The sequence below is a fragment of the Trachypithecus francoisi genome, unplaced genomic scaffold (assembly GCF_009764315.1).
Source record: "Trachypithecus francoisi isolate TF-2019V2 unplaced genomic scaffold, Tfra_2.0 Lachesis_group3, whole genome shotgun sequence".
Taxonomy (NCBI): Eukaryota; Metazoa; Chordata; class Mammalia; order Primates; family Cercopithecidae; genus Trachypithecus; species Trachypithecus francoisi.
This window is the reverse complement of record NW_022681468.1, coordinates 1480434-1549982: the sequence shown is the minus strand read 5'-3', so window position 1 is coordinate 1549982 and position 69549 is coordinate 1480434. Positions and strand designations below refer to the sequence as shown.

Sequence of the window (69549 nt, the reverse complement as noted above, 5' to 3'; positions counted from 1 at the left end):
TGGCATTTCAACTGGGGTCAGCATGCTCTGTCTCATGAGGCATCAGCTGAGCTCACTCAAGCGTTTGGGTCTTGGCAGGGATGACTGACTCATCTCTGCTCTGTCATCCTCCGGAAGGCCAGCCCAGGCAGGAGGCCTTCTGGCGGTACCAGTACAGGGGCTCTGTTTACACTTTCCTCTGCTGGGCTCACATGTGTCAATGTCCAGGTAGCCAAAACACATCTGGCCAAGCCTAGGGCCAGTGTGGACATGAGATGACAATTCCCTGGAGGACATTATTATTGTTACTATTATTTTGAGACAGAATCTTGCTGTGTTGCCCAGGCTGGGGTGCAATGATGGGATGCTCTCAACTCACTGCAACCTCTGCCTCCTGAGTTCAAGGGATTCTTCTGCCTCAGCCTCCCTAGTAACTGGGATTACAGGCACGTGCCACCACACCTGGCTGATTTTTGTATTTTTAGTAGAGACAGGGTTTCCCCATGTTGGCCAGGCTGGTCTCTAACTCCTGACCTCAAGTGATCCGCCTGCCTTAGCCTCCCAAAGTGCTGGGATTACAGATGTGAGCCACTGCACACAGCCTATTATCATTATTATTTTGAGACAAGGTCTTGCTCTGTGCCCCAGGCTGGAGTGCAGTGGTGCAATCACCGCTCACTGCAGCCTTGACCTCCCCCAGCTGAAGTGATTCTTCCACCTCAGCCTCCCAAGTAGCTTGGGCTACAGGCACACACCACCACACCACACCTAACCAAACGTTACTGAAGTCTACATCTTACCAGATACTTGAACATACTGTAAGTAAACTTAAATATATACTTAGTAATGACAGATATTGCTGTATACTGTAGTAAAATGAAACAAATATATACAGATGCTCCTCTACTTAGGATGAAATTATGTCTCAAAAACCCATTGTAATTTGAAAATATCAAAAATAAGTTGAGAATGCATTTAATACATCTAACCTACCAAACATGCCTTAGCCTAGCCCATCTTACACATCTCAAAACACTTAGCTTCACCTACTGTTGGGTAAAATCATCTAACACGAAGCCTGTTTTATAATAAAATCTTGACTATCTCATGTAATCTATTGAATACTCGACTTTCACTTTTTTCACCGTCACTGAAAGTGAAAAACAGAATGGTCGGGGGGGTACTTGGAAGTATGGTTCCTACTGACTGCGTGTTGCTTTTGCACCATTGTAAAGTCAAAAAATCATAAGTCAAACAATCATAAGTCAGAGACCATCTGTATCTACAAGAATCCACAGGAAATACTAAAATGAATAGTGAAATGGTGAAAATGGTAAAGCTTTCTCCCATTACCAGTAAAGAGACGAAGGTTCCTCATCTCCTGACTCATCTCCGCTCTGACTCATTTCTATCCAACGTCGTACTCTAGGACCTCGCTATTGTAAGAAGGCAAGAAAAAGAAAGAAAAGATATGAAGGTGTGAAAATGAACTAACATTATCATTAATTTCAGAAAGTTAGAGTTTGAATATAGAAAATCCAAAGGATGCTGGGTGCGGTGGCTCACACCTATAATCCCAGCACTTTGAGAGACCAAGGCAGGAGGCTCACTTGAGGCCAGAAGTCTGACACCAGACCAGACAACACAGTGAGACCTTGTCTCTACAAAAACATTTTTTAAATTAGTCACATGGGCCAGGCGCAGTGGCTCACGACTGTTATCCCAGCCCTTTGGGAGGCCAAGGCAAGCGGATCACGAGGTCAGGAATTCAAGACCAGCCTGGCCAGTATGGTGAAAGCCCATCTCTACTAAAAATGCAAAAATTAGCCGGGTGTGGTGGCGCACAACTGTAGTCCCAGCTACTTGGGAGGCTGAGGCAGAAGAATTGCTTGAACCACGGAGGTGGAGGTTGCAGTGAGTGGAGATTGTGCCACTGCACTCCATCCTGGGCGACAGAGCAAGACTCTGTCTCAAAACAAAAGAAAAAGAAAATAAAATAATAAAATTAGTCAGGTGTAGTGATGCAGCCCTGTAGTCCCAGCTACTCAGGAGGCTGAAGCAAGAAGATTACTTAAGCCTGGGAGGTTGCGACTAGTGAGTCTTGATTACGGCACTGTCACTCCGGGTGACAGAGCAAGACTCTGTCAAGAAAGAGTCTTGGAAGAGAGAGAGAGAAAGGAAGGAGAGGGAGGGAGGAAGAAACGAAGGGAGGGAGAGAATCCCCAGATAAATTGTTCAAATTAATAAAAAGTTAATGTGTAAACAAATTGTATACCAACCTAAGAGGATGGATGGGCTTGTAATAAGCAGTTGTGTCTCAGCCAATCATAGCAGCTGAATGTCCAGCCAGTCAGAGGCTGAAAGCTGCCAAAACATGACCAAATAAGGCAAACACCAAATGCAACCAATCAGGTTATTTCTGTATGTCATTTCCTCTTCTCTGGCTATAAATATAGCCTGCAGAAATTGCTGGGTGATGCATTCTAAACCAGTCTGGGCTGTTTCCCGGGTACATGAATGTTTTCTCTGCTTAATTAAACTCAGTTATGTTTAACTTGTCTTGGATTTTTATTTTTTAATACAGTCAATACAGGAAAATCAATTCTATTTGTATATATAAGAAACCATTGGCCACACGTGGTGGCTCATGCCTGTAATCCCAGCACTTTGGAAGTCTGAGGCAGGCGGATCATGAGGTCAGGAGTTCGAGACTAGCCTGACCAACATGGTGAAACCCCATATCTACTAAAAATACAAAAAATCAGCTGGGCGTGGTGTTGGGCGCTTGTAATCCCAGCTACTTGGGAGGTTGAGGCAGGAGAATCGCTTGAAGCCAGGAGGCAGAGGTTGCAGTGAGCCAAGATCACGCCAGTGCACTCCAGCCTGGGCAACAGTGCAAGACTCCATCTCAAAAAAAGCTAGAGACCATTATAAAATACTTCTTTAATGATGTCGTTTGCAAACCACTAAAAACATCAGCACCTAGGGATAAATCTAACATGGAATATGCAAGACCTCTACACAGAAAACTACACAACATTGTGGAGAGAAATCTAAATAAATGGAGGAATAAACCAGGCATATGGATTGGAAGACTTACTCCTGTAACGATATCAGAGATCTAAAAATTTATCTTCAGATTCAAAGCAATCTCAGTCAAAATACCAACTTGTTTTTATGGGAATTGACAAACTGATTCTCACATTTTTATGGCAATATAAAGTGCCAAAAAGAGCCAAAACAACCTTGAAGAACAAGAAAGTGGTGAGCTGGACAGTCACTTCGGAGATCCATGTGGCAGGATCTACCAGACCTGAGCACACACCGAGCCTATGACTTAGGATTGCTTGTCGGGATGTGCCCAGTGGAAAGGCATGCCTATGTTCACAAAAAGATTTATACAATAGCATTTGTAGCAGGGTTATTCATAGTAGCCTTGTGATAGTTGTCAGATTCAAAATGGAATCACTTGTGACAATCCCCTGGCTAAATGGAGCTGGGGAAGGGCATGAAGGGAGGTCTCCCATGTACGATTTGCCTGATTACAAGAACTATCACGAGATGTTTCCAAACCACAGGTCACTACACATGTCACACAAGGACAGCTAGCTGCTTATACAAGAACACTTGCCTGACACGTGGTCTCACAAGCCCAATCCAAAACTGCAAGAGCCTAGCTAACTCACAGATGACGAGTCCTACCTAGCAACTACCAACACTTGCCAGTCAGAACTCACTATTTCAGGGCCAGGCACAGTGGCTCATGCCAGTAATCCCAGCATTCTGAGAGGCTGAAGTGGGAGGATCACTTGAAGCCAGGAGTTCAAGACTAGCCTGGGCAACATAGTGAGACCCTGTCTCTATAAAAAAGGATTTAACTTAAAACTATGAAAAATTAAAACTCACCAGCTCTTATAAGACACTGCCAGCTCCAATATACTTTCTTTCAAAATAACTTGTGTAGCCTACACTTTCCCTAATAAAACCCTAGCCTTTTCCCTTCCTTCTCTGGACATACCAGAGACCACTGTGTTCTGTATGTATGTCCCAGATCGCAATCCTACTTCTTATACCCAAATACAACCTTTTATTTAAACTTAGAGATTCAACTCTCTGTTTTTTTTTTTTTAATTTTTATTTTTTGGGAGGCAGAGTCTCCCTATGTCACCCATGGTGGAGTGCAATTACGCGATCTCGGCTAGCTGCAACCTCCACCTCCCGGGTTCAAGCTATTCCCCTGCCTCAGCCGCCTGAGTAGCTGGGATTACAGGCATGTGCCACCATGCCCAGCTAATTTTTTGTATTTTTAGTAGAGATGGGGTTTCACCATGTTGTCCAGGCTGGTCTCGAACTCCTGACCTTGTGATCCACCCACCTCAGCCTCCCAAAGTACTGGGATTACAGGGGCGAGCCACTGCACCCAGTGAAAGCTCCAACCTGAAAACAGCCCAAATGTCTGTCCCCAAGATAATGGACACTGGAGGTGGGTGTATTTAACAGTGGCACACTGTTGTGAGATGAGATGAGCAAACATTGCTGCACATGAACAAATGGATGGGTCCCACAAACATAACGTTTCGGGAGAGAAGCCAAACTCGAGTAGTGACTGCTTCCACAGATGGAAAGCTCAGATCAGGCAGAGGGGCATTGTTCCAGAGAATGGCCCTTGGGCAGCACGGGAGTCTCCCAGCACCTGGAGACCATCGCTGTCTTGATCTGAATGGTGATGTTGAATCTGTTTTGTGTGTTCCCTTTCAGGGCATTCTATGTTTTGACTTCAATAAATAAGTACATTAGGCCAGGCGGGGTAACTCACGCCTATAATCCCAGCCCTTTGGGAGGCCACGGCGGGTGGATCACGAGGTCAAGAGATCGAGACCATCCTGGCTAACATGATGAAACTCCGTGTGTACCAAAAATACAAAAATTACTCAGGCGTGGTGGTGGCACATGTCTGTAATCCCAGCTACTTGGGAGGCTGAGGCAGGAGAATCCCTTGAACCTGGGAGGCGGAGGTTGCAGTGAACTGAGATAGCGCCACTGCACTCCAACCTGGCGACAGACCGACCCTCCATCTCAAAAAAAAAAAAAGTAAGTAAGTACTGTGTCTCATACAATGTATCTATGGCTGGATCCCCAGGGGCTATCTCTGGGTAGTGCCCTGGTGGCTGGGGCTCAGGCCAGGCTAGAAGTCTCCATGTCCATCTTTTTGTTCCTTTGGAATTACCTTCCATGTGTATGTATTACCTAGTCAAGGAAGAAAACCTTCTCTTTAATTAAGAAAAAAAATGCAGGCCGGGCGCGGTGGCTCAAGCCTGTAATCCCAGCACTTTGGGAGGCCGAGGCGGGTGGATCACGAGGTCAGGAGATCGAGACCCTCCTGGCTAACACGGTGAAACCCCGTCTCTACTAAAAATACAAAAAACTAGCCGGGCGCGGTGGCGGGCGCCTGTAGTCCCAGCTACTTGGAGGCTGAGGCGGGAGAATGGCGGAAACCCGGGAGGCGGAGCTTGCAGTGAGCCGAGATCGCGCCACTGCACTCCAGCCTGGGCAACAGAGCGAGACTCCGTCTCCAAAAAAAAAAAAAAAAGAAAAAAAATGCATTCAGCTTTTCAGCCTCGCAACTGAGCCCCTTCACTTGGGAGCAGCCTGGGTGTGTTTGTGCACAGTTCAGATTCCGGGCAGGACACTGCTATGGCCCCCCCCACCCCCTCATCACTCATCCTGACTCCTGGGGCCAACCCTGGGACTAGGCACTGTTGGGGCTGTGGTAAGGTGGAGACCTCAGGCCCACATGTACCAAGAAGTCCCCAGAGAGTCAGTGGGGAGATGCTCAGGACACGCCTGTCAAGGCAGGCCCTCAGCCTGTGACTAAGCCTCCCAGCCACCTTTTTCTTTTCCTTTATGTTGTTTAATATTTTTGTCACAAAGAGCAATGGTCACTGGCAGAGCTGTCGCTAAATGGTAGAAAGTGCCCCTTTTGGGACTGGGCATGGTGGCTCATGTCTGTAATCCTTGCGTTTTGAGAGGCCAAGGTGGGAGGATCACCTGAGTTCAGGAGTTTGAGACCAGCCTGGGTAACATAGTGAGACCCCGTCTACAAAAAATCAAGAAATTAGCCGGGCGTGATGTATTGGTTTGTTTTCACACTGCTATGAAGGACAGTGTGACTGGGTCATTTCTAACGGAAAGAGATTTAATTGACTCACAGTTCAAAATGGCTGGGGAGGCCTCAGGAAACTTACAATCATGGTGGTCGTCAAAGGGGAAGCAGGACATCTCCCATCCTATTCCTAAATATAATAGCTGCAAACATAAAAAAGCTATGTCCTTCCCTCAAAATGTGTCCACAAGAAAATGCCTTGTGGACAAAAGACAGGCAGAACTCAAGAGTCCTCCCTCTGCTCTGGTGAGACAAACGCACAGCTGGTGGCTCCTTTGCCCGATCCTTTCACTAAGCCAGACTAAGGCATAAGTGACTATTCCTACAAATTGTGTATTTGATTAAAGGCTAATCAGAAACGCAAAAGAATGCAAATGTTTGTCTCTTATTTACCTATCACCTACAAGCCCCCTTCCCGCTTTGAATTGTCCCACCTTTCCAGACCATTGAAACGATTCTCCTGCTTCAGTCTTCTGAGTAGCTGGGACTACAGGCACCCACCACTTTTCAGTAGAGACGGGGTTTCACCATGTTGGCCAGGCTGGTCTCGAACTCCTGACCTCAGGTGATCCACCTGCCTCGGCCTCCCAAAGTGTTGGGATTACAGGCGTGAGCCATGCACCCAGCCTCAGATGCTTTTTGGTTCACAAATTGGTAACCAACAGAAAGGACTCTGAGTGGCGGTGACCCTGACCTTCAACAAATCTATCAGTGCTTGGTACCGACTTGAGCTATCTTTACGGCTCAAACCAATAGGACAAATTGCTGAGGACTGGGAACTTCCCTCCCTCCAGAGAATCTCAGATCTCCCAAAATTTGATTGAGGTCTACAGTTTATTTTTCTGTACAACTGTCAGAGGCGTGTGAACCAGAGCAACTCCATCTTGAATAGGGGCTGGGTAAAATGAGGCTGAAACCTACGGGGCTACGTTCCCAGATGCTTAAGGCATTCTAAGTCACAGAATGAGACTAGGAAGTTGGCACAAGACACAGGTCATAAAGACCTTGCTGATAAAAACAGGTTGCAGTAAAGAAGCCGGCTAAAACCCACCAAAACCAAGATGACCACAAGAGTGACCTCTGGTCATCCTCAGTACTACACTCCCACCAGCACCATGAGAGTATACAAATGCCATGGTAATGTCAGGAAGTTACCCTGTATGGTCTAAAAAGGGGAGGCATGAATCATATACCCTTGTTTAGCATATCATCAAAAAGTAACCATAAAATTGGGCAACCAGCAGCCCTCAGGCCTGCTCTGTCTACGGAATAGCCATTCTTTTATTCCTTTGCTTTCCTAACAACCTTTATTTCTCTTTACTCTGTGTACTTGCCCTGAATTCTCTCTTGTGCGAAATCTAAGAACCTTCTCTTGGGGTCTTGATCAGGACCGCTTTCTTGTAACACAACTCCTTTTTTTGGAGTTTTACTTGCTTCCGACAAGCAAGGCAAGTTTTCCTGCTTCCATGACAATGGAAGGCAGGTAACTCCTTTCCGGAGTTTGAGCTTGCTTTCAACAGGGAATGCAAATTTGAGTTTTCTCCTGCTTCTAGAATGGAAGAGAGCAGTCTTCAGCCTGAGACCCCTTCACTGGGTTTTGGTAGCTTCACTGGGTTTTGGTCTTGGCTAAGGTTACGATTAACAACCAGCTGGTCTTAATTTATCTTTACCATTAGAGCACTCAGTAATCATATTGTTGGGATCTTTTGTTTGTTTGTTGTTGTTGTTTGTGAGACAGATTCTCACTCTGTCGACTCTGTCGCCCAGGCTGGAGTCCAGTGGCGTGATCTCGGCTCTCTGCAAGCTCCGCCTCCCAGGTTCACGCCATTCTCCTGACTTAGCCTCCCGAGTAGCTGGGACTACAGGTGCCGGCCACTACGCCCGGGTCATTCTTTTGTATTTTCAGTAGAGACGGGGTTTCACCATATTACCCAGGATGGGCTCAATCTCCTGACCTCGTGATCCACCCGCCTCGGCCTCCCAAAGTGCTGGGATTACAGGCCTGAGCCACCGCGCCCAGCTGGGATCTTTTTTAAAAAAAATGTTTTCCGGTCTTTCTCCCATTAGATTTGACCCACTCTACTTGGTCAAATTCGAATGAGAATTCCAAATTATGGGAAACAAGGACTTTCTGAATTATCTAACATTCCTCACAGATGCAAAAGCGAAAAACAAAACAAAACCAGGCTCTTGGTTTCCGTGTTCGCTTCCCGACATTCCTGGTTTCCGTGCTTGCTTCCTGTCTTACTTTTCTTCCACCCTGTTCCTCCTTCCCCTTCACCAACTTCAGTACCAAGAAAAAAATCTAGAGAAGGTGTTTAATGACTCAAATCCCGCAAAGAACTCAGAAAATGGCGCCACTCACCCCTTTTGGGGTGTTCTGTTTTCTTTGTGGCGTTTCAAGAGTCATGGATGGGTTCTTCTGGGTCTAAGACTCTGGCTCCTGTTGCATTACCTGTATTCTTTGTCTTTATGGGGGTACCAGAGATGACCTTGTGCTATGAGAGGATTTGAGCCTGGCGTTTGTAATCATGGTGGATGACAGCTACAAAGTTAGGGGTGGCTGAGGACAGTTTATAGGAAGTGGTCTTGGCTGGGATTTTTTCCTCCTGGGAAGTTGTTGTTTAGGATCCTAATTCTAGTTCGGAGGTGCATTTTAAAGGGTCTTCTCCATTGCCTTGTATGCACATTTGCACGAGGAAGTGAACTGTTGTTTTCATAGGTAAATGAGAGACTGAGTTTCCTCAGCTCCAAAGAGAAAGGACATTTTGCTTTTCCCAGTGGAAAGGTGCCCCTGGGTGAATGGGGGCCAAGCAGGAGTGTCTGGGGGGTTGACCCGCTGCGAAGCGCAATGGTCCTACAGGAAACCCCCAATAAAATTAGTTTAAAAGGCTTGTCCAGGAAGCGCATATAACAGTGGCTCACTCCGCACTTCGAGCCCTTCTGGAGGTACTTAGACGTCCTGAGAGAGAAATTGAGACACTTAGACCTCCAGAGAGAGACACTGAGACACGTGAGAGGGCAGCAATGACTCAGTGGTGACACTGTGAAGTCCTGCCTGCAACCAGCATGTGACACTAACTAGGCCACAGGTCACTTCCTCCTTTTGAGAAACAAATGTGCAAAACAAATCATCTAAGAATGAGGAAAGCCAAGGAAAGCGACGCCTCTTGCCTTGCGCCCCCTGTTTGGTTTAATGATGCCTCTATTTGCAAGTGTTGTTTGTATAAAACGGACGTATCATGGTCTTTATGCGCACAGTTACATCAAGGAAAATGCAGAGCCTGAAGGTCAGCCTGCAACTATCAAGTTCCTAAGTGGGTTTTTTTGGTTTTTGTTTTGTTTTGAGACAGAGTCTCACTCTGTCACCCAGGCTGGAGTGCTATGGCACCATCTCGCTCCCTGCAACCTCCGCCTCTTGGGTTCAGGCGGTTCTCCTGCCTCAGCCTCCTGAGTAGCTGAGATTAAAGGCACCCGCTACCATGCCCGGATTAATTTTTGTATTTTTTAGTAGAGACGGAGTTTCACCATGTTGGCAAAGCTGGTCTTGAACTCCTGACTTCAGGTCATCCGCCTGCCTCAGCCTCCCAAAGTGCTGGGATTACAGGCATGAGCCACCACACCCGGCCAAAGTTCCTAAGTTCTCTATCTCTCTGCTATCTTTTCCCTGCTTCAAGTCTGCTGTTACTTTTCTACTGTGATAAAATCCACTGTGTGCATCCAACCATTTCTTTTTGTTATTGTTTGTGCAAACCAATGAGTTTATATTAATATCTCATGGCCAGAGTTCTAAAGTAAAAGCTATAGGATCTTTGTATGAGTGTGTATGTGTGTGTTTATATGTAGATACATGTATTTTGTTATGTGTTTTTGGCCACAGGTACCAAATTGGCTTAAAGTTATAGAGTAGTCATAAATTAAATAGTAACAAATGCTTTCCAAGTTCATGTGACTTTTAAGTGAAATCATTAATAAGCTAGCTTTAAAATTTGGGTAAAGTGATATTAGAAAAGTCTTATGAATTGTTGGCATGCTTTTTTTTTTTTTCCCTTAAGATGGAGTTTCGCTCTTATTGCCCAGGCTGGAGTGCAATGGCGCAATCTTGGCTCACTGCAACCTCTGTCTCCTGGGTTCACCTGATTTTCCTGCCTTAGCCTCTCGAGTAGCTGGGATTACCGGCATGCGCCACCACGCCTGGCTAATTTTGTATTTTTAGTAGAGATTTCTCCCTGTTTCTCTGTGTTGGGGTTTCTCCATGTTGGTCAAGCTGGTCTCAAACTCCCGACCTCAGGTGATCCGCCTGCCTCGGCCTCCCAAAGTGCTGGGATTACAGGTGTGAGTCACTGCGCCCAACCAGCATACATTTGCATTATTGATCAAGATATTTCATTCTTATCCCTGCCAAATAATAAAAGGTGCCAACATTTGGCATAAAGCTCATTAAACTATAAACCCAGCCCAACACAGAATGATCTCGGCTTGTGTAAGTTTTCCTGCTGTGTAATTTTTGATAAATAAGACATTAATATTGGTTTAATGAAAACAGTTAAATCTTGAATTATTTAGTAAAATAACTATATATTTAATCTTAAGGTTTCTACTTACCTAAATACCTGAAATTCACAGGCTATAAAATGGTTGACGGGGAAATAACTTTAAATGATGACTATGACAGTTTTCATAAATAATGCAGGTAAACTCAATATAAAATAATTAGGTATATGTAATGAGATACATGCTTGCAGACAAATGCCATAATTTGAAACCTAAAGTTATATCAAGTTAAATAGTAGATATTTCATTAACTAGGTATTTTTCAATTAAAAAATATACTAAGAAAACATTATTTCTAAAAAATGTGTGTTCTTGTTAAAAGGTGAATAATTTTTGTCTAATTTATTTATTGTTATTTTTATGATTATATATATTTTTTGAGACTGAGTCTCACTCTATTGCCCAGGTGGAGTGCAGTGGCATGATCTCAGCTCACTGCAACCTCCACCTCCCGGGTTCAAGTGATTCTCCTGCCCGTTTTTTTTTTTTTTTTTGAGATGTAGTCTCGCTCTATTGCCCAGGCTAGAGTGCAGTAGCGTGACCTTGGTTCACTGCAACATCCACCTCTTGGGTTCAAGTGATTCTCCTGCCTCAGCCTCCTCAGTAGCTGGGATTACAGGCACCCACCATCATGCCCAACTAATTTTTGTATTTTCAGTAGAGACAGGGTTTCACCATGTTGGCCAGGCTGGTCTCAAACTCCTGACCTTAGGTGATCTGCCCACCTCAGCCTCCCAAAGTGCTGGGATTACAGACGTGAATCACCGCCTGGCCAATTTTTGTGTAATTTAAAGCTCATTTAAAGGTTATGTATAAAACAAGGTAAAGGGAATCAGGAAATAAGAGATGTAAAAAAAGTTACAGAAGGCCATGGCCAGGATTATACCTGTAATCCCAGCACTTTGGGGGGCTGAGGTGGGCAGATCACCTGAGGTCAGGAGTTCCAGACCAGCCAGGCCAACATGGTGAAACCCTGTCTCTACAAAAATACAAAAATTAGCTAGGCATGATGGCGGGTGCCTGTAATCCCAGCTACTCGAGAGGCTGAGGCAGGAGAATTGCTTGAACCTGGGAGACAGTTGCAGTGAGCTGAGATTGCACCATTCCACTTCAGCCTGGGCAACAAGGAGCAAAATTGTCTCAAAAAAAAAAAAAAGAAAGTTATAAAAATAAAGAGGCATTTTTAGTATAAAAAAAAAAGTTGGCTGGGTGCAGTGGCTTATGCCTGTAATCCTTTTTAGCACTTTGGGATGCTGAGGCAGGTGGATCACCTGAGGTCAAGAGTTCGAGACCAGTCTAGCCAACATGGTGAAATGCCATCTCTACAGAAATGTAAAAATTAGCCAGGCATGGTGGCACATGCCTGTAATCCCAGCTACTTGGGAGGCTGAGGCAGGAGAATTGCTTAAACCCAGGAGGTGGAGGTTGCAGTGAGTCGAGATCGTGCCACTGCACTCCAGCCTATGTGACAGAGCAAGACTCTGTCTCAAAAAAAAAAAAAAAAAGCTTAGAGAAAAATAATTTTATATGAGAAAGAATCTTGTTTGGTGAATTTTTGTACTAGAATAAAATGACTGGTTCTTCACGAAAGAGGGATGTTCAGGACAAACCAGAAAGTCCAAACATGTCATGAATGTTCTGTGTAAATCATAAGCCGAGGATTTATGGAAAAACTTTTATAGTTGTCATAATTAAAGGGAAATTGTTTATAATGGTCTTTCTAGAGATTGGGTTTTGATATTTAAAAACTTCCTAAAAAAAGTTTGAACACAGAAATTTTCCTAAGGTATTGCTTTACTCTTAATAAAGTTACTTGACATTATTATTTTTGTATGCAAAGTTCAACTTCATTGCACCTTTCTGTTTTCAGCTTTCTCTCCCCTTTTAATAGGCCTGAAAAAGTAACTCTGTCCTTCAACTAGTGTTTAACTCCTGTAAGTTTTTTATTCTTCAGGTTCTGTTTATTGTGGCCTGATGCTAGAAAATGTTTTGCCTTAGAACTCTAAAGGACATGTTTCCTTCCAATATAATATTCTGTGCTCTTGGTTTTAAATTGTTCTATGGATCCGAAAATTTTCACTTATGACCCAGGAAACACTCTTCCCATGTGTAACTAATTCAAGTGCCTTGTCATGAGTTCTGACTTGCTGGTGATCTAAACGGACTCCCCATAGGGAACAGCACTTATACTGCACAAGGTGTTTTCTTTTGTCTTTGGCTTTTTACACTTTATTGAAATAATTCCTAAGTTGTGATTTTCTTAGAAAAATTGAGATTAAAATGTTTTTAAATTAAATTTATTATATCTGTGTAATTTTCTGTATGTGCTTTTAAAGTCCTTATGCCATCAAGTTACAGGGCTTTGACTCCTGGGTCTAAAAATGACACCAAGTCCTGTTAAATTTTTTTTTTTTTTTTTTTTTGAGACAGAGTCTCGCTCTGTCACCCAGGCTGGAGTGCAGTGGCACGATCTCTGCTTACTGCAACCTTCACCTCCTGGGTTCAAGCAATTCTCCTGCCTCAGCTTCCGGAGTAGCTGGGACTACAGGTTCACACCACCACGCCCCCGCCTATTTTGTATTTTTAGTAGAGACAGGGTTTCACCATGTTGGCCAGGCTGGTCTGGAACTCCTGACCTCAAGAGTTCCCAACCACCCACCTCGGTCTCCTAAGGTGTTGGGATTACAGGCATGAGCCACCACCCCTGGCCAAAGTTCTGCTCAATCTTAAACACTGACAGCAGTTAAAGCCTCATCCTCAGACCCAACAGAAGATGCCAATCAAAATAAACCACGTTCCTGAGACACAGGCCAGAAATCAAACCAAAACCAGTTAAAAGGGTTCAGTTCCTCAAGGCCCAGGGACCATCGCAGATGGGCATGGTGAGATTGTAAGGGGTGATTTTGAGAGGTAAGTTAACCATTAATGTTGAAGAAATGCTGATGCAAGACCAGCATATGGCCTCTGTGTCGGATTAACAAGGTTTTCTTGGAGTATTAACCCAGTCCTTAATAAAAGTTTATAAAAGGCTTATGGAAATTATATTTGATGGTCAAGATGATTGAAATTGTATAGATTGGGCTAGGTGCAGTGGCTCAGGCCTGTAATCCCAGCACTTTGGGAGGGCCGAGATGGGCGGATCACTTGAGGTCAGGAGTTCAAGACCATTCTGGCCAACATGGTGAAACCCCATCTTTACTAAAAATACAAAGAAATTAGCTGGGCATGGTGGCGTGCACCTGTAATCCCAGCTATTCAGGAGGCTGAGGCAGGACAATCGCTTGAGCCTGGGAGGGAGAGGTTGCAGTGAGCCGAGATCCCACCACTGCACTTCAGCCTGGGTGACAGAGCGAGACTCCATCTCAAAAAAAGAAAAGAAAAATGGTATAGATTGTCATGCACTTGGTTTCTCGCTCCGCCCACCCCGCCCTCTTCCACATGTGCTTTCCTTCCCTTCGTTCCTGCTCTGAAGCTCTTTAATAAACACTGACCCCTGCTCTGAAACTTACCTCAGTTTCTCCTTCTGCTCATGCCCCTTGGTCAAATTCTTCTGAGGAGGCAAGAATTGAGGTTGCTGCAGACCTGTACTGATTTGCTGCCAGTAACTGAGATACCTTTTACCAGTAACATGTCAACGGAAAGAATCAAACTCTGTCAAATATTTGAAGAGATTTATTTTGAGCCAAATATGAGTGACCATGGCCATGACACAGCCCTCAGGAGGTCCTGAGAACATGTGCCCAACGTGGCTGGGGTGCTGCTTGGTTTTACATTTTAGGGAGACACAGACATCAATCAAACACATTTAAAAAATACATAAGGCCAGGCGTGGTGGCTCACGCCTGTAATCCCAGCACTTTGCGAGGCCAAGGTGGGTGGATCACCTGAGGTCAGGAGTTCAAGACCAGCCTGGCCAACATGGTGAGACCCTGTCTCTACAAAAATACAAAAATTAGCTGGGCATGATGGTGGGTGCCTGTAATCCCAGCTACTCAGGAGGCTGAGGCAGGATAATCGCTTGAACCCAGGAGGCAGAGGTTGCGGTGAGCCAAGATTGGGCCACTGCACTCCAGCCTGGGCGACAGAGTGAGACTCCGTCTCAAAAAAAAAAGAAAAAAGAAAAAGAAACATATTGGTTTGGTCCAAAAAGGGGGACAAGTCGAAGCAGGGAGTGGGGAGCACCTTCCACGGGCAACAGACCACAAGGAATTTCCTTGTGGGCAATTTGTGCGGGAGGTACGTAGCTTTTTAATCTTTGTAGCTATCTTGTTTAGGAATAGGACTGGAGGGAGGGCCGCCTGCCAGCAGTTCCCAGTTTGACTTTTCACTTTGGCTTAGTGATTTTGGGGTCCCCCTATTTTCCTTTCACACTAGCAAATATCCCAAAACCTTCCCACACCCCCGTGGCCACAGTTTCTTTGCTGTTCTTGGTCTCAAATTCCTGGGGCGCACTCTTTCTCCACCAGTGGCATAATCATGGCTCACTGCAGCCTCAACTTCCTGGGCTCAATCCATCCTCCCACCTCAGCCTCCCGAGCAGCTGGGACAGGCGCCCACCACCATGCCCAGGGCTTAATCCATCCTCCCACCTCAGCCTCCCGAGCAGCTGGGACAGGCGCGCACCACCACGCCCAGTTAATTTTTGTGGTTTTGGTAGAGGCAGGATTTTCCTATGTTGCACAGGCTAGTCTTGAACTCCTGGGCTCAAGCGATCTTTCACTGCCGCCTCCCAAAGTGCTGGGATTACAGGGGTGAGTCACCATGCTGGCCTCCTGAGGCCTTTATGATCCTATGGGCTTACCAGCCTCCTCCACCCTCCTCTCCTCTCGAAGCCACCGGGGGCCTTGGGCCAAACTTTGTGGGCCCTGCCCTGCCCAACCCTTGCGCTTGCCCCTCCCACCAGCCCCTCCCTGTGAGCCTCTGCGCATCCCTCCTCTTCGCCCCCTCCCAGTGTAGCAGGGCTCCAGAGCCCAGCCCTCACACCGCCCCTCTGTCACCACCTACTCCCCAGGCGCCTCTCTGGTCCTGGATTAAACGCCATCCACCCTGCACCAAAGGAACCAGGAGGCCACTGGGTGTCAGCCTTGCCCTTATTTTAAGTACCCCAGTTTAGGCCGAATTCTAAGAACATGTGCCCTCCCAAACTCCCCTGCGCCAGCCCCTGGAACTGGTGACTATGCAGAGGTTCCACTCCCAAGGTCGGGCCGATATACATGGCAGAGTGGAACTTAACACTAATTCCCGAGTGGGCCTGATCTAGTCCCGGGAGCCTTGAAAAGAGGACAGTTTTCTGTGGCTGGTGGCAGGAGGGGGAGTCAGGGAGGTCCAAGCGTGGGAGGGCTTCAAGGTGCCCATGCTGGTTTGAAGACGGGGCAGGGGGCATGAGAAGGAATATGAGCACCCCCCAGAAGCAGGAAGCAGCCATCAGTAACACCACAAGGAGGCAGGGACCTCAGTCCCACACCCGGCTTCCCAGTGACGGCAGCGAGCTTGGAAAGGGGACCCTGAGCTCCAGACCAGACCGTGGCCAGCTGCCTCCTGACTCCAGCCTAAGCAGAGACCCGCAGACTGCAAGCTAAAAAAGCGGGGACTGGGCCGGGCACGGTGGCTCACGCCTGTAATCCCAGCACTTTGGGAGGCCGAGGCGGGCGGATCACAAGGTCAGGAGATCGAGACCACGGTGAAACCCCGTCTCCACTAAAAATACAAAAAATTAGCCGGGCACAGTGGCGGGTTCCTGTAGTCCCAGCTACTCAGGAGGCTGGCGCAGGAGAATGGCGTGAACCTGGGAGGTGGAGGGTTGCAGTGAGCCGAGATGCGCCACTGCACTCCAGCCTGGGCAACAGAGCGAGACTCCATCTCAAAAAAAAAAAAAAAAAAGCAGGGGCTGTTTGAAACCACGACATTTGTGTTAACAGGAAAGGAAGACCACCAGCTACCCGAGGCTCCTCCGAAGCACTGGGTTCCTCCTGCAGCCTCGTTCACCTCCACCTCCCATCTGCCCGCCAGCATCCTCAGCTCCACCTTCACACAGATCGGGGTCTGCCCACCTGCAACCACCCCGCCGCTGCTGCCCAGTTCGGATGCTCACCTGGACCCTTGGGCCTCCTCCAGACGCTTGTAGCTGTTCCTGAGTATCCAGGCACTTTCATGCCAGCCAGGGGGCCCTTAAATGCAAGTTGGCTGCACTGGCCTCTGCTCAGGAGTCCCCGGCACCCGCCTCAGGTGCTCAGAGGGTGCTCCATTGTCCATGCCTGGCTTCCCGGTCTCTTGCTCCCCGTGGATTCTCCCCACTTCACACCTGAAGCGCTCCCCGCCCTGCGCCTGACCCAGTCCGGCTGCAAGGTTGCTCCCCACTTCCACTGGTCTGGGCTCAAAAGCGCCTGCTCAGAGAGGCCATCGATGGCCCTGTCTGCAGCCCACTCAGCCCTTCCCAGCATAGATGACCCTGGCACATTGTATACTGGTCTTGCTAATCTTCCTAAGAAAGCAGTGACCTGGATACGGTTATTGTCTCCACTTTCCAGATGAGGACAGCGAGGCACAGAGAGGTTGGGTCACTTGTCCAAGATCCCAGAGAGTAAAGGGCAGTGCTGGGGTCTCAGCTCAGGCCCTGGAGTCCCAGTGTCCACACATCAGTCCTCAGCATCACGCATATATCTCTCTCCAGGCCGAGGGCAAATTTGCTTGCTGTCCAAGATAATAAAGATAGCTTCTCCCTCTGGGCAGAAACTGGGCAGGTTTGCCAGCAGTCCTTTAAATGACTGGTGTTTCCTAACCCAGGGTTCCTTAGCTGTGTGTATAGCATTGACCGGGACCACTCCTCCTTGTCCGTGGGGCTGGGGGGCGGGGGCATATGAAGCTCGTGCTGCCTGCTGTGCTGTGAGGAACAAAGTCTTTGTCTCAGACCCAGGTGTCTCATGTCTTGCCCATGTTCACTGGCAGGCTCGCTGTTCAGTTGCAAACAGAGTGGACTCTCAGACCCTTCATGTTTTCCTTTTTCCTACTTCCTCTTTCCCTCCTCCTTGAGGTCGGGCTTTTAACCTGCCAAGGAAGCCAAGAAAGAAATGTTGGCGAGGGCTGGGGATTGCACAAATAAGTAAAAGCATCGGGGATGAAGAATTTGAGGACTCTTGTTTCGGAGAAGGGAGGTGCAAATTAGGAAAGTGGTGGGGTTGGACCAACTTCTGGCTGGGTGGATTGAAATTGGAGATATCAGTACAAATCCAGTTTCAATATGGATGGCTGGAAATACAGATGTATATCTACGTGTGTGTAGAGGCATACATATTTTCTACAGCTCTGGAAACAGTGCGCACCCCTAGTGCCCAGATCTTGGATTATTATTATTATTTTTTTTTTTTTGAGATGGAGTTTCGCTCTTGTCGCCCAGGCTGGAGTACAATGGTGCGATCTCGGCTCACTGTAACTTCTGCCTCCTAGGTTCAAGCAATTCTCCTGCCTCAGTCTCCTGAGTAGCTGGGACTACACGCACGTGCAACCACACCCGGCTAATTTTTGTATTGTTAGTAGAGACGGGGTTTCACCCTGTTGACCGGGCTGGTCTTGAACTCCCGTCCTCAGGTGATCCACCCGCCTCGGCCTCCCAAAGTGCTGGGATTACAGGCATGAGCAACCGTGCCCTGCCTTCTCTACCATTTTGTGACACAGAATGAAAGTCCTCACCAGGGCCATGCCCTTGAACTTCTCAGCCTGCAAAACTGTGAGCTAAGTAAACCTCTTTTTTTTCTTATAAATTATGCAGTCTCAAGTAGTCTTTTATAGCAAGACAAAATGGACAGAGACCTGCACATACATACATGAGAGAGAAGGGTAAGCCTGACCTCATAGTGGAAACCTCAAATTCTCTCCCCAGAAACGGTGTAATAATTGCTTATTCATTAATGAATGCAAAATGCTTACTAATTAACTTCTCAGTGGGGAATGGTGGCAGACACCATCGTACCCAAGTGATGAGGGTTATCATCACCAGTGATGGCCAGATTGGCCCCGGCCTTCGGTAGGATGCTGTAAGAGGAAAGTCTCACTTCTGAGGGGTTCCTCCTGGAGATGAAGAAGCCACAGGAAAACAGACAAGGCTAGAGAGAGGGCCGTCCCACAAAGACCCATGAGATCCACAGAGACTCACTGAGGCAGTGGGGAAATTGGCAGGGGCTCTGCGGAGTCGATGGAGACATTGAATCAGTGGTGGCTTCCTGATTGTTCAAGGTTCACTGCAATTACTTGGGAGAGAGTTCGTTTATTTCCAAAATACTCTCTGAGCTGTTCAGGGGAGCAAGCCTGGAGTCTGCAGCTTATTCTCAAATGGCACAGAAACAGGAGCGAGAGAAGAAAAAGCCAGGCAATGTTCACAGCTGGAGAATCTGTAGGACAGGAATATCCAGGTGTCTTTGCACGGTGTTTGCCACTTTCTGTAAATTGGGATTTTTTTTTTTTTTTGAGACGGAGTCTCACTGCAACCTCCGACTTCCTGGTTCAAGCGACTCCCCGCCTCAGCCTTCCGAGTAGCTGGGATTACAGGAGCACGCCAACACGCCCAGCTAAGTTTTTCGTATTTTCAGTGGAGATGGGGTTTCACCATGTTGGCCAGGCTGGTCTCGATCTCCTGACCTCGTGATCCGCCCACCTCGGTCTCCCAAAGTGCGGGAATTACAGGCGTGAGCCACCGCGCCCGGCCCCCAAATTGGGAATTATTTCAAAATAAAAAGCTGGATAAATGCATACACACAAGGCAGTATCACGTATTTTCCGCGAGTGCCTGTACAGGCAGGCAAGGATTTAAGAAAGGTCTGGAAGAATGTGCAAAATGTTCCGCCTGTGAAGGGTCCGCGGTGGCTGGGGCACTACTCCGGCTCCGCGCCCGCCCGCCCGAGCGCTCGGATGGGGCCGCCTCTGCACTGCGTGGCCACAGACGCGGCCCGGCTGCCCGCGGGCGCCCTTTGAGCTGCTGCCCCCTGGCGGCCGCGGGCGGCTACTCGCGGGAAAGCGAAACCCGCCCGGCCCATTCAAGCCCCGCTGCCTGGCGCCCTCTAGGGCCGCTCTTGGGAACAGGCGGACCTTTCATCAAAGACCGTCTTTCCCGGCAGGATCCCCCACTGGGGCAAACCAAGGAGGAATTCAGGAAGTTAAGTGAAGGTCTAACTCTGTTTTTGAGCGCTGCTTTGTGCCAGGCTCATCTTAGGTGTGGGACGTGTATTATCTGAATTAATACCCCACCAGGCCTGTGGGACAGTCACTGTCACCATTCCCAAATTACGGATGAAGAAAGGAGGCACCAAGTGGTGGAATCACCTGTCCATAGTGCGCTGTCCCTCAGGAGGGTGGCCGCCCCATGCGACCATTCAGTGTGCTCTCATTCACACGTTCATTACTCAAGAGCACTGCTAGGACTGGGGGCTGGCTCACTTCTGCGATCCCAGCACCTTGGGAGGCCAAGGCGGGCGGATTGCTTGAGGCCAGGAGTTCAAGACCAATCTGGGCAACATAGTGAGACTCTGTCCCTACAGAAAATTTAAAAATTAGCTGGGCAGCTGGGCATGCTGCCCAGCAAGGGGTAGATGGTGACGGTGAGAGAGAGAGAGAGAGAGGAGAGAGAGAGAGGTCACATGCCTGTGATCCCAGCTACTCAGGAGGCTGAGGTGGAAGGATCGCTTGAACCCAGGAGGCAGAGGCTGCAGTGAGCTGAGCTTGCACCACTGCACTCAATTCCAATTCCAGCCTGGGTGACAGAGCAAGACTCTGTCTCAAAAAAAAAAAAAAAAAAAAAGGATGGGTGTGGTGGCTTATGCCTGTAATCTCTCCCAGCACTTTGGGAGGCTGAGGCAGGCAGATTGCTTGAGTCCGGAAGTTCAAGACGAGCCTGGGCAATGTGGTAAAACCCTGTCTCTACAACAACAACAAAAAAACCAGCTGGGTGTGGTGGTGCACACCTGTGGTCCCAGCTATTCAGGGGACCAGGAGGTGGAGGCTGCCGTGAGCTATCATGCCACAACACTTCAGCCTGGGTGACAGAGCAAGACTCTGTCTCAAAAGAAAAAAGAATCCCCCATATGGGGTCCCCCCTCGTGCGGTCCCTTCCAGGCATGTCCCTCCCGCAGGCCAGGTGGCTGCAGGGCCACCAGGATGTGATATCCTCGGGCTGTGCTCCCCTGCACCAACTCCAGGCAGTAGGATCCCAGAATTCCCAATAAAACTATCCCTGCCTCCCTGGCCTATGCGGCCTCTCCCTGGGCTGTCACTGCGAGGGGTCCACAGCCCCTGCCGGGCCAGACGGAGTGGGGAAGGTCGCAGGGGAGCGGGCGTGGATGGGACACAGTGCCTTCTGGCGAGCCTGAGGTGCTGCTTCTGAACCACTCCTTCTGCTGGTGTGCAGGTGTCTTTGTCACAGTAGGACCTGGGAGAACAGTTCCATAGGTCGGGGGGCCTCTCTCCAGCTAGCGAGGAGGTGTGTGGTCCTCTCTCCCGTCACTGTTACTCAGGTAACGACAGGGCTGTGAGCAGAGCAGCGCTGCCCCTCCTGGACGCTGTCTGAAGAGGCAACTGTGGCTCGAGCTTGGAGGGCAGGGGGCATGGTGCTGGAGGCAGGGGTGGCCCTCGGGGCTCCCCCTCCTCATTCCCACCTCCCTGCGTGGGTCACAGTGGCCTTTACTGTGGCCTCCTCACTACCTGGGGTGCCCCAGGAGCACCTTGTGGGGGGGTGCCTGAGTGAGGGCAAGCCGGGTAACGGAAGGGGTAGTTGGTGAGAGAGATAGTGAGTGACTGCAGACTCCACACAGGGCGGCTCCTAGCACTGGCTTCCTCAGAAGCTCCCACCAGCAGGACAAGCCGGATGACAGGGCCAGGGCCTGTGGTCAGTGGTCAGTGACTGATGACAAAGCCATGCTGTGACCCTCTCTCACTGCCAGAGCAGATGAGGGGCAGAAAGCAGACATGGGACGGTGAGCAGACAGCGGGTGGTGAGCAGCGAGGCAGGCCCGTAACCTCCACCTCCCCAGCTGCACCTGTCCTGCAGGGACTCAGCCTGCTGCCCTCCGCCCACAACCCTCGAGGGTCTCAGCATTAAGGGCTGGGCTGGGCCTCCCTTCCTAGGTGCCTGGTCCCATCTGGGCCTCACCCTGGGCAAGGTCGCCGTAGCTGCCCCTCCCGTCAGGTAAGCCCCGCCCCCCCGGGTTTCACTCTGAGTGGTTTGTCTTTGTACAGAGTTTCTCCACCTGACCATGACTGTCGTGGGTCCCGCAGGCCTGGGGTCCATTTTTAAATTTCGCCGCAGACATTGCTCCCAGGAGCCCTCTGAAACCCCACGGAGGTGTCACCCCCAGGTCTCATCCGGCCTTCGTCTCCTGGCCTCCCCGTGTGACACTGGCACAGTCCTAGCTCACTGCAGCCTCCACCTCCCAGGCTCAAATGATCCTCCCACCTCAGCCTCCTGAACAGCTGGGGCTGCAGGTACCACCTCACCTGGCTATGCCTGGTGACTTTCCTGCCACTGTGACAGCAGCCAGTTCAGGCAGTCCCTCACCTGAGCCAGGTACTCTGGGTATCTCAGCCCAGCCCTGCCATCCCTACCGGTGGGTGAGACGGTGCCCGGTCCCCAAGGCTGGGATCTGGCATGGGAGTGAGGCTCTTATTTGTTGCTCTGTGGCAGCAAAAGATGAAAAAGTGGACTCTGGCCTTCAGAGCTGTGAGAGAACCATTTTTGTTTTGTTTTGTTTTGTTTTTTGAGAAGCAATTTTGCTCTTGTTACCCAGGCTGGAGTGCAATGGCACAATCGCAGCTCACTGCAACCTCTGCCTCCTGGGTTCAAGCGATTCTCCTGTCTCAGCCTCTGGAGTAGCTGGGATTACAGGTGTGTGCCACCACACCCAGATAATTTTTTTTTTGTATTTTTGGTAGAGACGGGGTTTCATCATGTTGGCCAGGCTAGTCTCAAACTCCTGACCTCAGGTGATCTGCCCACCTCGGCCTCTCAAAGTGCTGGGATTATAGGTGTGAGCCACGGTGCCCAGCCCGGTTTGTTGTTTTAAGCCACCAACTTGTGGGAACTGGTTACAGCAGCCACTGGAAAGCCCCTGCTGGACATCGTTATGATCCCTCTCGCCCCAGCCCTGAATATTCCAGACTGAACCTCAGCCCCAACTTTTCAAGTCCCTGGTCACGGCTGTCTTGTGGGAGCCTAGGGGCACACTCCTCTCACAGCAGGAGAAATGTTAACTGTAAAGGTTAAAATGCATTATTTCTTTTATTTTTATTTTTTTATATACCAAAAAAAGAGACAAGGTTTTCCCATGTTGCCCAGGCTGGTCTCAAACTCCTGGCCTCAAGTGATCCTCCCGTCTCGGCCTTCCAAAGTGCTGGGATGACAGGTGTGAGCACTGCGCCCTGCCTTGTGCTTTTATTTCTTTTTTTTTTTTTTTTTTTGAGACGGAGTCTCGCTCTAGCCCGGGCTGGAGTGCAGTGGCCGGATCTCAGCTCACTGCAAGCTCCGCCTCCCGGGTTTACGCCATTCTCCTGCCTCAGCCTCTGGAGTAGCTGGGACTACAGGCGCCCGCCACCTCGCCCGCTAGTGTTTTTTTTTGTATTTTTTAGTAGAGACGGGGTTTCACCGTGTTAGCCAGGATGGTCTCGATCTCCTGACCTCGTGATCCGCCCGTCTCGGCCTCCCAAAGTGCTGGGATTACAGGCTTGAGCCACCGCGCCCGGCCTGTGCTTTTATTTCTAAACACATTTTCCTAATGTATTTTTCTGATGACTCTGAAGGGGAAGACGGCTGTTTTGACTGGGTGTGGTGGTGCATGCCTGTCAAAGTCCCAGTGACTCAGGAGGCTGAGGGGGGAGGATCACTTGAGCCCAGGAGTTTGAGGCTGCAGTGAGCTATGACAGTGCCACTGTTCTCCAGCCCAGGCAACAGAGCAAAGTCCTGTCTCTAAAAAAAATAAATATTAAAAAAACAAAAAAACCAAAACAAGGAAGAGCAACTGCATAGCTGCCTGACAAAACGAGAGTGTGGCTCAGCCCCACCGCCCTGCACGGCCTCCCTGGAAGCCCCTGCGCTATGCTGGGCGCTGGGCTCCCCGTCCAGGTGCTGCATCTGCCTGGCTCTGTGCTCTGAGAGCATGCGATGTGCCCCAGGTGTCAGGGCAGGGAGGAAGATTGATCTCGATGCTGACCCAGTGAGGTAGGTGTCATTGGCCCCATTTGACAGATGGGGAAACCAGGGCATCAGTGTGACGTGGCCTAGGCGAGGCCTTCGGGGCAGACCCAGACCTGACTCGGCCCGAGGGTGCAGGGAACAGGCTTTCTCCACCAGACAAGCAGGACAGCTGCTGCACTCTCGCCTCGGTAACGTGCTGGAGGTGGGGGCCCCACCCTGTGCGGACCCCTCACCAACTTCTCCCCAAGGAGGCGGCTGGGGACTCCCGGCACCCCTTGCCTCTGACATGGCTGTGTCATGCCTGTCCTGTCAACTGTCGTTCTGGGCGTGGACATTTGGGGCTCCCGCTTGAGGATGTCTGGGCTGCCCCTCTGGGAGCCGGAGCAGCTGGCCACCCTGCCCCACATCTGCCTAGAGGCCCTCCAGCTCAGCACAGACCCAACCCCAGATGAGGACTCCTGCCCCCTCAGAGGTGGTAGGCTGCCCTATGCCCTACTGGGCGCTGCCACGGTCCTGGGTGACCCCCGGCATGGTGCCCACTGACATTCTGAGGCAGGAGCCCAGAGGGCCCACAATGCGCCACTGCATCCGAGCAATGCTTGCAGAAATGCCCTGCAAATAAAGTCATCACCACTGATGCGAACAGGGCAGCCACCAGGTACCTCTGCCAGCAGCCCTGTTCCCTGCCCACTGCCAAGGGAGCCAGCCAGGAGGGCTGCTGATGAAGAGACCCCACTGCCTGCCACACGCAATCTGGGTTCCCGGCAGCCTGGAGGTATCACTCCTCCCCTTGGCATGCAGCCACCTTCCATGTGGGAAAGCCTGGGGCCAGAGGTCATGGAGGGAGTGGCTTCAGGAACAAGAAATTGGTAGTTTGTCTTCCAGAGGGGACATGGGCAATGTGGGCTTAGTGGACAGGAGCCACATTGCTGGCCCAGGACTCCCAGCCTGCCATCCCCTGCTGCCACACAGTGGGCTCAGCAGGACTCCTCAATCAGCTTCTTTGTGGGGCTTGGTGACCCTGGTGGGTGCACAGGCCTGGAGAAGGTATAGTTGTCTGCAAGGGCCATGGGCAACTGCAGCTCCTCGATGTCCCTGGTGTGGGTGAGCCTGGTGATGTCTGTCCTCATGGACCAGTGTTTCCACCCCTTATGGATTCTGGACACTTCTTGGCGGGAATGGTCCGTGGCCAGCACGTAGATAATGGGGTCAGCCACACTGTTCACCGTGGACAGGCACAGAAACACCACAGAGGCTGTGTACAGCCTTTCCTCCAAGCCGCACACAGCGTTGCTGTCTCCTCTGTAGTAGGAAAAGGCAGCGGCTTTGACGAGGAGAACCAGGTGGTACGGGGCGAAGCAGACCAGGAAGATGACAACCACCGCGATGGCCGAGTGCTTCACTCTGGCCTTCTGGGCGGCGCTTAAGCCCATGCTCTGCTTGATGCTCCTGAAAATCCGGTGGTTGGTGAAGGCGATGATGGAAAGAGGGATGGCAAAGCCAACGGTGAACCTGGCATAGTAGTACCCGGCAATCGTGCTGTCCATCTGCAGCATGTCGAAGCAGGTTTCCTTGTCTTCCATCTCGAACACCGGGTAGTGAACGATCCCGACAAGGATAAAGATGCCGGCGGAGATGAGGATGGCGGTCCTCTGGCGGCGGTGGCCCCGACTCTCCAGCGCATACACCACGGCCACGAAGCGGTCGCAGGAGATGCAGCACAGGAAGAGGATGCTGACATAGATGTTGCAGAAGAAGATGTAGGCGGTCACCTTGCAGGCCAGCAGGCCCAGGGTCCAGCGGTGCTGGTTGCGGATATAGATGACCCAGAGCGGCAGCGTGCTGGTGTAGAGCAGCTCGCAGAGCGCCAGGCAGAGCAGGTAGACGGCCAGCACGTTGCCCTGCAGCACCTGCAGCAGCGCCAGCCACGCAGTCAGGCAGTTTGCCGGCACCCCCAGCGTGCACACTGCGCTGTACACCACGACCAGGACTATCCTGCTCTCCTCGAAGGACACGTTGTTGCAGGTCTTGGTGGGGAGGCCCAGGGAGGCCCACGGGGTAGTGGTGGTCACTGAGGTGGCGTTTCCTGTACGAGGGAGACAAGAGTGAGAACGGGAGTCCCTGGAAACCACCTGGGAGAGACTCTACTGTGGGAAGGAAGGATAGAAGCTTCATGGTAGCTCAGACTAGACACACACAGGTGTTTAAAACATTTCCAAATGGATTTTTTAAAGCAATTATTAGATAGCGGATCTCCAACCCAGCAGCCTCATGGGCAAAGAATGCAGGCCGGGCATACTGAATCGTTTTTCTTTTTTTCGCTCTTGTGGCCCAGGTCGGAGTGCAGTGGCGCAACCTCGGCCCACCGCAGTGTCTGCCTCCTGGGTTCAAGCAATTATCCTGCCTCAGCCTCCCAAGTAGCCGGGATTACAGGCACGTGCCACCATGCCTGGCTAATTTTTGTACTTTTAATAGAGATGGGGTTTCACCATGTTGGCCAAGCTGGTCTTGAATTCCTGACCTCAGGTGATCTGCCCGTGTCAGCCTCCCAAAGTGCTGGAATTGCAGGTGTGAGCCATTGCGTCTGGGTAATACTGAATCGTTGTAACTCACTGAGGTCAGTTTTCAAAAGTGTTGCTTGAGGCCCAGCATAGTGGCTCACACCTATAATCCCAGCACTTTGGGAGGCTGAGGCAGGCGGATCACTTGAGGTCAGGAGTTTGAGACCAGCCTGGCTAACATGGAGAAACCCTGTCTCTACTAAAAATTCTAAAAAATTAGTTGAGCGTGGTGGCTCAACCTGTAATCCCAGCTACTCGGGAGGCTGAGGCAGGAGAATCACTTGAACCCAGGAGGCAGAGGTTGCAGTGAGCTGAGATCCTGCTGCTGTACTCCAGCCTGGGTAGCAAGAGTGAGACTCTATCTCAAAAAAAAAAAAAAAAAGTTGCTGATGTGTTTGAAAAGAATGTTGATCCTGTAATTGCTGTGTGAGTGCTCTTCTAAGCAGTCTGTTAGGCGCTGCTACTACAGACACCCTCCCAGAGCCGTTCCCACTTTGCCTCCACTCCCCACCTCGCCCCATAGCTGGGCACTGCCTAATCCTAATTCCTAATCTGTAGTATTTTTTTGTTTGTTTTTTTTTTGAGATGGAGTCTCTCGTTCTGTTGCCAGGCTGGAGTGCAATGGTGCGATCTCAGCTCACTGCAACCTCCACCTCCCGGGTTCAAGGGATTCTCCTGCCTCAGCCTCCTGAGTAGCTGGGATTGCAGGCATGCACCACCAAGACCGGCTAATTTTGTATTTTTAGTAGAGATGGGGTTTCTCCATGTTGGTCAGGCTGGTCTTGAACTCCTGACCTCAGGTTATCTGCCCTCCTTGGCCTCCCAAAGTGCTGGGATTACAGGTGTGAGCCACTGCGCCCGGCTAATCTGTAGTCTTACCACATCTCTGGCTGCGTGAACTATCAATTACTAAAAAAGACAATTAAAAGCTCCTGCGGGGGTGGTGGATTTGTCCACTTCTCCTGGTATTCTCTCAATGCTTACTTTATGTATTTGAAGCTATTGTTAATTGGGGCATAGGAGTCACAAATGGTTCTGTCTTCTTGGTGAATTGATCTTCTTATTACTATGTCATGTGATACTCCTCATCTCGGTGGCAGGCAGAATAAAGACCCCACCCAAAAGAAGTCTGAATCCTCATCCTTGGGACATGTAGATATGGTAGGTTACGTGGCAAAGGGGAACTAAGGTTGCAAGTTGAATGAAGATTGCTAACTAGCTGACAGTAAAATAAAGAGATTATTCTGGACTATCTGGTGGGCCCAATGGAATCAAAAAATTCCTTAAATGTGGGAGAGGGCAAAAGAAAAGGAGATCAAAGTGATCTCAGCAACCTGCCTCAAACACAACTCTCCGAGGTCAGAAACTCTTCCTCTCCAGCCAGGGGGTTGCTAGAGGTCACGCAGGGTGTGCAGTGGCGCGACTTCCCAGAGCTCTGCCAGCACTGTCGGCTGCAGTGTCCTGGCTGCCCACTCCGGCTGAGTTTATGCTTCTAGGCCTTCTGTGGCTACAGATCATGGAACCTCCAGATCAGCAGGAAGCCGCGGACAGACCTGGCCTCAGCACCCGAAGGATGGACAGAGCGTTGCCACGCTTCTCGGGTTGCCGCAGCCCCAGGCGGGCAAACTTCAGCTGTCCCCTGGAGCAAGGTCGGGGGTCCCTGGGTACCGTCCAGCCCCCTGGCCTCAGGAACCTTCCACATGCGGCTGTCGTAGTTTCCTTGACCTCCCTCCTGTACTTGAGGGCCTGTTGACCTCCAGCACCATGGGGCAAGTCACCCCGAACAGGGTCGGCCCTGAGGCCCCGTCGTGTTGCTTTTTTTTTTTTTTTTTGAGATGGAGTCTCTCACTGTTGATGCCCAGGCTAGAGTGCAATGGCACAATCTCTGCTACTGCAACCTCTGCCTCCCAAGTTCAAGTGATTTTCCTGCCTCAGCCTCCCGAATAGCTGGGACTACAAGCACTCGCCACCACGCCTAATTTTTGCATTTTTGGTAAAGACAAGGTTTCACCAGGTTGGCCAGGTTGGTCTCGAACTCCTGACCTCAGGTGATCTGCCCGCCTTGGCCTCCCAAAGTACTGGGATGACAGGTGTGAGCCACCGCACCAAGCCACTTGTTTTTGTACATTTAAAAAATTCAGCTGGGCGTGGGAAGCTGCAGTGAGCCGGGACTGTGCCGCTGCACTCCAGCCTGGGTGACAGAGTGAGACTCAATCTCAAGGGAAAAAAAAATCGAAAAAGTGGAAAATTGTGGCAAAATACACATAACAAGGAATTTACCATTGTAACCGTTTTTCAGCAGCACTGGGCACATTCACATTCTTCTGCCACCATCGCCAACATCCGTCGGCAGAACCTCCTCATCTTCCCAGAGACTCTGTCCCAGGAAGCACCCACTCCGCATTTGCCCCCAGCCCCCAGGCCTCCATTCCACTTTGTCTCTGTGCGCTGGGCTCCCCTGTCACCTCCCCACCTGGGTGGCATCTGTGCATGTCCTCAGCGTGTGTCGTTCCGTGTCTCCACTCGCCACGATGTCCTCAAGCTCCCTCCTGTGGCAGCGTGTGCCAGCATTTCCCTTCCTTTCAAAGGCAGGACAGTGTTCATTGTATTCAGTGTGTCCTCCAGGGTCTCACCAAAAAAAAAAAAAATTATGTGTATATATATATACATATTCCATTGTGCCCTTCCACTGTGAACAGTCCTCCAAATGTGGCGTGTGCTGTGTTCTGCTCATCCACGAGTCCGCTGGCAGGCGCTTGGAGGCTGCCTCTGAGCCTTAGCTGAGCTGCTGAGAATAACGGTGTTAAGAACATGAGGAGGTCTGTTCACGTCCCTGCTCTCCGTTCTCCTGGGTCAGACCCACAGTTGGCATTGCTGGATCTCACGGCAGTTCCGTCTCATCTTCTGGGGTGTCTCCGCGCTGTTCTCCACGGTGGCCACGCTGGCCCACCTTCGCCGGCAGTGTGCAGGGCTCTGGTCTCCCCACAGCCTCGCTGCGCTTGTTGGGTTTCTCCGGGTGTGAGTGTCGTGCCCCTTGCTCACCTTCCTCCCTGGGCAGAGGGACAGAGTGGGTATGACTGGGCTGTCTGATAGCCAACTGTCACCACTTCGCCCAAGACACAGGGCTGTGGCGGGCAGCGGGGGGCAGTGAAGACAGTTCTCAGGTGGGAGGCCCAATGTCTGTGTTTGCACTCACTGTTCACCACCCAGAGGGCTCTTTTCCCATCAAAACAGTGCTCCAGCCTCGCTGTGCGAGTCCTGAGCTCAGAGGCGGTTTCCGGCCCCCAACACAGCCCGTCTCTTTCATGACAATCACACGCCCTGGGAGGCAGAGCCAGAATCCAAAACACAAGGGGAGACGCAGGCAAGACCCCGGTGGCCAGAGGGGCCGCTCCAGCTTCAGCCTGCACAGAGCCGCTCTGGTCTGGCCCCTCCCCGACTTCCGACGGCTCCCCCGCCCACACACTGTCTCGCCCGTGTGGTCTCAGGCAGGGCCTCAGTGTCCCTCAGTCCCACACCCCCTGCTCCAGGTCTCACGCAGCCTTGGGACCTTCACCTCTGGAAACCAGGTCCGTGGTGTCTGTGGCTCTGTGTCCATCTGGTGAGGAGGATGTCCCCCACTCCCCTGCCTCCTGCCACAAGTCCCCCACTCCCCTGCCTCCTGCCACAAGTGACCTCCTGGGAAGACAGCCTTCCTGGCAGGTCAGAAGTAGGGGCAACAGCACCAGGAGACGCATGAATGGGGGGGAGCTGGTGGTCAGCTCCTCATGGCCTGGACCATGCAGGGCTCCCCTGGGACCTGCGGAACAGCCCCTGACTCAGTACCGCGTCGCCCTCCCCGGAGCCACCAATGACACCCTCATTCCCATTCCTGGCTTCCCAGAACTTCACAAAAGAATTAGGAAATCAGCCCTTCATTTCTCCACGTAGCACCTCTAGATTTATTATTGTTGAGCTCATTGTTATCTCGATAATCTATTTTTTGTGTTAATTTTTGAATTATGAGACCACATGCTTCATAGAAAAATTCTCTTACATGTTCCTCGTACATGTTCAAAGCTGGAGAAGGCTCTCTCACCTGGCATATTTTGCAGGTTCCAATCTCAGTGTGGCTCTAAGATAAGCTTTCTAAGTACATGTCATGCGTCTTGTCGGTCCTATCAAGACGTTCACTCTGAGAGTTTAAAATGACCTAGAGAAAGAGTAGGTTGAAATTGCTTTAGGGAAATCAGATTAAATGACAAGTTAACCCATTGACAAAATGGCTAGTGAGTATTTACTAATTTACTAAGTGCCCCGTTGATTTGTATGTTTTTTTTTTAATTATTTATTTATTATACTTTAAGTTATAGGGAACATGTGCACAGCGTGCAGGTGTTTTTTAAGTGTTAAGGATCTACCGTTGCATCCCACAGGATAAATACAAGCAAGGTTCCACGCCAACAGGCATCAAAACACCACATCAGGCACTGCGACTACGTACGACTCTTTTTTTTTTTTGAGATGGAGTCTTGCTCTGTCATCCAGGCTGGAGTGCAGTGGCGCAATCTCGGCTCACTGCAACCTCTGTCTCCTGGGTTCAAACTATTCTCTTGCCGCAGCCTCCTGAGTAGCTGGGACTACAGTCGCCTGCCACCATACCCAGCTAATTTTTGTATTTTTGTTGAGACAGAGTCACACTCTGTGGCTCAGGCTGGAGTGCAATGGCATGATCTCAGCTCACCGTAACCTCTGTCTCCTGGGTTCAAGCGATTCTCCTGTCTCAGCCTCCCAAGTAGCTGGGACTACATGCACGCACCACCATGCCCAGCTAGTTTTTGTATTTTTAGTAGAGACGAGGGTCTCACCCTGTTGGGCAGGCTGGTATCCAACTCCTGACCTCAAATGATCTACCCACCTTGGCCTCCCAAAGTGCTGGGATGACAGGCGTGAGCCGCCGCACCTGGCCTATGTACTGTTGTTGCTTGTCAATTATACCTTTATAAAGCTGGGAGAGAAAAGAAAGTTGATGAGCTTTCACAGAAGACATAAAAATAGCCCCTAAAGGCCCGGTGTGGTAACTCATGCCTGTAAATCCCAGCACTCTGAGAGGCTGAGGTGGGAGGATTGCTGGAGTCCAGGAGTTCAAGACCAGCCTGGGCAATATAGTAACATCCCATACCTACAAAAATATCAGCAGGTATGATGGTGCACACGTGTCGTCCCAGCTACTCAGGAGGCTGAGGTGGGAGGATCGCTTGAGCCCAGGAGGTAGGGGTGCCATGAGCTGTGATTGCGTTGCTGCACTCCAGCCTGGGCTACAGAGAGAGACCCCGTCCCAAAAAGAAAAAAGCTCCTAAAATCTGAAAAATGTTCAAGTCCACTTCTAATCAAAGAAATGCAAACATGAATATCTGAAAGACAGCCTTTTAAAGTCTTTTTTTTTTTTTTTTTTTTTTGAGACGGAGTCCTGCTCTGTCGCCCAGGCTGGAGTGCAGGGGCCAGATCTCAGCTCACTGCAAGCTCCGCCTCCCGGGTTCACGCCATTCTCCTGCCTCAGCCTCCCGAGTAGCTGGGACTACAGGCACCGCCACCTTGCCCGGCTAGTTTTTTGTACTTTTTAGTAGAGACGGGGTTTCCCTGTGTTAGCCAGGATGGTCTCGATCTCCTGACCTTGTGATCCGCCCGCCTCGGCCTCCCAAAGTGCTTGGATTACAGGCTTGAGCCACCGCGCCCGGCCAATAAAAATGCCTTTTAAAATCTTTTTGGCCTATCATGTTGGCAAAAATAAAGAACTTTTAAACTCATAGTGTTTGAGAGTAGGCAGTGGTATCCTTACACAGGACTGATGGAAGTATGAATTGGTTTGCAGCAAAATTTTGCAACATGTTTCCAAAAATCTTAAACGTGCTTCACTTTTGACCTGGATAAACCACTTCTAGGAATTTTTCCTGGCTACCCGAGGTGTGACGTGCACATGGCCTGGAAGCTGTGTCACCCACGGCATGAGGGGCCCGGAGGAGGGAGGCATGGCGGGCGGGCAGCAGATGGCTCAGGGCATGCAGGGGGATGGTGCAGGGCACCCAGGGGCCTGTCCCTCTACTTCCTTCCCTAACCTGAGGTGCCTCTAAAACAGGCACAACCCTGACCAGCCAAAGAGGGTTTGCAGGGAGGAGAGTGCCCTGAACCCATTCGCAGATGGTATTTATGCCTCTCCCAAAGCCCTGCAAAGCCTGAGGGTCTCACTCTGCTGTTTCCAGGCCCTACAGTGCAGGGACGGAGGCTGAGCCTGGCAGCTGCCTCACTAACTCCAATCCTGCCTGCCTAGTGCCAGGCCCGACCCCCACCCCATGCTGCCTGGTACTGCCCTCTGTCAGCCGAGACCCTCATGGGAAGCCAGCAGGTGCAGTCAGTCCCCTGGGACACACTCCCCTGAAAGGGCAGGGCCGGGCCCCAGCTACAGGCAGAGCCCCTACACAGCAAGGCCCCTTTGGGCCTGAGGCTTGTATGTTGAGAGGCTGGCCAGAGGCGCTCCCTGGAGCCATTTGCTCTTCCCACCCGTCCCACGTGGCTCTTGCAAGAATTCTCTGGAAGCTGCTCGAAAGTGAGGCAGAAACCAGGCACACCAAGGGCTCTGGGCCAGCAGGTAGGGCTGCCTGTGTGTTGACATCCCCAGCTGCCCTTTCAAGTATAGTTCTGTTAAAGAAAAGTATCTTGGGCCCTTCAAGCTGGGAACTGCTCAGGGCCAATCTGCCTTCCATTCTATTCAAAGTCATCCCTCTGCTCACTGAGACAGATGCATATTCTGATGGCCTCCTTTGGAAAGACTTATCAGAAACTGAAAATAATGCAACCATTTGTGTCCCACCTACCTGTGACCTACTCACAGGTAGGTGAGAGACAGATAGTTGGGAAACCCCCTCCCTGCTTCGAGTTGTCCCCACCTTTCTGGACGGAACCAATGTACGTCTCACATATATTGACTGATGTCTCTTGTCTCCCTAAAATGCATGAAACCAGGCTGTGCCCGACCACCCTGGGCATGTCATCAGGACTTCCTGAGGCTGTGTCACGGATGCGTGTCCTCAACTTTAGCAAATAAAACTCCTAAAATGATTGAGACTTGTCATTTTTTAACAACTGGAAAAACGGGAAGCCACGATTACAGGAAGCTCGTTAACTTATGGAGAATTTTAAAGCAATACCTTGAAAACACATTAAAAAATGAGACACTGAGTCAAGAAAGAATCTAGAAAAGCCATCTCCAAAGTGACGCCGCCTCGGCGGTGGGTGGTGTGTTCCTGGGGTACCCATTCTGCCCCCACCCTCCCAGTGGCTGGAATAAGTGTGCACTCCTCCCTGCATCTCAGGCCAGCCCCCTGAGTGGAAAAGGTGGGGCAACGCTGAGGGTCTTCAGACTCTCCCTCGGGTGCCTGTGTGCTGGACACTGCCCTCCCGGCTGCTGCTCTGCTAAGATCTCTGCGCCCAGCTCCGAGGTCCAGCAAGAGATGCAGGGCTCTCTGGCCATGCCCAAAACAGAGGGGGTCAGTAGGTGAGGAAGCAGTGAATGGAACCAGAAGGGGCAAGGAAGGCAGACCCCCAGCCAGGCAGGGGGGCCGAGTGGGCTGCGGACACACCAGAGCCACCTGCGACCAGTCCAGTTCCTTCTGAGCCCCAGGGGTGTGGGGGGCCCCACCAGCCTCACACCGGGCCTGGCTTCCCTCCTCAGCTGCCGAGCCCCGCTTCAGGGGCCCTAGAAGCCCGCACACTTTTGCTTGCTGGTGTCTACTCCGATTCTGCAGCCACCCCCTCCCCACCTTTCAAATTCTGAATAACACGAGACAGGGACCTCTCCTGTCAAATAAGCTGGAGTGAGCACAGGGAGCTGCTGCCTGAGGCCCCTGGACCCCATCGGAATGACTGAGCCGCCCAGGAAGGGGCTCCCGGGGAGTCTGCCTCTTTCACTTCAACTGGACCAAGAGTTCTGGAAACCCTCCCAAACCTGGGAGGATGAGCTCTTGCTGGTCCAGGGCTGTGCCGCCCAGTCACCCCGATGCCAGCCAGCAACCCTGGGGCAGAGGGCTGCAAGCACTTCTGCAAAACCAAAGGAAGTGGCAGCTGAGGTGAAAATGCATGCTCCCCTCCGGGCCCGGCCCCAGGCGGAGGCTTTCACAGAGAGGCCCTCTGGGCTCCAGGCCTGTATGTTGAGAGCAGAGACTAGCCAGGGGCAGGCGCCAGAGCCACCTTCCCATCCAGCTGGTCCCGTGTGGCCCATGTGGCTCGAGCTGCTGATGTCCAGATCCCGCCACGTGCCTGACCTTTGGGCACCGACAGCCTGGCGAGGATGCCTGGAAAGAGTCAGGGGGCCCAGCAGGAGGCCTGGTGAGAACAACGCAGGGCAGGGCGGCCAGAGAGCTGGGCCCACTGGGACGTCCCAACTCGCTCGCACCGAGGTCCAGCTCCTCACCACACACGGCCAACCCGGCTTGAGCGTCACGGGAGCCCTGCACCAGCCCGTCGCTTCTCAGAACACATTCAAGCTTTGTCCAGCATTCCCTGCCAGACAGGTCCACGGCCTCAGGCAGCCCACCGGCCTCTTCTGAGGGCCTTCCTGGACCGCGGTCCGGGGTCCCGCCAGCACCTGCTCACCATCAGTTTGCTGCACCTGCTACTCCTGCCTCGGGGAGCCTCTGCCTCCCCTCGAGGTGAGTGAGCTCAGGATAGGGGCTCAGGGCCCTCTCTCCGGCCAGCCCAGGGGCCCCACCCGCCAGCTGCAGTGTAGTGGTCTGTCCCGGCCCGGGGCCAGGGCTGTTTCCTCCACAGAAAGGGGCATGGGTTACAGCAGGCTGCCCACATCTCAGGCACTACTCTTCCTGGGGAGGGTGCAGTGGGGCCCGGGTCCTCTCTCAGCTTCCCCTGGGGCTGGGTCTTCAAGTGGAAGGACAAGGCCAGGCAGAGGTTTCCTGTGTTGTTCCACTCAGGAAGCAGGCACCACCCTCCTGGGGTGAGGGGAGCCCTGCCTGGGCTGTGCGTGGAGACCGCCCTTCCTCTCATCGCCCCAGCTGTCTGGCCCACCGGTGGGGCTCCTCTCAGCTGTGGGATGGGTGGGAGTGACCAAGCCCTGTGGGAAAGGCGCCCAGTGCAGACTTTCACTCCTGAAATGGCAGCAAGGTGCCCCCAGCCCGCCGGAGGCTCGGGTAGGGGACAGCCCACCATGCTCACAGCACCAGCAATGCCAGCCTGGCCTGGTGGACTCTGGGGAACTCTGTTTTTGGTCTGCTCTGAGGGACTGTGACGGGCTGAAGCCCCCTTATCACCGTCCAACTCCACCTGGATTCAGAGCAGCATGGCCAGACATGATGGCCATGGTGAGGTCCCGCGGATGACTCCAGCCACAAAGCCACAGTGTGGGTGGGCCCAGGTCAGCCTGACCCTCTGGTCCACCCACCCCTGAGCTCCAGCTGCATCTCTCACCCCTGCTGGCCCTGGGCCCCTGCCTCCACCTCCCCTCAGCAAATGACCAAGCCCCTCATCTCCCAGCCTCCATGCTGGGCAAATGTGTCCCTGTTCAGCTCCATCTTCAAGCCACACCTTGGCAGCCCACTGAGGCCAGCCCTCCACTGCTCTCTGGACTTCTCTCTCCAGTGTCCAACCTGCCTTTCTCCTGCTCCCAGTGTGCGGGCTCCGAGGCTGCTCTGCCTCACATTTTCCGTGCTTCTTCCGTGAACCCATGTTCGTTCTTTCTTTTTTTCTTTTGCCTTTTCTTTTCTTTTCTTTTTTTTTGAGACGGAGTCTTGCTCTGTCGCTCGGGCTGGAGTGCAGTGGCCGGATCTCAGCTCACTGCAAGCTCTGCCTCCCGGGTTTACGCCATTCTCCTGCCTCAGCCTCCCGAGTAGCTGGGACTACAGGTGCCCGCCACCTCGCCCGGCTAGTTTTTTGTATTTTTTAGTAGAGACGGGGTTTCACAGTGTTAGCCAGGATGGTCTCGATCTCCTGACCTCGTGATCCACCCATCTTGGCCTCCCAAAGTACTGGGATTACAGGCTTGAGCCACTGCGCCTGGCCTTTTTTTTTTTTTTTTGAGATGGAGTCTTGCTCTGCCACCCAGGCTGGAGTAAAGTGGCATGATCTTGGCTCACTGAAGCCTCTACCTCCCAGGTTCAAGCAATTCTCCCGCCTCAGCCTCCCGAGTGGCTGGGACTACAGGCACACCACCATGTTCAGCTAATTTTTTTGTATTTTTAATAGAAATGGGGTTTCGCCATGTTGCCTAGGCAGGTCTCGAACTCCTGGGCTCAAATGATCCTCCTGCCTCAGCCTCCCAAAGTGCTGGGATTACAGGTGTGAGCCACCACGCCCAGCTTTTTTTTTCTTTAACTACTATTAAAATTGTTCTCTCTCTCTCTCCCTCACCTTCTCCCTCTCTCTCTCTCTCACTTTATTTATTTCTTTGTTTATTTATTTATTTATTTTGGAGAAAAGGTCTCACTCCCTCATCCAGGCTGGAGTATAGTGGCAAAATCTCTGCTCAGCGAAACCTCCACCTCCTGGGCTCAAATCATCCTTCCTTCTGAGTAACTGGGACTACAGGCACCTGCTACCATGCCCAGTTAATCTACAGGCACCTGCTACCACGCCCAGTTAATGTTTGTATTTTTATTCGTAGAGACCTGGTTTCGCTATGTTGCCCAGGCTGGTCTGGAACTCCTGGGCTCAAGAAATCCGCCCACCTCAGCCTCCCAAAGTGCTGGGATTACAGGCGTGAGCCACCACACCCGGCCAATGAATCCATTTTCCAGATTAGAGAAGCACCACATGCTGCTGGGATGGACGTTCCAATAACAGGATCTAGTGTGACCTCACCCAGCCACTGTCCCTGGAGCTCTCTGGCCTGCAGTGGCTGTGCTCCTCCAGTCTTTTAAAATCTATTTTGTAACATTTTTTCTTTTTTTTTGAGGTGGAGTTTCGCTCTCGTTGCCCAGGCTGGAGTGCAATGGTGCGATCTTGGCTCACTGTAACCTCCTCCTCCCGAGTTCAAGTGATTCTCCTGCCTCAGCCTCCCGAGTAGCTGGGATTACAGGTGCCCGCCACCACGCCTGGCTAATTTTTTGTATTTTTAATAGAGTCGGGGTTTCACCATATTGGTCAGGATGGTCTTGAACTCCTGACCTCAGCTGATCCGTCCCCCTCGGCCTCCCAAAGTGCTGGGATTACAGGCATGAGCCACCACACGCCCAGCCTATTTTGTAACTTTTTATTATGAAACTTTTCAGACAGACACAAAAGGACGGAGAAGGAGCCCTGACCCTGCCATGTGCAGGGAGCAGTTCCTCATTCCACCCTGTGTGCCAAAAACAGCTCCTCAGGCTGCTGAGGTCTGTCTTGTGGATTCCCATTTCTTTCTTTCTTTCTCTTTCTTTCTTTCTTCCTTCCTTCCTTCCTTTCTTTCTTTCTCTCTCTCTCTCTCTTTCTCTCTCTCTCTCTCTCTCTTTCTTTCTTTCTTTTTTTTTTGAGATGGAATTTCACTCCCATTTCCCAGGCTGGAGTGCAATGGCACGATCTCGGCTCACCGCAACCTCCGCCTCCTGGGTTCAAGTGATTCTCCTGTCTCAGCCTCCCAAGTAGCTGGGATTACAGGCATGTGCCACCATGCCGGGCTAATTTTATATTTTTAGTAGAGACGGGGTTTCACCATATTGGTTAGGCTGGTCTTGAACTCCTGACCTCACGTGATCCACCCGCCCCAGCCTACCAAAGTGCTGGGATTACAGGCGTGAGCCACTGCACCCGGCTGGATTGCCTGTAATTTCTAAGCTGTTTCATGGTTGCTGGCCATTTCTAGCCATTTCCGTCTTTCACTGTGACCTCATTTCTGCCGTCACATTTGAGACAAACCCTAGGGAGGGAAATGTTGAGTCACGGGCTCCACCACGCCCGTCCAAATCCCAGAGTCAACTTTCTTATTTTTCCCAATTTGACAGATTCTCTTTTTTTGAGACGGAGGTTATTGCCCAGGCTGGAGTGCAATGGCCCAATCTTGGCTCACTGCAAGCTCCGCCTCCCGGGTTCAAATTCTCCCGCCTCAGCCTCCTGAGTAGCTGGGATTACAGACGTGTGTCACCACGCCCAGCTAATTTTTGTATTTTTAGTAGAGATGGGATTTCAACATGTTGGTCAGGCTGGTCTCGAACTCCTGACCTCAAATGATCCGCCCACCTTGGCCTCCCAAAGTGCTGGGATTACAAGCGTGGGCCACCGCACCTGGCCCCAGTTTGATAGATATTTTTAATGTATCTTTCAGAGACACATTTGCGTTTATTTGACTGCTGGTGAGGTGAGTCTTTCAGGCATTCTGAGTTCTTATCTTATCCCATCTCATCTTATCCCTATTCTTATCTTTCTTTCCTTCCTTTTTTTTTTTTTTGAGACGAGTCTTGTTCTGTCACCCAGGTAGGAGTGCAATGGCACGATCTCGGCTCACTGCAACCTCCGTCTCCAGGGCTCAAGCAATTCTCCTGCCCCGGCCTCCTGAGTAGCTGGGATTCCAGGCGTGTGCAACCACGCCTGGCTAATTTTTGTAGTTTTAGTAGAGACGGGGTTTCACCACGTTGGCTGGGCTGGTCTCGAACTCCTGACCTCAGGTAATTCACCTGCCTCGGCCTCCCAAAGTGCTGCGATTACAGGTGTGAGCCCCTGTGCCCAGCCCCTATCCTCAACTCCTTCCAGGAGCCTCTGCCCTCCCACCTAGGCCTGGCCAATCTTCTGAAACATCATTTTGTGCTCAGCCCAACTGGCCAGTCTTCAGTGGTCAGTCCCAGCCCCTTGCAGCGGTGCAGACCCATGTCATGCACTTGACAGAATGTATGGCCCCCCTGCTGTACCCGGTGTGCCAGATACCAACCCAGAGGCCGGTGACCTGCCCAGACCCAGGATCTTGTCACGTGACTGGGCCAACTGCCACTCACCCCAGCACAGCCCCCACTGCCCTGCTTCTCCCTCTGTGTAACCCCACAAGCAGCACAGGCCCCACAGAGAGAAGCCTGACCCTTCAGTGCCCCCCACCAATCATGGAAGCAAGTGGCCAAGGAGAGATTCCAGGGACAAGTCCAGCCCCCTGACTCACCACCATCTGGCCCAGTAGCCAGGGAAGCCTTTTCCAGAAGAAAGTCTCCAGGAAGGTGGCAGGGACAAAGGTACAATGGAAGCTATGGTCCCTCTCCCCCAAATCCTCTACCCCCACCACATCTGTGGTCACTGGGGGTCCTGGGTTATCTCTTGGGAGGGACCCCAGATTAAGAACCCTCAACAAAGCCTCCATTTTTACCAACCTTTGCCTTCAGATCCCCCTCTGCCCCCCTCCAGCTCCCAGCCCCCAGCCCCATCCCAGGGCCTGAGCCCCCAGGCCGACTCCCCAATGCGCAGAGCCCAGCTACTCACCCAGGGCCCCGCCTGTGCGGCTGGCCTTCCACCCCTCCCTGCAGTCCTAGCTGAGGTTTCAGGAAGTAGCAGGGGTCCAATTGTGTTCTCTCTAGAACTCCCCTAACCACAAACAGGGCTGAGCTTGGGGTTAGCCAACCCGGGCTGGGGTACCTCACTGGTGATGACAGTGTGGTCTCGTCATCTTCCTGCGGGTGGGAGTGGCAGGAAACCCCAGACTTACCTCTGTTGGCAATAACAGCACCAGAGCCAGGCTCCACTCACTCAGGAGCTCCCAGGCAGGGGCTAGGGCCTGGCACGGCACGGCGGCTGTCCGTGTGTCCCCAGACAGGCAAGGCAGGACACGTGGCAGGGAGGGGCCCTGGAAAGACAAAATCCAGCTCCTCTGCAGCTCAGGTCTGGTGTTGCCAGCTCGGGCCAGGCAAGCACGGAGCAGGGTGACTTTCCAGAGGCTGTGTCCTCCCAGTAGTCCCTGTCCGGGGTGCCAGGAGTGGAGAGGCTGAGTGTGCCCACTGCAGCCCCAGGACCAGGATGGCACCTGCATGTCCTGGAAGGCTCTGCACAGCCACTGCACACGAGCACCCTCATCTCCCCGCCTCCCCTTCCTGGGGCAGGGCCATGTGGGAAGAACAGCCGACTGCACACTCCACATTCCTCCCCTAGCCCTACCTCAACCCCTCCTGCATCCAGAACCAAGCCTGGCCTGGCCCAGGGGCCCTGCGGGGGGGCTTCTCTGTGAGGGGCCCTGTGGGAACTGCAGGGTGGGCAGGCAGAGCGGCCTGGGACGGTCCCCCTCACTGTGAGGCTTCCGGCCCTGGTGGGCCCGGTTTCCTTAGAAAATGCCAGTTGGAGGCCGGGTGCGGTGGCTCAAGCCTGGAATCCCAGCACTTTGGGAGGCCGAGACGGGCGGATCACGAGGTCAGGAGATCAAGACCATCCTGGCTAACATGGTGAAACCCCGTCTCTACTAAAAAAATACAAAAAATTAGCCGGGCGAGGTGGCGGGCGCCTGTAGTCCCAGCTACTCGGGAGGCTGAGGCAGGACAATGGCGTGAACCCGGGAGGCGGAGCTTGCAGTGAGCTGAGATCCGGCCACTGCACTCCAGCCCGGGCGACAGAGCGAGACTCCGTCTCAAAAAAAAAATAAATAAAAAAAAGAAAATGCCAGCTGGCTGTGGACAGCACCACAACCCCACTCACCTCCAAGCTGCTTCTGGGTTTCAGGGCACAGACCCCCCCCCGCCAGGTGCCCACTCCCGAGCCTGCCAAGCTCCATCCAAACCAGGCTCTTTCAGCAGAGGGGACAGGGCTGGGCTGGGGGAAACAGCTGGGGACCACAATGTCTCCAAGCGACACTGCCCGGCACTGCAGCAGGGACGGTCATTGAGTCAAGACAGCCACGTCCTGGTTGGGTGTGCCCACGGCCAGGAGAGTCCGGTGGAGGCTGAGCCCCCAGTCTGCACTTTCCGCCAGACACATGGATCACAGCTGCCCCCTGCTGCAGGGCCGCATGGCTGGAGGCTGCCTCTGAACAGCGATTTCAGAGGGTTTTGTGTGGGTGGCAGTGGAATCCCTGGAAAGCTGGGCTTTGCCACTGCCCTGGCAGGGAGGCGCAGGTCTCAGGGCAGGTTCTACCTTGGCTTTCCAGAAACACTTGCCCAGGGGTCTGTGATCATCTAGGGGATCTGGTGCCTCCACAGGCCGCTGCTCACGGGGTCACTGGCCTCCCGGGTCTTTGGGCCAGGGCAGCCCCACCCTCGGAGCGGCAATAGGCAGAGCCCACATCAGGCCAGCGGGGGTGACGGCCAGGGATGGCTGTGGGTTCCTGTCGGTGGCCCCAGCAGCTCCCGGGGACCTGCCTCCTCCTGCGCCCCACTGGGTGGTCTGTCGTGTTCACTGGGCTCCTCTGCACCCCCAGCTGAGGGGTCCAGGAGTGGCACCCGGACCTAGCTCAGACCATTGTCACCCTCCATGCCTTCTGGCCTTTGCCAGGCAGTCCGGGAATAGCTGATTCAAGGGAGGTCAGCAGAATCCTCTCTTTGGGTCCTTCACTGGGTTCTGGGAAAGGAAAGTTGGGCCTCTTGGGTGGCAGGAGCTGTGGGCGTGAGCTGGAGGGTTGGCAGCTGTGTACCAGCTTCCCTGCCCCTGCCAAGTGGAGAAGCCAGGCTGGGGTGTAGGACAGGCAGGAGCCTGGGGGTGTGGACCAGCCCTGCTTCTTCCTACCAGGCCTCCAGGACCAGTGGGGGCTGCCCCGGGCCGTGCAGCACCTGGGGTGTTGTCTCTGAGAAGCCCGTCAGGGAGCTGGCTCTCCCTGCTCTGACCCCAGCAAAGTGATTCATACCCAGAGAACCCCTCACCAACAGGAGAGCAGGTTTCAGACAGGAAGTCACCAAAACAGCCCACGGCTGAGTCACGCACCAGAACAGCTCCCTGCGGCCCAGACACAGCAGTGGTGAGGTCCAAGCTGCAGACACAGGGTGCAACTTCACATCCTGATGTGTGCATCAGAAACCACCCTGCTGTCCAGTGGGTTCACCAGCCTTTCTCCTGGACTCTCCAGAAGCCAAAGCTGGTGATTTGCTAACTTGTCCAGTCAGTCTGGGACGGCCTGGGCCCAGGGGAGACAAGGCCAGGAATAAGGAAGGGGAGGGTCAGAGCAAGAAATGTCCAGGGGGCAAAGTTGGAAAGAGCTGGGAGGATGGGACGAGGGACCGGAAGAGCCTCTGTGCATGGGGCCAGTGTGGCCTGCTCCACCTCCCGGGCAGCCACAGGGCCTTGCTTTTGTCTGGCACTAAAACGCCCTGAACAGCCAGCTCTGGCCTTCCCCACCTGGTGGGTGTGGAGCAGAAGTTCCCAAGGGCTACCTTGCATGTGGGGTGCGGCTGTCTCCCAAGCCAGGTGTGACCACACCGTGTGGGCCTGCGGGGCTGCTCCTCTGGTGATGGTAGCGGGGGTGGTGGTGGGGTCTTTGCTCTGTAACTGTAGAGAGACAGTGGCCGGAAGGCTAGGCTTTGAGAGTGGGGGCCCCAGGCCTCCCAGCTTCCCAGGACAACAGGTGTGGCGGGCAGATGCCCAGATCCTAAGGAGGACGGCCCTAGGGAAGGCTCAGGCACTGGGGGTGGTGACCATGCGGTGGCCCTCAGGATGTGGGCCTGGGATTGGGAGCCAGGCCTGGCACAGGCAGACCCCTCCCGGTCCAACGCCCGGTGGCTCCTTTAGATTTATGAAGCGTGTTCCATGGGCCACACTGGCACCGGGCCAGGGGGGCCCCGCCACATGCCCCGCTTCAAGTCACTATCAGTCTAGGGGCACATTAGAAGGCAAAGCAAACACCAGAATGCAGCGTGGACTGGAAGGTCACGGCAGGGACTTCCCCGAGCCCTGAGACGCTGGCTGGCCTCAGCCATGCACTGGAGGACACCCGGGCTTCTCTGGAGGATGAAGAGTTGTAGAGTTTCGCTCTTGTCGCCCAGGCTGGAGTGCAATGGCGCAATCTCAGCTCACTGCAACCTCTGCCTGCCAGGTTCAAGCGATTCTCTTGCCTCAGCTTCCCATGTAGCTGGGATTACATGCACACACCACCACGCCCAGCTAAGTTTTGTTTTTTTTTTTTTTTGAGGCGGAGTCTCGCTCTGTCGCCCAGGCTGGAGTGCAGTGGCTGGATCTCAGCTCACTGCAAGCTCCGCCTCCCGGGTTTACGCCATTCTCCTGCCTCAGCCTCCCGAGTAGCTGGGACTACAGGCGCCCGCCACCTCGCCCGGCTAGTTTTTTGTATTTTTTAGTAGAGACAGGGTTTCACCGTGTTAGCCAGGATGGTCTCGATCTCCTAACCTCGTGATCCGCCCATCTCGGCCTCCCAAAGTGCTGGGATTACAGGCTTGAGCCACCACGCCCGGCCAAGTTTTGTATTTTTAGTAGAGACGGGGTTTCACCATGTTGGTCAGGCTGGTCTTGAACTCCTGACCTCAGGTGATCTGCCTGCCTTAGCCTCCCGAAGTGCTGGGACAATGCGTGGCCCCTAGTCATTGTTCTTGATGATGCTCAAATTGTCCCAGATTTGACAAGTCACCCCCTCTGCCTCTGTGCTGACGATTCTAGGGCAAATCCCGTGTGTCAGTTTCCAGTCACGGAGCCCCCTGCATCAGGCATGTCTGTGTATTCACACCTCACCGGACCCCTCTGCTCGGATGGTGACTCCATCCCTCAGAAGAAGTCTTCCTGGCCTTTTCTGACTCCTTGCTCACTCCCTTGGAGGAGGGCTCTGTCCTGGCCTCTCCCACCCCTGGGTGTTGGTGATGCAAGCCGGGGGTGCGGACCAGATGACAGGCCAAGCGGGAAGAGGAAAGGCAGAAGTGTCCTGGGGTTTCTGTGGGGGGACAGCTGCTCTGGTGAGAAGGCGAGAGGCCCCAGGTTTAAGCCAGGGAAGGGATTTTTAGGGAAGTTTTGAAGAGGGCCTCCCCGAGACAGAAGAGGCAGGGGAAGATAGCGGCTTTTGAGAAGTGTCAGCCCAAGAACTGGATAATTCTGAAACTCCTTGCTGCCAACGCCTGTTCCTTTAACCAGGGCATGCCCCCAGTGTGCATCATGAGTCATGGTTTCAACAGTCATAGTGTGTCCTAGTGAGGCCCAGGACAGGCTGCCTGTGGCCCCAGAAACCCCAGGCAACTCTGCCTAACCCACCTAATCCACAGGGTTTCCTTTTTCTCAGGGCTGGCACGACAGCCCCACAACCACGGGAAGCCCCCAGCCTTACCTCATGGTCCCAGGTGGCAACCTGAGCTCCAGCTTTCACATCTGTGTTCCAGGAATGAGGCAGAAGCAAAGGAGAGCAGGGCACAACCCGTCCCCTGTGTGGAGACTTCCCAGAATTCCCACTCAGTTCACCTGCTCCATCTTCCCTCCTTCCTGGGCCCAGTGTAGTCTTGTGATCACACCTGGCAGCAGGGGAGGCTGGGAAATGTAGTCTTTGATGTCGCTGCGCCAGCTGATTCTGGGTGCTGTTCTGAGCAGGAAGGGGGTGCAGAACTGGGGACATGTGCTGCAATGCCAGCTTTTCCTTCCCTCCCTCCCTCCCTCCCTCCCTTCCTTCCTTCCTTTTTTTTGAGATGGAGTCTCGCTCTGTCGCCCAGGCTGGAGTGCAGTGGAGCGATCTTTGCTCAACGCAAGCTCTGCCTCCCAGATTCACTCCACTGTCCTGCCTCAGCCTCCTGAGTAGCTGGGACTACAGGCACCCACCACCACGCCCGGCTACTTTTTTGTATTTTTAGTAGAGACGGGGTTTTACCGTGTTAGCCAGGATGGTCTCAATCTCCCGACCTCGTGATCCACCCACCTCAGCCTCCCAAAGTGCTGGGATTACAGGCTGAGCCACCGTGCCCGGCCAATGCCAGCTTTTCTTCCACCTAGCAAGGGCAGGTCCCTGGCAGCTGAGCAAGGTGCCCGCTGGCCAAGTCCAGGGACTCAACTACCCCAAATGAGAAAAGGGTCAGGGGATATTGAACTGGGAAGGAGGTGGAGCCCCGAGGCCAGAGAAGCTGGGGGTATGGAAGAAGTTTTTCTTCTATACTGTAACTCACAATGCCTCTGGCACTTCACTTGTGGGTTAGGTTAAGGGCTCAGTCGCCCTTGACTGCCCTGACTTCAGACACCAGTCACAAAGAGTGGCTCTCCAGGTTACCCACCACTTCCGAATGCCTTGGTTATGACAAATGGGAGGTCTGATGACCCTCTCCTCAGGTTCAATCTTTTGCTAGAACAGCTCACAGAGACTAGAACAACTGTTTGCTGGACACTTTGGGCCTCAGTTTCCCCCTTACAATGTCTGCCTTTTTGGGGTCCTTGGGAGCTCCCTATTGTTGGTTACACCAGTGGAGTAGACAGAGGCTCAGCCTAAGGGTGTTTCCAAAAAGGGCTTCTGCTGGAGGGGGTCTGGGAGCATCCCTGGAGACGGGGAGCTTCGGACTAGCTGCGGGGTGGGTGCGGGGTAGGAGCAGGGCCGCTGGGGGCGGAAAATGGGGCTTCCAAGGGGCATACGGGTGCTGGCAAGCCAAACCCCTCACTGTAAACCATGCACCCATCCAAGTGAAGAACTCCTCCAGGGCTCGCCTGGGGCAAGAGGGGGCTGCAGGGCACCCTGCGAGACCATGGTGGCTAAAGATAGGCCCTAAGCCAGCAGCCAAGGGCGTCCTGGGGGCTGCAGAGCCGGCCCCCAGCCCCCTCCACCTCCGGCCTCTCAGCTCCCTGAGGGCGGTGTCTACCGCCAGCTGCTCTCCCCTCAGGGTGGGAGACCTGGGGAAGCCCCCAGTCTCAAGCTCCAGTCTTGATTTCTGGAACAATCCTAGGACAGGACCCTGGCCCATCAGGTTCTGGGGCCCACCCTAGGCGGGGTGGCTCCTCTTCTGGGCAGCCCATGCCTGGTGTGGTTGAGGCTGGGCTGCCCAGGCCTGGCCAGACGGATCTGGGTCCTTGTGTCCAGCTGGGCCCCAGAGCCTGCCACACCCCCGGCACCACCACCTCCACCCCAATAGCCTCCCCTTCCTCTACCTGTTTCCTCCACCAGCCTCTGGGTCTTGCTCCCTGCCAGGGTCCAACTCACAGCCGCCTCCACCACTGCTCCCGCAGTGACCATGCGTCCGCGGCCCCCCAGGACCCTGCTTGTCATTCTCTTGCCCTCTCTGCTTGGCGCTGGGTTCGGCCGCAATCTGGGCTGCTCGGTGCCCCCGAGAGCTCCTAGGGTCAGGGGAGGGCTTTTCCCCTGTGGTCTCGAGCTCTGGGCTAGCAGGAGATGCTCTGAGAGCCCATCTGTTACCTGGAGGGTCCAGGAGAGATTGAAGCAGGCCCCAGGGGCTTCCCAGAGCTGGGCTCCTGGCTGTCCCATCTCTGGGGACTGTCACTCCCATCTCTCCTCTCTAGGAACTGGTGGGGAGGAAGACCTTGCAGCTGTGGGAGGCCGAGATTGGGGGTCCACCGTCAGTGTGAGCTGTGGGTGGCTCTCTGGGGTGAGAGCTTGGTATCATGTGACCCCTGAACCCCAGAGCTGGCCCCTGAACCTCTCCTCAGTTGCAGAGCACACCCTTCCACCCGCAGCTCAGGCCCAGCCCCGAAGCCCCCTCCCCAGAGACCCTTCCCCGGTGCCCCAAGGAAGGGCTGGGCCTGGTGGGGGCTGCGTCCTTCTCACTGCCCTTCGCAGCATGGGGGGCTGGTCCCCTTTAGAATGCACCTCCCTAGGGAACCCGCCTCGAGCCTGGCCATCCCCCCAACCCCTGTGGAGCTGGACCTTGGGGCATGTCCACTCGCCCTGCATCTGCTCCTGCCCCTGGGCAGTCCCTGGCTTCCACGGACCATCCTTTTTCCTCCCTGGGGCGGTAGCAGCAGCAGGCAGACCCTAGCTGAACGGTCCGTGTGACACTCCCTGAGGGCCTGGAGCCAGCTGGGGCCAACAGGTGTCACATCCAGGGCCAGCTTCCAGGACTCAGGAAGGAGCGAGGCACAGCCAGCTGCGGTGGCCAGGTGGGGCCAGGGATGCTGCTGAAAGTCCCACCACACCCAGGAGCCATCTACCCAGGCCCAGCTCTTCTGTGAAGTACCTGCTGGGTGCCAGGCCTGGGCGGGGGCCACAGCGTCTCCACAGGTGGGGGACTTACCCCCTCACAGCCCTGGGCCTCCTCCGCAGCCCTGCTGCCCAGACCTTCCCAGACCCTGCCTTCCACCCTGCAGCCCCTGCCAAGCCCCTGGGGCCTATTCTCAGCCGTTTTCAGGAACTGCTTGTTTTGCCCTAATGGTGACTTGAAACAGGAAAGGCCCAAGATAAAGGCCACCCCGAGACCTCAGGGCGGGGGACAGGGACGGGACGGGGCGGGGCAGCCGAAGGAGCAGGCTGCTCCCCCAGGTCCTCCTGCGGATCAGCAGAAGTGCAACTGCTTCCCCCCTGCCCCCATCCAGGCCAGCACGGGCTCAGCTCAGCACGGAAACCCTCATGGGGGAGCCCGGCCTAGTGGCTCCCAAAGGCACTTCCCCTTCCCCATGCCAGTGAGGGGGGTCCAGTGTCCTCCATTTCACAACACTTAGGGTCTCTGGAGACACGTTTGGACTTCACGGCAGGGAGGGGTGCCACTGGCTTCTAGTGGGTGGAGACCAAGGATGCTGGGAAATGTCCTGCAACACACAGGACAGCCCCTCCTGCCACCGCAAGAAGTTTCCAGCCCCAAATGTCTGGGCGAGAAGTCCTGGTAGCCTTCGGGCAGCCAGGGGAAAGCTCAGAGCTGTCCTGTTTTAGAATCATTGCTCCGACGTCCCCGCGGGAGGGCTGGCGGCTCGGAGGGTGGCTGGGAGATGGCTAGCGCCAGGAGGCCACACGATAGAGGGGCGGCCCTTGCATCCCTGCCAGTGTCCTTCAGCCCCGGGAAACCCCTAAAGGTGCAGTGTCCAGGTTGGCAGCTGAGACCAGGACTGCAACCCAGACACCACCGGGGAGACAGCAACCCGACGTGGAAAGCACCCTGGCTGACGTCAGCACTCAGCACCCATGCTGGAAACATTCTGGTTCCCTCTGCAGGCTGTTGGGGTTCCAGCCAAGCTCAGCTGCCAGGGGTCTGGTTAACAACCCAGGGTCAGGGACCCAAGGCTCCTGGGCTGCGGGACCCCTCACCTGTCACTAATAGAGGAGGACCAGTGGAGTGGGGGCTGACCCTCATAGAAACTGGAGGTTTCTGGCAGACAGACCCGCAGGCCTGCGGCATGCCCCGCCCCGGGCAGCTTCTGAGGTGGGGGAGCTCTCTGCCTCCAAGGACCCAAAGTCATGGGAGGGGGCTCCTCCCGTCAGCAGGTCCTGGAGAAAGGCCACCGTCACCACCCTGGGCGTGCGGGCCAGGCCCAAATCCTGGAGCAGGACGGAAAGCTTTGCAGAGGGACTGGGTCTGAGTGGAGCCCACTGAGGCAGGCCAGGGCATCTTGGGCCGAGGGGACAGTGAGTGCCAAGGCAGGGAGGGGTGAGGGGTGACGCAGAGTGGGCAAGGCCATGGGCCAAGGAAGCTGGGCCAGGGGACGGAGGGCAGGGGAGCAGGAGGGCCCAGGGCTGTCCATGGGAGAGGAGGACTTGGGGAGTGGACATCCCCAAGCCACAGCCACCCTCAGGAAGAGGCCATGTGAGGCTGGCAGGGCAGAGTTGCCCACCCACGGGGTGGAGGGTGAGGGGCAGGCCAGAGGGCAGGTAGGGGACATTCACCAGGTGCTCAGAGCTGGTGGAATCTGGGCAGGAGCTGGAGGGCTGATGAACAGGCCATGCATGTGAACACGGGCATGCCAGTATGTGTATACGTGTGTGAGAATGCACACACGTGTGTGCACTTGAAAGGATTTCTGCTGCACGGCTCTGACTGGCCCACGGCAGGGCAGTGGAGGGCACTCCTGTGCCTCACAGGGAATGCAGGAGGTTGGGGAGGTGCTGCTCCACTTCCTGCCCCCTCACCTACAGACTCCACAGCCTTGGCCTGTGTCCCCTGCTCAGGGGTGTGACTTCCTTCCGGGGTGGAGGAACCCAACACCCACCTGGACAGGGCCTCACCCCTGAAGCCACATCTTCTAGCCCCTCACCCCAAAGCCACACCTTCCAGCCCTGCTTGTGCTGGCACCTGTCCACTGCCTCACCCACCTGAAGGATCTCATCTTTACACACATGCACACTCACACACACAGGTGCACACACACACATGCACACTCACACACAGGTGCACACACACACACATGCACACTCACACACAGGTGCACACACACACATGCACACTCACACACACAGGTGCACACACATGCACACTCACACACAGGTGCACACACACATGCACACACACACATGCACACTCACACACACAGGTGCACACACGCACACACACACATGCACACACACACACAGGTGCACACACACATGCACACTCACACACACACAGCACACACACACAGGTGCACACACGCACACACACATGCACACTCACACACACAGGTGCACACACACATGCACACACACACACATGCACACTCACACACGCATATGCACACACACACAGGTGCACACACGCACACACACACAGGTGCACACACACATGCACACTCACACACAGGTGCACACACATGCACACTCACACACAGTGCACACACACGCACACACACATGCACACTCACACACACAGGTGCACACACGCACACACACCATGCACACTCACACACAGGTGCACACACACATGCACACTCACACACACGCACACACACATGCACACTCACACAACACATGCACACTCACACACAGGTGCACACACGCACACACACACATGCACACACACACAGGTGCACACACACATGCACACTCACACACAGGTGCACACACATGCACACGCACACACACAGGTGCACACACATGCACACACACACATGCACACTCACACACAGGTGCACCCACACACATGCACACTCACATGCACAGATGCACACACATGCACACTCACCACAGATACAGGTGCACACACACCCATACTCACATACACAGGTGCACACACACACAGACATAGATGCACACACAGGCATGCATTTGCATACGTGTGTTCAGACACACACTCACACAGGGACACACACACAAACCCCCACACGTGACTCCAAGCCAGCCAGGAGCATGGGTGGCCACGGGTCTGGACCCCTGGGCCACCTTACTGCTGTGAGACCCCAAGGAGGCTGCCTCAAGTCTCTGGGCTGGGCTTCCTCGAGGCAAGACGGGGGTGTGGACCGGACCCATGGGGCCCGATGCCATGTGCAAACTGCTCGGAGGTGCTGGGGGCATCTTCCTGGCTGCAGCTATGGGCTCCAGCTCTGGCCCGGGCACTGGGCTTGCCTCGGCCACAGCCAGGCAGCTCCTGTCAATCCTCCACCTTCAGAGAGGGCAGTTCCATCCTCAGCAGAGCCCCTTCCTTCGGCTTTGAGGTGGACAGGCTCTGAGGTTGCTGTCCTCTGGCCTCTGTGACTTCACTCGAAAAACGGGTCCTTCCAGCCCCAAATGTCTGCATGGGAAGACTATCTTTTCTGAGAATTGCTTTGTTTTTGCATAAAAATATCTGAATATACATATCCAAAAAGTCCACTGTCTGGTGTTCAGTTCTACAGGTTTGGACAAATGCACAGTCATGTTACCCACTCCCATAGTCATGATTCAGAACAGGCTCATCACCCCCACATTCCCCTGTGCTGCCCCCATCCCCAACCCCTGCAACCACCAATCTGTTTTCTTTATCTGTAGCTTTGCTTTCTTTCTTTTTTTTTTTTTTATTATACTTTAAGTTCTAGGGTACATGTGCATGACGTTTATATCATGTATAACTCCCCAGTGCAATCCCTCCCTCCTCCCCCCTCCCCATGATAGGCCCCAGTGTGTGATGTTCCCCTTCCCGAGTCCAAGTGATCTCATTGTTCAGTTCCCACCTATGAGTGAGAACATGCGGTGTTTGGTTTTCTCTTCTTGTGATAGTTTGCTAAGAATGATGGATTCCAGCTGCATCCATGTCCCTACAAAGGATGCAAACTCATCCTTTTTTATGGCTGCATAGTATTCCATGGTGTATATGTGCCACATTTTCTTAATCCAGTCTGTCACAGATGGACATTTGGGTTGATTCCAAGTCTTTGCTATTGTGAATAGTGCCGCAATAAACATACGTGTACATGTGTCTTTGTAGTAGAGTAATTTATAATCCTTTGGGTATATACCCAGTAGTGGGATGGCTGGGTCATATGGTACATCTAGTTCTAGATCCTTGAGGAATCGCCATACTGTTTTCCATAATGGTTGAACTAGTTTACAATCCCACCAACAGTGTAAAAGTGTTCCTATTTCTCCACTCTTTATCTCTAGCTTTGCTTTCTCTGGAATGTCATATTAATGTAATTAATCAATCAACCAATATGCAATTTAACCAATGCATTTGATTAATGCAATTCATCAATCAATTAAAATGCACAACCATGCTTATTAGTACAGATAGTAACCTTTTGAATCTGGTTTCTTTCACAAAGAAAAATGCATTGGAGATCATCCATGATATTTGAATGGATGGCCTTTCCCTTTTTATTGCTGAATAGTTTTCCATTCCATCCATGGGCTGCAGGTTTGATCTACTCACCGACTGAAGAACAATGGATTTGCTTCCAGTTTTTAGTGATTATAAATAAAGCTGCTGTGAAGATTTATGCGAGTGGCATTTCTGGGTGAGAAATGGCCAGTTTCTTTCCCAAAATGGCTGCACCATTTTGCATTCTCACCAGCAGGAAATGAGAATTTCTTGTGCTTCACATCTGTGTCAGCATGTGGCATTGTCATTTTACTTGTGTGATTATGTTTTAGCCATTTTGTGGCTGTGCAATGGGATGGCATTGTGGTTTCAATCTGCACTCGCCTAATGAGAAATTATGTGGAGCGTCTTTTCACGTTCTTATTTGCCATCTGTATACCTTCTGTGGCGTTCTGTTTGTGTGGCTGTGCAATGGGATCGCATTGTAGCTTAATCTACACTCGCCTAATGAGAAATTACGTAGAGCGTCTTTTCATGTTCTTATCTGCCATCTGTATACCTTCGGTGGCTCTGTTTCTTCAGATCTTTAGCCTTCTTTTTTCCTTTTCTTTTCTCTTTCTCTCTTTTTCTTTTTTGAGACAGAGGCTCACTCTGTCTCCCGGTCTGGAATGCAGTGTTGCGATCATAGGTCACTGTAACTTTCAATTCCTGGGCCTCAGCAATCCTTCCACCTCAGCCTCCCAAGAAGCTAGAACAACAGGCACACGCCACCATGCCCAGCTAATTTTTTATTTTTATTTTTGTAAAGACAGGGCCTATGTTGTCCAGGCTGGTCTTGAACTCCTGGCTTCAAGTGATCCTCCCACCTCAGCCTCCCAAAGTGCTGGGATTACAGACATGAGCCACCACACCCAGCTGTTAGCCCTTCTTTTTTTTTTTTTTGGCAGCGTTTTACTCTTGTTGACCAGGCTGGAGTGCAATGACACGATCTTGGCTCACTGCAATCTTCCCCTCCCGGGTTCAAGCAATTCTCGTGTCTCAGCCTCCCAAGTAGCTGGAATTACAGGCATGCGCCACCATGCCTGGCTAATTTTGTATTTTTTTAGTAGAGATGGGGTTTCACTATGTTGGTCAGGCTGGTCTCGAACTCCTGACCTCAAGTGATCCGCCCACTTCCCAAAGTGCTGGGATTACAGGCGTGAGTCACGGTGCCCAGCATTAGCCCATTTTTAAACTGTTTTTTTTTAATTGTTCAGTTCTGAATTTTTTATATATTCTGAATGGAAGTCCTTTATCTGATAAATGATCTGCAAAATTTTCCAACAGTCTGTGGTAATTATTATCTTTTAAATCTGCAACTTGGCCTCTTTTTCGTTAATATTATTTGTGTCTTTCCTTTCTTTGTTCCTTCTTCCCAGAACTGTTGATCCATTTTGTGGTTAATTTTTTTCGAAGAACCAATTTTTGTCTTCATTGTTCTTCTCTATTGCATCTTTGCTATTTCATTGATTTCTGATCTTATTTTTATCTCCATTTTCTCAACTTTCTGGGCTTACACTGTTTTTGTTTTTGTTTACCTCCCAACTTCTTCTTTTTAAAATTTGTTTTTTAAAACTTAAGGTATAATTTACATAAAGTGTAATTCACTCCTCTGGTATCTGGTATGCATAGTTCTGGCTTGACACATGCATTTAGTTGTGTAACCACGAGCACAACTGAGCTATAAAACATTTCCATTTCCTGGCCAGGCGCGGTGGCTCACGCCTGTAGTCCCAACACTTTGGGAGGCCGAGGTGGGCGGATCACCAGAGGTCAGGAGTTTGAGAACAGCCTGGCCAACATGGTGAAACCCCATCTCTACTAAAAATACAAAAATTAGCCAGGCATGGTGACGCGTGCCTGTAGTCCCAGCTACTTGGAGGTTGAGGCAGGAGAATCGAAATTTCGCCACTGCACTCCAGCCTGGGTGACAGAGTGAGAAAAAAAAGAAAAAAAAAAAAACTTGCCATCTCCCAACAGGTTCCCTCATGCCATAGATCACTGGTGCAGCCCACCCCACATCCATCCACCACAGGCTGAGGACAGGGATGTCATCCTCTCCACGGGCACAGGGCTCCTTCCAGGAGCCAGCAGGGGCCAGGCCTTTCTTTGGACTGTGCAGAGTGTGCACTCCCAGGCCTGCTGAGTGATCCTTTTCCGCACAGACTCAGAGAGGGCTCACAGAGGCAGATGTCAAAGCCCAGCTTTGCAGGGTGAGTGGAGGGAGAGCTTGGAGAGGCTGAGCCCTCGATAGTTGGAACCAGAGGGGAGTGAAGGCAGGCCTTGGACATCCTTTTGTCAAAGCGTACATTTTGGGTTTGGCTATGTCTAAGTTACTCTGTAATAGAAGTCGTTCAGTCTGCCCAGAGGTCTCTGACAGTTTTTTCTGCCATCAAGTGATGGTGCGTCTCAGGACAGGGAGGATGCTACAGCATTCCACGTGTCTAGTGACGCGATGCCCAGTGGCCAGTCCTAGGGCTGCTTGGACTGGAGAGTGGGGCCGCTTTGTCCACTAATCACATTCTAAGTCACCACAGCCTTGGGGCAGCCATATCTTGTGGTCTCGGCGTCCCGGTGTTCTGGCCTGAGGTATGAGGTCAAACAAGGTCTGTGCTCTCACACCACCCCTCCTCTGGCAAGCAGGGCCCAGGGAGGGGGTCAGGAGGTAGCTGGGTACTCCCCTGGGACACAGGCCTGCCCTCTGCCTTCACTTCCCACAGCCACCCAAGCCCATCATGCTCTGGGTCTCACCCTTCCACACCTGGGACCCTGAACAGCCCCCTATGAACACCGACAGGAAGAACAGGGGAGCGTGCAGCATTGAGGCACTCAAAGAGCTCTCACCCATGGCCCTTCCCTCCAGTGACCTGGGACAGCCTGAAACCAGCCTGAACCCAGTGAGGGAAGTCTCAGACCCTAGAGACAACCTTGTGTTCTTCCTGCACGGTGGTGAAACTCCAGGCACTGCCACAGCTGGGGAGAGGGGGTCCAGCCAGCCCTGCTCCTCCCTCCATGGAGCTGGCTCTGGGAGGGCAGGCAGCTGGCAGTGTCCACTGCACGGAAGGCAGCAGCCCCTCAGACTCTGTGCCCGCAGCCCAGCCTTGGGAAACAGCATACTGGGTATGACGCAGGGGCCCATTCAGTTCCCCAGACAGTGAATAGCTAATGACCCAGGCTCAGCCACTCATTGGAAATTTTCTTGATTCAGAGAAACCCTCGTCACTCTCAGCCGGAAAATCTCTTGGTCCCCTGGTCACAGTGATTGAAGTACCCCCAACCACAACCACACAACAAGGAGTGATGTGGGGGAGTCCTGGGGTTCTACGGGCTGGTCACGGCTCCCTGTCTCAGTTTCCCTTGTGGGCAAGGCACCAGAGGCCTGTGACCTCCCCTGCTCTCAGTGGACCTGGCCCTCATCAGGTTTATGCAGTGAGGTGCAGACACTCAGCAACTGTGTCCTGGGCCTTCTCCATCCCCAGTGCCCCCCATGTCACCTCCCATTTCCCATTACTGCCAAACTCCATTGCCTGGGGCAGGAGGCCAACTCAGCCAGCCAGCCAGGCCATGATGGTAGGAACTGCTGTTGAGGGTGTCTGGGCAATGCTCAATGGCACCCCAAGAGCTAAAATGGACTCCGGGGGGGTGGCCAGGCCCTGGTGAGGGAGGTACACTCCCACCGCCCAGTTCCAAACCCGAGGGCTGGGCCCTGACCTGCATGGCCCCAGGCTTACCAGCCCCTCCTGCTCTAACAGGCTGGTGGTCAGTTCCTCTTCTCCTCCGGAGAGACCCAGCTTCCCACAGCCTATTTCTCTAGGGGACAATTCCCTGCAGCTTGGGAATTCTCGCCGTCCCACCTCTCATCTTTCTTTCTCTGTCTCTCTCTCTTTTTTTTTTTTTTGAGATGGAGTCTCACTCTGTCACCCAGGCTGGGGTACAATGGCCTGATCTCAGCTCACCGCAACCTCCGCCTCCTGGGTTCAAGTGATCCTCCCGCCTCAGCCTTCCAAGTAGTTGGGACTACAGCGACCTGCCATCATGCCCGGCTAATTTTAGTATTTTTGTAGAGACCGGGTTTCACCATGTTGGCCAGGCCAGTCTTGAACTCCTGACCTCAGGTGATCTGTCCGCCTCGGCATCCCAAAGTGCTGGGATTACAGGCGTTAACCACCGCACCCACCCCCACCTCCCATTTTCTTAGAAGAAATTGAGACACAAGGAGCCTGAGAAAGTTGCTTCAAGGTCACACAGCCCATCAGAGGCAGGGTGCCGGGTGAGGCACAGGGACCAGAAACTTCTTCCACCTGGTATCTCTGAGACAGCGGCCTCCCTGTCCCTCTCTTGCCACAGTCTCTCCAGGACAAGGTGAGGGTGTCAGGCAAGGGCCTAGGTGCCACTTATGACCCCACCGGGCTGCTCCTGGGACGGGCTGTGCAGGCCAGGGACAGGAGACTGGTGGACCTAAGAAACTGAGACGTGTTTCACAGCTCCCCCAACCACGTCCCCAGCCCCGCCGGTCGCGGAGCTGCCCTGCCGCCTGGTGGCTGCGGCTGCGCTGCGCCCGCCCGGCCCGCGCTCCCGGGCATCCGACCTCCAGTTGCCCCGCCCGCGCCCGAGAGTGCGCCGTGAGCAGCAGAGGTCGAGACGGCAGCCAGGAGGTGTTGTTACCCGCAACCTCGACTCCAGCGCTCGGGGCCGCTTCTCTCCCGGGTGCAGTCGGCTCTGTGCGGGGACCCTCGGCACGCCGTCCTCGGACACGGCTCTCTCGGCCACAATCTCCTTCCCACCATCAGACGCACTGCAGACCTGGAGCCTCTGTTTCCCAGGCAGGGAAATGGGCGTGCTGCGCCCACGGGGGCAGGGAGGAATGCGGAGCCCGCCCTTGGGGCCTGGAGGATTCGCGTGGCCTCCGCGGTCCAGAAAAAACCCTCTCCCTTAGCGATTCCCAGGATTCTCCTCCCCAGTTGCCTCCCTGGTCTAGAACCCGAGTCTCACTGCTCCCCACCCCTCGGTCCCGAGTTCCCTGTCCCTTCCCCCCAGGCCCGGAACCACCCGGAGCATTCCTGCCCGCACCGTACCCTTCAACCTCCGCCCCCCGGCCAAGAGCCTTCCTGGCCCTTCCCGCCCGGCGGGGCAGGCTCCGGGCAGGCGGGCAGCCTCGCGGCAGTGGCATCCGTGCCCACCCTCATGCCGCCGCGGGCTGGAGCGCGCCTGGGCCTGTCGAGGCCGCTGGCGGAGCAGAGGCGGGGCGGGCCTGGGGCGGGCGGGGAAGCTACGTCTGCGCGGCCCGGAGGAGCCTCCGCAGAGGCTGGAGCGAGCCCAGGCAGGCTGGTGCGCTGGCGCGAGGCGAGCTGGCGGGGGCCGGAGAGCTGGCCCCACGCTGGGTTTCCTGGGTTCCAGCACGCACGCGCACCTTAGTGGGGCGCCGGCCCGCTTCCCAGGCAGCTCGCCCTTGGCCTCGCCTCTTGTCTATTTGCACAATCGCCCCGAGGTGGGTGTTGCTATTGTTCCCACTTTTCAGATTCGAAAGTGGAGACACACGGGAATTCGTATCCAGGTTGCAGACACCTCCGGTTCTCGGGCAGAGGTTTGCGCAGAAACAAGCGTCATTCCTGACCTCGGGGACCTCACCGAGCCTGTCTGCGGGCAGGGCAGGAAGGTGCTGAGAATTCGGGTGCACGTGTCTGCACTCGGGGCCCCAGAGCTCCCCTCCCCAGGAAGCCCTCCCTCGGTCCCCTCACTGGAGAAATGGCGAGCCCTCTGGAAGGAGGTGGAGAGGGGACCCGCTCCCGCCAGGGCCTCTCTTCTGGGAGTGGAAGAGTGGGCGGAGGAGAGGGGTTCCTGGTCCCCAACCCCATCCCAGACCCTGGGAGCCGCCCCACCCCGCCCCCTCGGGAATCTAGCTTTCTTCGCCAAACCGCCAGCCCGGGCGGAGAGCTGGGGGCGGGGGAGAAGCCGAGCGCGCTGACACACGCGCCTGGAATTCCCAGAAGAGCCGGCCACGGCCCGTGACCCCTTCCGCTCTTGGCCGGCCCCAACCAGGGGACCGAGGGGAGGACACGCTCCCTCGACGGTGGTGGGGCGCACACCCACCTCGTTCCTCCTGCTGGAGCCCGCCCTGTCCCTGTCCCTCCCCCTCCCAGTCAGCTTGCATCGAGCACCCTCTGTACTCGGGACCCAGGCAGATGTGAACTCCCCTCACCCCACAACCACCAGAGACAGCCCAGGGCAGACCCTGCCCAGCTCCTGCCCCAGGGCCTTAAGCACATTACCAAATGCTCTGTGCCTCAGTTTCCCCATCTCTGCAAACAGCGCTAACGGCCATCTCAGAATGGTTCGTTGAGATTCAAAGTGCCTTGTAAATGGTTGTTACAATTGCATGGAAGGTAAACTGAGGCCCAGAGACTCACCACAGAGGCACATCTACCCCCCAACCCCCACTCCCCTCACCCCCCACCACTCCCGGCACAGTGTCCTCCATCATCATGCTCTGGGTTTTGGAGGTGCAGAGGGCGCCCAGCTGGGAACTCAGGGAGGCTCACACGTACACACTGGTATGAATGGGCGTGCATGTCATGCACGGCAGTGTGATGTGTGCCCCTCCATGTGCGAAGGTGTGTGCCTGTGAGTGCTGGTGTGAACATGTGTGTGTACCCTGTGCTCATGCAAGTGTGCATCATGTGTGTGCTGGCAGCATTGTGTGCGTGTGCATACTCTGGGCAATCCACTCCTCAGTGTGGTGTTGTGTAAACAGTGGAGGTCGCAGATGCCAGCCCATGGGGACATTGGGCCCCTGCCCCCAGGTTTGGCTGGCCCAGCTTGTCCCCTCATCAGCCCTTGCCAAGGAGTGCTTTGCCATCTGGGGGCTAGAGGGAGTGTGGCGGGCTCAGCGCCCTGCAAGGGCAGGTCTGTGCCCTGAGAGCAGATGGTCCCCAGCTCACCCTCCAGGCCAAGAAGTCCCCCAGCTCAGGTGACAGGAGAGCCCAGGAAGGGGGACCAGCCATGTCAGCCAACCCCAGGGAACCCCCCACCCCTGACGGTGCCGGGCACTCAGGCTGGGGCACCCTGAAGAAGCCTTAAGGACTGACAGTCCAGGGAGCTGCAGTCCTGCTGTGCAGACACACTGGGGGGCCTGTGGTCCTGCTGTGCAGACACACTGGGGGGCCCAGGGCTGCAGGGACTCTCGCTGCAGAACCAGGAGTTCCAGGGTGCAAGCCTCCCTGCCCAGGTTGCTGACAAGCTCCTGGGTGGGTGGGGGCCCAGCTGCCCCTCCCTGAGCAGGCTCAAGCCTGCTTTCCAGATCCTCCCTGAACCCACTGCCCTCACAGCAGAGTAGGAGATGGACCAGGGGACCACAAACTTATGAACTGAGATCTGTCCCTTCACCCTGTGCTCAGAGACCAGGCAGGCCGCTTCCCACCCAGACCCATAGCCCAGAGGGGTCCCATGGGTTGGCCCACCCCACCACATCACTGTATGGCCTCCGCCCTGCACGGCTTCTGAAGGCTAGGGATGCTCCCTCCCCTGGTGTCAGGGGCTGGGATGGGTAAGCCAGAGCCCCCACCCACCCCTAGCCTTGTCGCTCCTCCCCCAGGTTCCTCAGCACCTGCCCATCACAGCCTGCTGACTGACAAGGACCCCATGCTGTGGGAGGCAAGCTGGGGGCCAGGATGGACAGCAGCCCGGAGAGGCTCCTCATTCATTCATTCATTCATTCACATCCCCAGCAAACAAGCCCCATGGCTATCCAGTGCCAGACCTGGCCTGATGCCTGGATGGCTGCCACTGGGATAATCAGGGTCAAGTAGTGTGGGCCTTTGAGCATCATGGAAAGGCCTCTAGAGGCACCCAGGGTGCAGGTCTGAAGGGGGATGGCTTCAGCTGGCCAACACACGGACACCTTGGGACTGGCCTTCACTTCCCCAAGCCTGGCTGCCCACACTCCTGACCCCAGCAGTGGGCAGTGTGTGGTGCATCAGTACTGCTTCCCCTACTGCCGTCCTCCAGGGGACGGTGTCCTTGGGCTCTAAGGGCCTTCAACTGCCCACGGGAACCCTTCCAAGGTCCTGACTTGCAGCCTCCTGGTGGGACCAATGTCCTCCCCAGGCCCTTCATGCATGGACCAGCCCCCAGGGGCATTGCTCCAAGCCAGCAGCCCGTCTGCCCTGGCGTGCAGCCCTCCCAGCGCCTGCTCCAGGCTTGTCCTCTCTCTTACCTTCTCCTCCTTCAGGTCCTATCAAAAGGGCACAGAAAGGCACTGTCGAACCACCAGGGGGCGCCCTGCCTCAGATGTGGGCTCAGGACACAGCAGTGCAGCTTATCTGGGAGCCCAGGGACTGGGGACAGAAGAGGCTAACTGACCCCTGGCTGGTACCTTCCGGGTTTCAGGACAACTGGGCCAGGTGGTCACTGTGGGCCCACTCTCCAGGTGAGGAAACAGGCCAGAGAGGGGGATGCCACTGGCCCTGGCTCTTGGGAGTGGGAGGTCTGGGTCTCCAGGATTTCTCCAAGCCCACCAACTTGCTGGGTGGCTTTGGGAAAGTCATCTGACCTCTCTGGGCCTCCGTTTCACCACCTGTACAGTGGGCGTGGGAAGGCATCACTGCTGGGGCTGAGCATGGGACTACAGGACAGAGCTTGGGGCCCGGCTCCAGCAGGCTGGCCTCCAGCCTCCAGGAGCAGGGACCCACCCCACCCAGCACAGGCGCCTAAAGGCTGCTGTCTCCGCCAGCAGGTGACCCTGTACCCATGGGTGGGGGTCCACAGGGCCAACTCAGTCCTGCACCAGCCAGCTGGGGACAAAGCCTCCTGGGGAGCTTTTGGGCTGTGGCCAGAAGAGGCAAGGCTGCCTTTGAGAGGCTGCCTTTCTGCTTTCTGCTGTGTGCGTGTGTGAGCACATCTGTGTGTGCCAGGGGCCTGGGCTCAGTGTGACCCCTGTTAGGGATGCCCCAGCTATCAACACCCTCCCCCTCCTGTGGCCCCCACTGGCCCAGATGGAGGCAGAGTCCCCCAGCCCAGAGTGCCCTGGGGGTCGGGAGTGCCCACTGCTTTGAGCCACAGAGACCCAGGCCCCAACCTCCTCAGGACCCTCAGGCCTCCTGGGCCACCAGGATGAAAGCCCCACCTCCTAGTAAGGTGGAAACCCATTTGGCAGCTGAGGCCCTGGTGCCTGAGGCCATCAAGGCAGGTCAGAAGGGGCAAAGGCCACAACTGGGCCGAGAGGAGGGTGCCGCCCACTCTGCTCAGGCAGTGGGCTGGGTGCCAGCAGCACCACGTTCCCACGCTCTATGGTGCCAATCTTGGCACCCCAGCCCTGCCCCACCCTTGCCTTGCGGGGACCAGGGCACTGGGAATGTGGCTGTGGATTCCGTCCCCTGGGGCCACGGATTCCTGTCTCAGTGGGTGAGGGTGGAGGAGGGCTTTCAACCCTTTGATCCTTGCCAGCTCCAGGGAGCCAGGCCACACCCAGGCCCTGCCAGCCAGGCCACAGGGGAGGCCAGGAGGCAGGCCCAGGCGAGACAGAGCTGACTCCCTCAGCATAGGCACCCCAGCTCCCAGGGCCTGGGCCTGCTCCCCAGGTGCCCCAGAAGCTCCTGCCTAGCCTCTTGCCAGCTGGGCACAGGGCCTGGTGCCCAGACTAATTGGGCAGAGAAGACCAGCACTGGGCAATGGCCCCGTCCTCACCTTCAGCCTGTGATGGCCACAGCAGCCCCTTCCCTCACCTCCCCAATCTGCCCCAGGGCACAGAGTCCCAGCTCCTCTCTGCCAGCCTGGCCTCACATGCTCACCCTCCTGCCCTAGCACCCCCCATTCGGCAGCCACAACTGCCCCACCCGGAGACTCCTGGGTGCCTGGTGCTGTTCAGGACACTGGCCTGCTCAGCATCAAGACAGACCCCAGAATGCCCTGGGCTTCTGACCACAAAGGAGCCAGCACAGGCTGCAGCCTGGCATGCGGCTCAGAACCCTCAACCTATAACGTGCTTGTTTCCTGCTCCCCCAGCCTCTGGAGCCGGCTGACAGCTACCCACTCAGTACACCTTCATGCGTCCCCGACCCCTGTTCAAGCACCACTGAACACCCCAACCAGTGGACAAGGGGTCCCACAGGAAACAGGGTCACCCTCTGAGCCTGGGGGAGGGAAGAGTAGCCTCCAAATCCCACGTGGGAGGGGCCCAGGGCCAGGTGTCCAGATAGAGGGGCCCACGGAAGGGTCTCGCCCGGGCACCTGAGAGGTAGGAGGACAGTTCCAATCTGCCAGCCGTCCTGATCTGCTAAGTGGAAATTACAGTCATTAGCGTCCCCTCCCAGAGGCCCGTGGTGCCCGGTGGGCCTGGGACTTGCCCCACCCCTTCTGCCACATATGGGCCCAGGGAGAAGGTGCTAAAGGTGGGCGCTGGCTGCAGGGCGGCCCGGCCTCTGCCAGGCAGAGCCACGGAGCCACTGGGCTTGCGGGGATCCCTGGGACCCAGCCCTGTTCTACTGCCCACTTGACCCGGCGGGCACCCTCCTTCCTGGTGGGTCCTTACTCCCAACCCCAGCCTGGACATGGGATTGCCAGGGTCTGGCGGCGGGAGGGGGGTCCGTTTCCAATGGGGCGCCTTCCTATGCAGACATAGGAGAGGGGAGTGGCCAGGCTGGGTCCTCAAGGTGCCCAGACAGGGGGATGAGGAGACACGTGCTCACCGGAGCAGCCAGGGACGCTCCCTGGAGGAGGGGGCCCGGAAGCTCCCTGGCTGCAAGAGTGGATTCCTGAGCAAAGCCTCCGCGGGTGGGGAAAGTGAGTATGGCGGGGGCCACCGGGGTCGGAGGTCCAACACGCGGCTGCGCACCCGCTCCCCTGCACAGCGGGCGGGGCTGGGGCCGGAAACGCGCGCGGCGGCGGCGGATTCCTGCGCGGTGGGACAAGCCCGCGCCTGCGCGCCGCCCGGACAGGGCACGTCGCCCGCGCGGGGGGTGGCGGGCCCGGGAGGCGGGGACCCTGACCCCCCCTTCACCGCCTGCCGGGGCGGGAGGGGCGGGCCGCCAGGCTGGACGGGGGCAGTGCGGGGCGGGGTCGGGGGGCGGCAGAAGGCGCCTTTGTGCGCCGCGTCCCCGAGCGTGTCGCAGCGGGCCCGGCACCGGCCCGGCTCCAGCACCCGCCCCCGGCCCGCGCCCCGGGCCCCGCGCGCATACCTGGCGAGGCCGCGAGGGGATTCTGAGAGCCGAGCCCCGCCTGGGCTGTGCCGCCGCAGGCGGGAGAGGCTGAGGACTCTTTTGGGAAGCCCCTCCGCCGGCTGTAACCCCAGGGCCCGTGCCACCCTCCTGATCACCGCAAGCATGGACACCCCAGCACGCTGCGGATGGGACAGGCAGGGCCCCTGTGGGGTGGCTTAGCTGGCCTGGGGTTGGGGACGAAGTCCCCGGGCTTGGTCCCCCGAGGGGTTGGTTGGGCGTCCCGGGGCAGGTGGCTGCCGCGACGGTGGCCGTAGCGAGTGACCGATCGGGGTCGCTGCTGAGCCCTGGAGAGCGGAGGGTCCAGGCTAGGCTAGGGGAGCGAGAGGAGAGCGCGGAGCCGCGGAGGTGTAGGCAGCTTGCGTGGTCCTTGAGGCCCCAGGTTCCCGGCAGCGCGGGGGAGGCTGAGGTGGGGCCAGAGCCGGAGCCGCGGAACCGCGATGGAGAGGGCCTGGAAGGTGCGCCAGGAGCCGGCGTCACGGCCTGCCTCCATCTGCTCCAATCCTTTCTCCAACCCCCACCCCATTCATTCCTTAACAAATCCCTACCGGGAGCTGGCGCAGCTGTGCGCTGGGGACACACGAGACGCTCATCCTCCCTGCCCTCCAGGAGGTTGGACTCAGCTGAGGTCTGCAGGGGCTAGCAGGAGCAGGGCCGAGGGCTCTGGTGGGAAGGTCGTGGCCCACTAGGGAAGGCTGGGCCCGGGGGTTAGGTGGAGGGCAGGCTGAGCTGCGAGCTGTTTCATCTCAGCCTGGAGCAAGGCCACTACTCCCAGTGCCTGGCCTCCTCATTTCCCAAAGCTCAGCTCAGCCTACATGTGCCGACCCCTCTGTGCCCCAGGCCCAGGTTGGGCACTGGTCAGGACGGTGCTCCTCAGCATAGACGATGAGGCTGGAGGGAGGGGCCTGGGCTGTAACATGGCCAGGATAGCAGTGGGGAGCCATTGGAGATGTTTGAGCAGAGGAGTGACAGGGCCAGATTCGAGTTTTGGAAAGATAACATCTTGAGTCATTAAACAGATTTCTAGAATTTCAGATTTATTTATTTATTTAGAGACTCACTTCACTCTGTCACCCCGGCTGTAGTGCAGTGGTGCAATCTCTGCTCACTGCAATCACTCAAGACCAAGTGATTCTCATGCCTCAGCCTCCTGTGTAGCTAGGACTACAGGCGTACACCACCACACCCGGCTAATTTTTGTATTTTTAGTAGAGGCAGGGTTTCGCCATGTTGGCCAGGCTGGTCTCGAACGCCTGGTCTCATGTGATCCACCCGCCTTGGCCTCCCGAAGTGCTGGCATTACAGGCGTGAGCCACCACGCCTTGCCAGATTTCGGATTCTTGATACGTAACATCAACCACTCTCCAGAGTTTGGCCAGCTTCGTGCTCCATCAGTGGTCTCACCATAGACCTTCTAATCTTGATTGTGTTGACGGGTGTCTATTTCCTAATGGCGTTTGGTTTTGGAACCTGAATTTCTTTGAAAAAGAGCGAGTATGTGCATTTTCCCAGATGCCTAGTAGCCCAACTGCTCTTCTCCATGTGTACATTGTCCCCTGAGCTGGCAAGAAGATCCTACTAGGTGGTCTGCATGCCAGGCCATCTCGGCCTTGCACCCTGGGGGCCCGAGTATCTAGCTCTCACCAACAGAAAGAGGTGTGATGGACATCACCTGAGGCCAGACTCTAAGACCTCTGTGTGCCCCCTCCGTGTCTCCTGTCTGCAGCTGTTGTCCACACCAAGGGTGGCCTACAGAGCGAAGTGAGGACCTTGGGACTTCCTCCAGGACACCCCTCGCTGTCCAAATCTCCACCTGCTGCAGAGCTGCCGCCAGTCAAGCCCTTGTTTCTGGCTTTCCGTGTCCTAAATAAACTTCCGCCAGGTTTGGGCCATCAGCATTCTGTGGTGGGTGTCGCTGCTGTGAGGTTGCCCTCGTGCACGCAAACTCCTCACAGGTAAAGGTGATCTGCCCGTGGACATACTTGTTACAGAAGTTTCCCACCTGCTGTGTGCATCTTGCCTGCATGCAGTCACCATTCTTTGTGCAGTTGGTGCCTCCATCTGCTCCTGTGTGGTTTCTTCTTTTGGTTCCTTTATTATCTCTTTTGGTGCTGTTTCCCAGGGACTTAACTGCCAGACGTTTGGTAAATCTTCAGCTCTCCAGTTCACCCTTTTCTATAGATTTAAACAGACATTGAACACTTCACCTAGCATTGGGGTGGAAGGAAGGTGCAGGCTTGGCCCCTGGCCCTGATCTGCAGTAACTTCGTGACTTTGGGCCAGGCCCTTCCAGATTTTATAGCCTCAGCTGCACAGAAAGGCACCTCCCTCATAGCAGGACCATGCCTAGTCCTTGAGGAATCAGGGGAAGGGTGTAATTTGTCTTCCTCCAGGACAGCCCACTCAGGCCGGGTGTTCCCTGCTGAATCTCCACATGTCACTGGGCCTGGCAACGCTCCCTGACGAGCAGTCTCACGTTCAGGACGCCGTTCTCGGCCAAATGGATCTCACACCCTTGAGAAACTCCAGAATGAGTGTGAGAAGCCTCCCCGGGGCTGATACATCCCTCCAGGGTGGGGTCAGGAGACTCCCTGGCCAAGAGTGGCCTCCCCTGAGCCAGCTCCAGGCTTTGCCAGGCCCCCTTGGAGCCTGCACCCACCGTGCCCACCAGGCATAGGCCAGCACCCATGGAGGCTGGCGGGTCTGTGATTAGGGGCCCACAGAGGCAGACCCAGGGGTCCCGGAGGTCACAGACAGGGCCGTCAGCTTCTCTCAGCCCATGCAACCTGGCCCTGGCCCACCAGGCCAACGCTGTGAGGGTGCGTACACCACCCGCATCCCCGGGGCCACACCCCACCTGGCTCCTGGCCCACGGGTGCCCCAGGGAGGTCTTTCTTCTCTGCCCACAATTCACCCGCTCCCTGACCCCTCTTCCCTCACCTGGGATCTGATCTTTCCTCCTGGACACTCATCATGCCCACAGCTTGGTAACCTTCTCTGTGCTAGATATCCTGCCAATCCCTAAGCCCCTTCCCCAGCCTCGGTCTCCCCATCCTGGGAGCAGGGCAGTGATACCACCCTGTACATGCCTCTGTCTCCAGCCCTGGCTCTTCTCCAAAGTGTGATGCGGGTCTCCAGTGGCCTGAGACCTCCATCTCTCAGAGGCACCCCTCCCCTGGCAGTTCAGGCTTGGGAGCCACCTCTTTCCCTCCCTGCCTGATCAGTTCAACCTCCTAAACCTCTGTCTACTCTGAGCACTGCTGGGCCCCACTCCAGTGCTGACCCCTCCTCACCTGTCCCATTCCCAGCTCCCCAACTCACCTCGTCTCCATCCTGGCTTCCAAGACAGCATCTCAAACACACATCTGACATGTCCCCTCCTGTGCTCTAAAGCACACCATAGCTCCCCAGTACCTGCAAGATCAAACCCAAGTTCTTGTTGTGGCACAACCTCAATAGAGCCCACACCCACCAGCTATGTCTGGCTATTTACAGGGCCCCCCACCCAGGTTCTGTCCCCCATGCTGAAACTCAGATGTTACTGCTTCTGCAAACCCTGTCCTGCCACTGCCCTCCTTCTGAGTCCCACCCAGCTCTACACCCTCCTTTGTGCCCCTGACCTGGCCTGTGTCTGCATCAGCTCAGAAGCCCTTGCCTCTCTGGCCTTCCCTGGCTGGATTTCAGGGCCCTGCCATTCCAGCCCCAAGCCAGAGTCAAATACTGTGTTTCTCCAAACCACAACAAGGAGAGCCCTCACCAAGAGCCTGCAGAATGAGATACTCAGCCCCTGTCTGGGATGCAGCCTCCCAGAGAGGTGAAGTGACTGACTTGGTGTCACACAGCACATCCAAGGCCCAGGTGACTAAACAGAAGGGGGGAGCCCTGGGCCCATCCCCTCCAAGTCCTCCTGGAAGCTCAAGCTGCTCTCCAGGCTCAGGGAGCTGACTCCATTCCCTGCAGGTCCAACCCCTGTCCCCCTGCCTCTACAACACACACACACACACACCCCTACCTGAAGCAGCTTGGCTGAGCCAGGCATTGGGCGGGCAGGCTCCAGCACGCCCTGGCATCCCAGCCTGGTGGCTGGGAAGATCCCAGACAGGCCTGGTCAGCACCCGGCATCTCAGGAGCTCAGGCCCTGGAGGTCTGAACAGAGAGCACCAGCACGGCCCACTGACCTGTGACTGAGCTGTAGGGCCGAGGGGCCAGGGCGTCCTGTCCCTGAGCCACATAGCCCAGCAGGGGAGGGGCCGCCATGGGAAAGCCAGGTCCCAGCATTGCTTATGGGGAGGGCAGAGGCGGCCGGGGCAGCTCAAAGCGCTAGGCCAGCTGAGGTGCAAGGCAGGCGCAGAGGGGCCATGACACCTGCAACAGCCTAGAGTCTCCCCCAGGCCTCCAAAGCTGCAGGAATGTGGGCACTGGAACCTGGCAAGTTGCCACGGCAACAGTGGGCACCTCCCGCCAGGCCTCTCCACATGGGGCTGAATGGCACCCTCTCGCCCAGTCTTCTGACATGGCTTGGAAAGAGATTTCAGGTTGCTTGGTTTTATTTATTTATTTATTTATTGTCCCCATAAAAGATAGGTGGATTTCAAGGTTAATTCTTGAATATTTTATAATTTTTGTTCTTTCGGAAAATAAGCTCTTCCCTGTTATTTATTTATTTATTACTGGCTTTAAAGAACGCTACTGACTTCTTTATATTGGGCCCCCTTGTTGACCTCTGATTAGTGCTAATAGTTAACTGTTGGTTATTTGGGAAATTCAACATTAAACAACCATGTTATCATGAAAGACACAGTAATATGACTTTGCCTCCCTTGGTATTGCTCCTCAAAGCCCGATTTCTTTTTCCTGTCTTGTTGCATTGCCCAGGACTTCCAGGATGATATGGAAGAGTAACTGAGCAGCCACCCAGTGCTTCCTAACCTTAGAGGGAGGTCACGGGCAGTCTCCCTGTGATGCTGGCCACGGGTGTGAGAAAGACAGTCCTTATAGGAAAATGCCCTCTCGTTCTTATTCTCTGCTTTAAATAATCTTTAAATCATGGGTATAGTAAATGTTATCAAATGCCGTATTCTACATCAATATAATGATTACAATTTTTTTTTTTTTTTTTTGAGATAAGGTCTCACTGTGTCGCCCAGGCTCGAGGGCAGTGGTGTGATCTCGGCTCACTGCAGCCTCGACCTGTTGGGCTCAAGTGATCCTCCCACATCAGCCTCCAAGTAGCCGAGACCACAGGCAGGCACCACCACGCCCAGCCCTCATGTGACTTCACTTTTCTTCTTGAACCTGGTGAATTTCTGTATTAACATTTCTGATTTGAACCCTTCTGATATTCCTGAGATAAACTTTATGTGACCTTGGTATTTGTTGGATTTTGGTTAGTGGATACTTCAAGAATTTTATAAAACTGGGTTGCAATTTACTTGTGTTCCCATTTCTAGCTGTCTCAGAGCTTCATCAAATGGGCGGGGCCACTTTCCCTTAACTTCTCCTTTTCTGGAACAACAGACATATCCTGTCCTGTGGATTATGTTCCCCACAGGTCTGGGATATGGGTGCTGTGAATACTGCTGTGCTGGGGCTTTGGGAATTGTGTTTGCGTGCGTGTGCGATGGGATACAGGTGAGATTACTACTTTAATTTCTTTTCTTTTTTTTTTTGAGACAAAGTCTCACTCTGTTGCCCAGGCTGGAGTGCAATGGCGCAATCTCAACTCACTGCAATCTCCGCCTCCTGGGTTCAAGCAACTCTCCTGCCTCAGCCTCCAGAGTTGCTGGCATTACAGGCACCCACAACCATACCCAAACTTTTGTATTTTTAGTAAAGATGGAGTTTAACCATTTGGCCAGGCTTGTCTTGAACTCCCAGTTACCAATTTCGTATGTGTCCTTTTGAAGACTTTCTAAGTATGACCAATGTAGTAAAGTGAGTCACCTACCACTCTTTTTTTTTTTTTCAGGATGGGGTTTCACCTTGTTGCCCAGGCTAGTCTTGAACTCTTGGGCTCCAGCAATCTACCCCCCTCAGCTTCCCAAAGTGCTGGGATTATAGGCATGAGCCACTATACCCAGCCCCACCACTCATTCTTGACCTATTCTCCTTTGCCTTTCTCTGTTGCAGAGTCCTGGAAGTTAAATGCTCTATTTCCCAGCCTCCCTTGCAGGTAGGAACAGTCATGTGACTCCATTTTGGCCAATGGGATACAAGAAACACTTGCTGAGCGGTACAATCAGAAAGCATTTGCTTTTCCAGTAACATGTAGGACCAATTACCTTTTTTTGCACTTCCCCTTTCTTCTTTTTTTTTTTTTTTTTTTTTTTTTTTTGAGCAGAGTCTTGCTCTGTCGCCCAGGCTGGAGTGCAGTGGTGCAATCTCGGCTCACTGCAAGCTCCGCCTCCCCAGT

The 69549-nt window shown here is 54.3% G+C and overlaps 2 protein-coding genes across 8 annotated transcripts; both read right to left on the bottom strand.

Moving 5' to 3' along the window:
* Positions 1–23309: 23309 nt before the first annotated feature.
* On the bottom strand, positions 23310–40164 carry GPR132 (G protein-coupled receptor 132). Of its 7 annotated transcripts, XM_033191065.1 has the most exons (5): positions 39845–40161; positions 31276–31415; positions 30507–30620; positions 28709–29478; positions 23310–25953 (listed from the first exon to the last, which is right to left on the bottom strand). In XM_033191065.1, exons 4-5 carry the CDS (start codon positions 28740–28742, stop codon positions 24845–24847), a joined length of 1143 nt encoding a protein of 380 aa, XP_033046956.1. In that variant the 5' UTR covers positions 28743–29478; positions 30507–30620; positions 31276–31415; positions 39845–40161; the 3' UTR covers positions 23310–24844. The 7 variants fall into 7 exon arrangements, with proteins under 7 accessions (XP_033046956.1, XP_033046952.1, XP_033046955.1 ...); XM_033191061.1 differs by lacking the exon at positions 31276–31415 and having other exon boundaries at positions 39845–40164; XM_033191064.1 differs by lacking the exon at positions 39845–40161 and having other exon boundaries at positions 31276–31752.
* A 795-nt stretch (positions 40165–40959) lies between these two features.
* On the bottom strand, positions 40960–44934 carry LOC117071275. The gene is made up of 3 exons (XM_033191069.1): positions 44598–44934; positions 42709–42823; positions 40960–42336 (listed from the first exon to the last, which is right to left on the bottom strand). Exons 1-3 carry the CDS (start codon positions 44877–44879, stop codon positions 41867–41869), a joined length of 867 nt encoding a protein of 288 aa, XP_033046960.1. The 5' UTR covers positions 44880–44934; the 3' UTR covers positions 40960–41866.
* Positions 44935–69549: the final 24615 nt, after the last annotated feature.

Coding starts and splice junctions, on each gene's coding strand:
- GPR132 (XM_033191061.1), bottom strand. CDS start 28,742: ATGTGCCCAGTGCTGCTGAAAAACGGTTACAATG. Junction 25,954..28,708: donor GCTGAAAAACGGTTACAATG/GTAAATTCCTTG, acceptor TCCCTCGTACAG/GAAACGCCACCTCAGTGACC.
- LOC117071275 (XM_033191069.1), bottom strand. CDS start 44,879: ATGTCCCCAGTTCTGCACCCCCTTCCTGCTCAGAACAGCACCCAGAAT. Junction 42,824..44,597: donor TTGCCACCTGGGACCATGAG/GTAAGGCTGGGG, acceptor GTCTCTCTACAG/TTACAGAGCAAAGACCCCAC. Junction 42,337..42,708: donor AGCCGCACCCCACATGCAAG/GTAGCCCTTGGG, acceptor TGCACACATCAG/GATGTGAAGTTGCACCCTGT.